Here is a 72,089-nt window from a genome sequence, read left to right on the forward strand (position 1 = left end):
TCATGTGACCAGCTTTGCTGGGCTCTTTGCCATTTCCTGTTGGGGAAGAGAATATCCCACAAGTAAGGATGACGCCGTGGACCGGACACACCTATGTTGGAGAAAACAAATATATATATATTTATTTTTACCAGTGAAACCAATATAACATCTCAACATTCACAAATATACATTTCTGACATTCAAAAACAAAACAAAAACAAATCAGTGACCAATATAGCCACCTTTCATTGCAAGGACACTCAAAAGCCTGCCATCCATGGATTCTGTCAGTGTTTTGATCTGTTCACCATCAACATTGCGTGCAGCAGCAACCACAGCCTCCCAGACACTGTTCAGAGAGGTGTACTGTTTTCCCTCTTTGTAAATCTCACATTTGATGATGGACCACAGGTTCTCAATGGTGTTCAGATCAGGTGAACAAGGAGGCCATGTCATTAGATTTTCTTCTTTTATACCCTTTTTTTCCAGCCACGCTGTGGAGTACTTGGACGTGTGTGATGGGACATTGTCCTGCATGAAAATCATGTTTTTCTGAAGGATGCAGACTTCTTCCTGTACCACTGCTTGATGATGTGGTCAAAATACTCATTTGCCTAATAATTCTGCACTCCCTATATATATATATATATATATATATATATGTATATATATATATATATATATATACAGTATATATATATATATATATATATATATATATATATATATATATATATATACAGTATATATATATATATATATATATATATATATATATATATATATATATATATATATGTGTGTGTGTGTATATATGTATATATATATATATATATATATATATATATATATATATATATATATGTGTGTGTGTGTGTGTGTACAGGGAGTGCAGAATTATTAGGCAAATGAGTATTTTGACCACATCATCCTCTTTATGCATGTTGTCTTACTCCAAGCTGTATAGGCTCGAAAGCCTACTACCAATTAAGCATATTAGGTGATGTGCATCTCTGTAATGAGAAGGGGTGTGGTCTAATGACATCAACACACTATATCAGGTGTGCATAATTATTATAAGATGCCACTTGCCACCAGTTTGGCCATATTTCAAAGCTGCAACATCATTGGAGTGCCCAAAAGCACAAGGTGTTCAATACTCAGAGACATGGCCAAGTTAAGAAAGGCTGAAAGACGACCACCACTGAACAAGACACACAAGCTGAAACGTCAAGACTGGGCCAAGAAATATCTCAAGACTGATTTTTCTAAGGTTTTATGGACTGATGAAATGAGAGTGAGTCTTGATGGGCCAGATGGATGGGCCCGTGGCTGGATTGGTAAAGGGCAGAGAGCTCCAGTCCAACTCAGACGCCAGCAAGGTGGAGGTGGAGTACTGGTTTGGGCTGGTATCATCAAAGATGAGCTTGTGGGGCCTTTTCGGGTTGAGGATGGAGTCAAGCTCAACTCCCAGTCCTACTGCCAGTTTCTGGAAGACAACTTCTTCAAGCAGTGGTACAGGAAGAAGTCTGCATCCTTCAAGAAAAACATGATTTTCATGCAGGACAATGCTCCATCACACGCGTCCAAGTACTCCACAGCGTGGCTGGCAAGAAAGGGTATAAAAGAAGAAAATCTAATGACATGGCCTCCTTGTTCACCTGATCTGAACCCCATTGAGAACCTGTGGTCCATCATCAAATGTGAGATTTACAAGGAGGGAAAACAGTACACCTCTCTGAACAGTGTCTGGGAGGCTGTGGTTGCTGCTGCACGCAATGTTGATGGTGAACAGATCAAAACACTGACAGAATCCATGGATGGCAGGCTTTTGAGTGTCCTTGCAAAGAAAGGTGGCTATATTGGTCACTGATTTGTTTTTGTTTTGTTTTTGAATGTCAGAAATGTATATTTGTGAATGTTGAGATGTTATATTGGTTTCACTGGTAAAAATAAATAATTGAAATGGGTATATATTAGTTTTTTGTTAAGTTGCCTAATAATTATGCACAGTAATAGTCACCTGCACACACAGATATCCCCCTAAAATAGCTATAACTAAAAACAAACTAAAAACTACTTCCAAAACTATTCAGCTTTGATATTAATGAGTTTTTTGGGTTCATTGAGAACATGGTTGTTGTTCAATAATAAAATGAATCCTCAAAAATACAACTTGCCTAATAATTCTGCACTCCCTGTATATACAGACACATACACATACACATACACATATACACACTTTGAGGCCTTCCCAGTCAAAAACCTTGAAATGTGTTTTAATGGAAATACTTGAAATTCCTAAAATGTCCTTTTTGTTTTAAAATAAATATAATATAGATATATTCTTCTATGTAAAGAATACAGGAATTTAAAAGTATTTCTTACTCAATTCAGGTTTAGCGCAGTTGTTCTAACTCGCCCCATAGAATACTATGGGCAGGAGTTAGTGCAGATCAGTCTTTCACTTATACACTAACTTTTTGCTTTCAACCTGTAATACTCATGCTAACCTGGCCTTAATAAATATTCACTTTAAGAAGGGCATGAGCAAAAAAGTCACTTAGCACACCACTTGTAATCTGGCCATATATCTGGAAAAAAAGCCCTATAAATGTGGCCTAAAACTGCTGAAAGAAGACGATAACCCCTTCCTTTGTTTGTCATAACTTCCACTTTATTTGGACTGTTTACTTTATGGGGTCAATTTATCAAGCCACGTATGAAGCTTGATCTCCCTGATGAAGGCTCGCCGGAAACAGAAGTTATGAAGCTCCATAACCTGTCCACCTGCTCTGAGGCAGCGGACAGAAATTAACCCGATCAAATTGATTGACACCCCCTGCTAGGGGGGTCATTCCAATTACTAGTGGGAACCAATACCCAAGCTAGAGGACACGGAATGAATAGGGAGGGAGGACAAGACAGATAGACCTAAACAGAAGGCACAACCGCTTGAAGAACCTTTCTCCCAAAAGAAGCCTCAGCCGAGGCAAGGGTATCAAATTTGTAGAATTTGGAAAAAGTATGCAGAGAGGACCAAGTTACAGCCTTGCAAATCTGTTCCATAGAAGTATCATTTTTGAAAGCCCAAGAAGAGGAGACAGTCATAGTGGAATGAGCTGTAATTCTCTCAGGCAGTCTCATAAGCAAAACGAAAATAGTTAGTAGTCAGCACCAGGAGAGCAAAGCACCCAAACTCACTATAAAAAACGGCCACCTAACAGGGTCGTACAGAAGAATAAATAAATTATTGGGACATAGGAGCACCACCCAAAGGGGGCTTAAGTGTGCTGGTGGAAAAGCTGGGCCTAAAGAGATTATCAATATGGATGTATAATAGCCAAAAAGCAACACATAGTACTGTAATACTAAAAAGCGTAGAAATAACACATAGTACTGTATTAATAACACATAATACTGTATTAATAAGGAACGTAGAAATAGGTTGAAAAATAGGTTGAAAAATACAGTCAATAAAGAATATATAAAAACATATGTTGTATATAAAAACGGTTTTAATCCAAGGAATATATGGAACAAGATAGCTAGAACTATGTGGCAATGTTTAAAAGCAACGGTGACCAACATATGACAGAATAAGGGTATAGCAAAAAAACAAAAATAGAACAATAAAGAAAGGAATGATATTAATGAATCTGAGCTCAGATAAAGGGACGCCCCATATATAAAGCAATGATATAGTCCCAAAGTCTATACAGTCACAAAGAGTAAAAATCCAGTGGAGGTCCAATGTGGAAGGATCCAGAGAAGAGAGAGGAAAATACTTTTATCCAAAACTTCTAGTTCAGGGTAAGAACATCTAAAAGGTACCTGTAGAAGAAAAAAACAAACAGATGCACAAAAACAAAAAAAGCTAGCTAAACTAAAAGTGCTCACCATATAAAAATAGGAACTCGGGCTGGTATGTCACAGGAGGTCAACGTGTTTCGGCAGACTGAGAGGCCTTTATCAAGACTATACTGACGAATGCGAGTCACCATCTTCATGGCCAAGAAACTCTGAGTTTCTCCCTGGTGGTTAATGTAAGCCAGGAATCAGACTGAGACGAGAAGTGCAAATATAATCACACCTTTATTATTAGCAAAAAATAATAAAAAGTCCACAAGTCAAATAACAAGCCAGGAATCAAAACCAGAGCTAATAGTCAGATGAGCCGAGTCAGGAGCCAAAGCGAGTAGTCAGACAAGCCGGAATCAGGAACAAGGAAAACAGCAGAGTCAGGAACAAGCCAGGGATCAGGAACCAGGAGGGACGTCAGACAGCCAGGTAATACACAGGAGCTCTCACAAACATGTCTGAGACAACGCAAGGACAAAGCATACTGAACAGAGGCCCTTTAAATAATAAGTGATGACATCACAATTCTGAGACTGCATCCTGTCTCACATGGATGATGTACACCAGTCTGGCCATAAAAGGAAGTGCAGGAAATGAGCAGCATCACACAGTATGCACCAGAGTCAGCAAGAGAGGTGAGTAAAATGGCTGCCAGCAGCACATGGCAAAAAAAACAGGGAAAAAAACTCTGACAGTACCCTCCCCTCAACGACACCTCCCCTGCGGGAGGACAAAAGGCTTATTGGATAAATGGGCATGGAAGGCACGGAGAAGGGCGGGAGCATGAACATCAAAGGAGGGAACCCATGACCGCTCCTCCAGATAGTAGCCCCTCCAGTGAACCAAATACTGTACATGGCCCCTGGACATACGAGTCAATAACGCTGCTGACCTCATACTCCTCATTGTTGTCAACAAATATAGGACGGGGACAAGGCAACACAGTAGTAAACTGATTACAAACCAATGGTTCCAAGAGGGAGACATGAAAAACATTGGAGATGCGCATTGCAGGAGGAAGGTCAAGAGCGTAGGCCACAGGATTGACCCGTCGAGTATTGGAAAAGGACCAACATAATGGGGAGCCAGTTTATAGGAAGGCACATAAAGATTCAAGTTGCGGGAGGACAGCCAAACTCTCTCATCAACCAGGTAGGAGACGCCTACGATCAGCCTGGAACTTTTGGCGCTGCATAGAACGATGAAGGCAATCCTGAATCTGCACCCACGTGGAACGGAGTTGCCGGAGATGCTCCTCCAAAGCCGGAATACCCTGACACATGAATGAATCGGGCAACAAGGATGGTTGAAACCCATTATTCGCTATGAACGTGGATAACTTGGAAGAAGCATTAATAGCCCTATTACAAGCAAACTCTTCCCAAGGTAACAGTTCAGACCAATTATTGTGGTGATCTGAAACATAGCAACGGAGGAACTGTTTCAGAGCTTGATTAGACCGTTCCGCAACCCCATTGGATTGAGGGTGATATCCCAAAGAGAAGGAAAGCTGGATACCCATTTGAGCACAAAAGGAACGCCAAAATCTGGAGACAAACTGGCTACCCCAGTTGACACTATCTCCTTGGGTAACCCATGTAAACGGAAGACCTCCCGGGCAAAAATATGAAGCAAGCTCCTGAGCGGTAGGCAACTTCTTCAAGGGAATGCAATGTGCTCGACAATGAAGTCCATGGAAAGATGTGTCCAAGGACGCTCACCATTAGCAATAGGTTGAAGAAGACCCACAGGAAGACGTTGAGGAGACTTATTCTGTGCACAAACTGAGCAGGAGGCAAAATACGCAGCAACATCAGAACAAAGACCTGGCCACCAGAATTGTCGAGTGACAGACCCAATCATCTGGTTCTTGCCTGGGTGACCTGCGGCTTTAGGATAGTGGTAAGTGTGCAAAAGTTTAGTTCGAAGATTCTCAGGAACAAAACACTTTCTCAGGAGGTGCATTGGTTTGTGCAGCCAGGATCTCCTCCCCCAAGGGAGAAGTCAAATTCGTACATATGGTAGCAAAAATATGGTCAGGAGCTATAACTGGAGTAGGTACAGACTCCTCCTTGGACAGAGGGGAAAATTGACGAGAGAGGGCATCAGCCCTAACATTCTTACTACCAGGCAGGTAGGAGACCACATAATTAAACCGAGACAAAAATAGCGCTCATCTGGCCTGTCGGGGCGACAAACGTTTTGCTTCAGATAGATAAGTTAAATTCTTGTGGTCAGTAAGAATGAACACTGGCACGCTAGTACCCTCAAGAAGATGCCTCCATTCCTTGAGTGCCAAAATTATGGCCAATAATTCCCTGTCGCCAATTTCATAATTGCAGTCTGCTGGAGACAATTTCTTAGAGAAGAAACCACACAGATGCAAGGAACCGTCAGGCGTAGGACGTTGAGACAAGAGGGCACCTACTCCAGTCTCAGAGGCATCGACCTCAAGAACGAAAGGCAGGACAGGGTTAGGATGAACCAGAACTGGAGCGGCAGCAAAGGCAGTCTTAAGACTATCGAAGGCCTTAATGGCAGTAGATGACCAATGGAGTGGATCATTCTCTTTACGGTCATGTCTGTGATAGGTTTGACCATGGAAGAAAAGTTTTTAATAAACTTTCTATAGTAATTGGCGAACCCCAAAAAACGTTGAATAGACAGAATACCAACTGGGCGAGGCCACTGCAGAACTGCATATAACTTGTCAGGATCCATGGAGAACCCTGCAACGGAGATAACATAACCTAGGAAGGTTACTTGAGTCTGATGGAACTCACATTTCTCGAGTTTACAAAACAGGCCATTCTCACGTAGTCTCTGAAGAACCCGTGTAACATCAGAACGATGAGCCTCAAGTGTGGGTGAGTGTATGAGGATGTCGTCCAAGTACACCACAGCACACTGCTGCAACATATCTCGTAGGACATCATTAATAAATTCCTGGAAAACAGCAGGAGCTGTCAGAGTATATGAATATTATGATGAATATTACATATGTATACATATATATGTGTATATATATATATATATATATATATATATGTATATTTTATACACTGTATATGTTAGATGAGACCTCAGGATTAATTGAACATGAGTTTGTTGAACACAGCTTCTAATCCACAGGGGGTCCCAACCCCCTTACCAGATAGCTGGATGAATACACGTTTATCAGGATTGAAAATCAGCATAGCCTTTTGAAGCACGACCCCTGAGGTGTAAAATGCACAAACATTTTTTTTTTTTTCTAAAGGAACTAACTCAGTGACCCTATTCATTTGACTATATATGCAGAGTTTTATAACTCCAAGACATTTGGTGATGAGAGAAAAATATGCTTGGAAGCCCTCTGGTATTTGTCACCTAAGTTTTGTGATTTCAAAGTAAGATGTGTTGCAAATACACAGCTAGGGGGAAGGTGACACAGATAGAGTTGGATGCATTTTGCAAGGGGAACAATGCCAGTTTTCCATGCCTGTTTGGAATGATTCATGATATATATATATATATATTGAAATTAAGCACATTGTATTAGGTGGATGATTGCTGCATGGGATATTCATATAAGAAAATAAATACAAGACATACATATTTTGAAAGCATGAATATCTTAGCCTCTGTGTGTTTAAGAATATAAATAGATGTTTGTGGGCCTAAAAGTAAATGATTAATAATACTTAATTTTATTTCATATGGACCATAGACATATGAAATGCTTGGATCCCTTCTAATAATTATTTCTATTTTTATTGCAGACAACCATTGGTCATGAGCATCAATCTATGCACTTAGAAAGAGATGGAATGCCTGCATGAAATGAAATGTCATATCATATGAATGTGCAATAAATGTTTATAAAGTTTTAAATACATCTCTTAAAATATAGTGAGATGAAGATATGGAAGTTACTTTGATGTGATATGACTATGAAATATACATTTTTTTTTTTTGTTAGGCTAAATGAAATATAAATTATTTTAATATAATGTTAGATATATGTGATGTTTCATATAAAAATGATCAGAAAAGTCATTAAGATATAACTTATCCAAAGCAAATATTGGGAATAGTTGTTGCAGTAAATCATGATAAAATGAATAACCATTTCATAGAAATACTGATTTAAGTTGTTTCAAATGTTGCTGTGTCTGTCTGTGATGCCACCCAGTGTTGCCATGAGAGAACTACAGCCAGAAAGCTTTTTGGCTGTTGGAAATGTGATATTCAGATTATCCAATAGAGGGACAAGGTTTCGAAGGGCCACCCATATTTCACACCTGTGATTAGACTGATAAGTTGTATGCAGAAGGAAGGAGACACTGGCTGCAGAGTTTTGTAACTGACTGAAACCGTTTTGCGTGGGACACAGTCAAACTATAAAAACAAAGTGGGCCATACTACTCCTATTCCATTGCAATTACACTTATTTTATATGAGGTGTGAAAAAAATCTTGAAGTTGGATCTCATTTTGGTAACGTATATATATATATAGAGTATAAGAAAAGGGCTGCTAATTACATGTGATATTTTAAAGTCACTGCAGTTTAAAGATACAGTTTTCTGGGTTTTGAAAGATAAGTCATATGCATAGCCTTTACAGTTAATAGATTTAAAGAGCAGATTATACTTTTAAACTGTGTGTCATTGTCCTAGATAGCTCTTAGCCTACCTATTTGTATGCAAGCATTTAAAGTAAACAATTACTATTGCTGGGTCTGGCAGAGTCAAATAAATAAATTGTACTTTAAATTGGTAACCCCAGCCTAGATATTATTTAAATTTGTATTTGGTAGACTAAGTGATTTATCTGTGAAAGCTCTGGTGTTTTAAGTCAATATTGTATTAGGATAAATTGCAGTTAAATAGCAGAATATATATATTATCCTATTGTTTTATAAACACTGTTTAGAATTGTATTGCTTGGATGTTAAAAGACTTGTATATAAGGCTGGTTTCTTAAGATAAGCGTGTAGGAATTTTGCATAGCATATTTAAATAGTTTTCAAGTGCCTATAATATTATTTAGTTTCCTTTTATTGCAAATATATTTCAATATGTTCATGGATAATAACTAAATAAAAGAATTCAAGTATTTATATTAATTGTATGGTCTAGTAGATGCATGGTTGATTAGGGTTGCTATTTTTTTGTATTGTGTTTATAACCCTGCCATAAACTGATATATTATTTTGGATAGCACTACTAAGATTCTTATAAATATACTGACAGAGCATTACATAGGCCAAAGGGCATTACAAGATACTCATATTGCCCACTCCTGGTGTTAAATGCTGTTTTCCATTTGTGGACCTCCTTGATGCTAACAAGATTGTACGCTCCTCTCAAATCAAGTTTAGTAAAGACTGTAGCTCCCTTGAGGCGATCAAAGAGTTCTGTAATGAGCGGAATAGGGTAAGCATTCTTAATGGTAAGATTATTAAGACCCCTATAATCGATGCATGGTTTTAACTTGCCACCCTTTTTCTTCACAAAGAAGAAGCCAGCCCCTGCAGGAGAGCAGGATTTGCAGATGATCCCCCGCGACAGAGCATCGACAACATACTCCTTCATAGCACAATTCTTCGCAACAGACATAGGGTAAACCCGGCCCCGAAGAGGAATGGCTCCGGCTTGCAGGTCTATGGCACAATCGTAAGACAGGTGAGGAGGCAAGGTACCGGCATGCACCTTGTCAAAAAACGTCTAGGAACTCTCGGTACTTCTCTGGCAATTGAGATACCGAAGAAGTGCCCAAGACTTCAACTGTTTTCCAAAGACAAGTGGAAATACATTGCAGAGACCACGACAAAATTTCGGACCTGCGCAAGTAGAGACTGGGATTATGCTTTTGGAGACAGGGATAACGCAGAACAACTGAAAAATGCGGAGAGTTTATCACCTGGAACTGGAGGGTTTCAAAATGGAGAGCCCCAACAGCCATGGATAACGGAGCAGTTTCGTGAGTAACGAGTGCGGGCTGAAGGGGCCTGCCATCAATGGCCTCAATAGCAAGCGGAACGGACCGAGGCAAAACAGGAATGTAGTGCTTTGATACAAAAGCACTGTCAATGAAATAGCCCGCAGCACCAGAGTCAACAAGAGCCTGGGTGACTATGGAGGAGTACACCCAGGAAAGGACAACCGTGACCAAAGGTTTCTCCTTTAGCGGTTCCGGGGACCTTAGGTTTGAGCGTTTCCCGGCCGTGTAGGACAAGACTTCAAAAGGTGGCCCTGTAACCCACAATAGAGGCACAGCCCATCCCTCCTCCTAAAGGCCCTCTCCGCCGCAGAGAGACACGTGAATCACAACTGCATTGGCTCAGCAGTACCTGGTGACTCGGGACCAGGAGGTATGGGAGGAGAGGGAGGCATGGGTGGGAACACAAAGGAGACAACGGAAAAGGAGGCTTCCACAAGCACTCCTTGAAAGAGGGCCTCTCACTTAGTCTGATGTCAATTAGGATAAAAAAAGACACAGATGCCTCGAGATCTTCTGGTAAATCTCTGGCAGCAACTTCGTATTTAATCGCACCAGAGAGCCCATGAAAGAAGGCGGCAACAAGGGCTTCATTGTTCCAACCTACCTCTGCGGCAAGCATACGGAACTCAATGGCATACTGAGCAACAGATCTTGTACCTTGCTGAATGGACATGAATCATTTAGCAGAAGAGGAAGAGCGAGCCGAAACATCAAATACCCTTCGAAGGAGGCCACAAATTCAGGGTAATTTGAAATCACAGGTTTATTAGTCTCCCACAAGGGATTAGCCCAGGCAAGATCTGTGTCAGAGAGTAACGAGATGAGAAATCCCACCTTAGCTCTTTCAGAGTGAAACGCCTGAGGTAACATCTCAAAGTAAATGCCCACCTGGTTCAAAAACCCTCTGCCCTGAATAGGATCGCCTCCATAATGCTGATGTAGAGGTGCAGAACCGGACAAGCTCCTGGTAGGACTAGGTGCAGCAGCGGAAACAGGAGCAGCCATAACGTGCGGGACAATTTGGACCAAATGTGCAGTGCGAGTCAGCAGGGTTTGCAGGGCTAGTGCAAATTGACCCAAGCGATGATCCTGTTCATCCATCCTGGAAATTATGGCAGGTAAAGGTGGATTATTAGCACCATCAGGATTCATGGCCCTTGCATAATGTCAGGGTGCCAGGAATCAGACTGAGACGAGAAGTGCAAAAATAATCACACCTTTATTAATAGCAAAAAATAATAAAAAGTCCACTAGTCAAATAACAAGCCAGGAATCAAAATAAGAGCTGGTAGTCAGATGAGCCGAGTCAGGAGCCAAAGCGAGTAGTCAGACGAGCCGGAATCAGGAGCAAGGAGAACAGCAGAGTCAGGAACAAGCCAGGGATCAGGAACCAGGAGGGACGTCAGACAGTCAGGTAATACACAGGAGCTATCACAAACAGGTCTGAGAGAACGCAAGGGCAAAGCATACTGAACAGAGGCCCTTTCAATAATAAGTGATGACATCACAATTCTGAGACTGCATCCTGTCTCACACGGATGATGTTCACCAGTCTGGCCATAAAAGGAAGTGCAGGAAATGAGCAGCATCACACAGTATGCACCAGAGTCCGCAAGAGAGGTGAGTAAAATGGCTGCAAGCAGCACCTGGCAAACAAAACAGGGAAAAAACCCTGACAAAACCACTGAGGTGATATTGTCCGACTGAAACATGATAATCCGGGCAAGGCCATCAGAGCATTGAAGATCGCTCTCAACTCCAAGATGTTTATTGGGAGAGAAGACTCCTCTCGAGACCATAGGCCCTGAGCCTTTAACGAGTCCCAGACTGCTCTCCAGCCTAGCAGGCTGGCATCCGTGGTCACAATCACCCAAGAGGGTCTCCGGAAGCATGTGCCCTGAGACAGATGATCCTGAGATATCCACCAGAGAATCTCTTGTCAACTGGTCCAGATCTATCCTATGAGATCTGAATGGTCTCCGTTCCATTGTCTGAGCATGCATAACTGCAGAGCTCTCAAATGGAATTGAGCAAATGGAGTGATGTCCACGGAAGCGACCATCAGGCCAATTACCTCCATACATTGAGCCACTGATGGCCGAACAGTAGACTGTAGAGAGAGGCAAGAAGAAAGAAGTTTGGATCTTCTGACCTCCGTCAGAAAAATCTTCATAGATAGGGAATCAATGATGGTCCCTAAGAAAACTACCCTTGTAGCTGGTACAAGGGAACTCTTCTCTAGATTCCTTCCGTGGGAACGTATAAAAAACAGAATTTATGCTTACCTGATAAATTTCTTGTGATGTATCGAGTCCACGGATTCATCCATACTTATGGGATATTCTCCTTCCCTACATGAAGTGGCAGAGAGAGCACCCACAACAGAGCTGTCCAAATAGCTCCTCCCTTAGCTCCACCCCCCCAGTTATTCGACCGAAGGCTAGTAAGAAAAAGGAGAAACTATAGGATGCAGTGGTGACTGAAGTTTTTAAATAAAAATATACTACCTGTCTTAAATAGACAGGGCGGGTCGTGGACTCGATACATCACAAGAGAAAGAAATTTATCAGGTAAGCATAAATTCTGTTTTCTCTTGTAAGATGTATCCACGGATTCATCCATACTTATGGGATACCAATACCAAAGCTTTAGGACACGGATGAAGGGAGGGACAAGACAGGTACCTTAAATGGAAGGCACCACTGCTTGTAGAACCTTTCTCCCAAAAATAGCCTCCGAAGAAGCAAAAGTATCAAATTTGGAAAATTTGGAAAAATTTGGAAAAAGTATGAAGCGAAGACCAAGTCGCCGCCTTACAAATCTGTTCAACAGAAGCCTCTTTTTTAAAAGCCCATGTGGAAGCCACTGCTCTAGTAGAATGAGCATTAATTCTTTGAATGAAGCTTTTCAGCCAAAAGGAAAGAGAGGTAGCCATAGCCTTTTGACCTCTCCATTTACCAGAATAAACAACAAACAATGAAGATGTTTGACGGAAATCTTTAGTTGCTTGTAAGTAGAACTTTAAAGCACGAACCACATCAAGATTGTGCAACAGACGTTCCTTCTTTGATAAAGGATTAAGGACACAGAGAAGGAACAACAATCTCCTGATTGATATTCCTATTAGAAACAACCTTAGGAAGAAACCCAGGTTTGGTACGCAAAACCCCCTTATCTGCATGGATACTAGGTAAGGTGAGTCACACTGTAAAGCAGATAACTCAGAAACTCTTTGAGCCGAAGAGATAGCTACTAAAAACAAAACTTTCCAAGATAGAAGCAGTTAAGCAGGCAGAGAGAATGACTGGGGGTGGAGCTAAGGGAGGAGCTATATGGACAGCTCTGCTGTGGGTGCTCTCTGCTACTTCCTGTAGGGAAGGAGAATATCCCATAAGTATGGATGAATCCGTGGACTCGATACATCTTACAAGAGAAACAAAATTTATACTTACCTGATAAATTTCTTTCTTTTGCGATGTACCGAGTCCACGGATTCATCCTAACTTGTGGGATATTGTCCTTCCTGACAGGAAGTAGCAAAGAGAGCACCACAGCAGAGCTGTCTATATAGCTCCCCCCTTAACTGCACCCCCCAGTCATTCGACCGAAGGCCAAGGAAGAAAAGGAGAAACTATAAGGTGCAGAGGAGACTGAAGTTTACATAAAAAAAATACTATCTCATGCGCCCCCTTCCTCCCCCTTTTACTAATCTGTTCCCTCTCTGCCCCCCCCCCCTCTTGTTCTTCCCCTCCCTTTTTCCCCGCCCCTTTCCATGCCTTATTCAAAATACTCAAAGATCATCCAGGGTTGACGTGGTCGGGCCCATCTGTATTTAGCGTTGCAGTAACAGCTTTACTGGGCTATACATGTGGTGTTTTTGGGCCTGATGGCGTTAGCCTCGAAATATCTTTGCCTATGAGTGGCAACTCACTAAGCTAAATGTATAAACATTGAACATGGCAAATGTAATAATGTGGTTATATATCATTCGTTTATCTCAACTTATCTCCTTTGATATGCTGTTAATATCTTGTTGTTAAATATATTATTTGTTGCATTCATTGTAAATGATGTCAATCTATAAATGTCCACTCAATAAAGCTTTTCTTGGAAAAAAATAAATAAAAATACTATCTGTCTTGAATAGACAGGGCGGGCCGTGGACTCGGTACATCGCAAAAGAAAGAAATTTATCAGGTAAGCATCAATTTTGTTTTCTTTTGCATGATGTACAGAGTCCACAGATTCATCCTAACTTGTGGGATACCAATACCAAAGCTTTAGGACACAGATGAAGGGAGGGACAAGACAGGAACCTAAACGGAAGGCACCACTGCTTGCAAAACCTTTCTCCCAAAAATAGCCTCCAAAGAAGCAAAAATATCAAATTTGTAAAATCTTTAAAAGGTATGAAGCGAAGACCAAGTCGCAGCCTTACAAATCTGTTCAACAGAAGCATAATTTTTAAAAGCCCACGTGGAAGCTACCACTCTAGTAGAATGAGCTGTAATCCTTTCAGTCCAGCAGTCTCATAAGCCAAATGGATGATGCTTTTCAGCCAAAAGGAAAGAGAAGTCGCTGTAGCCTTTTGACCCCTACGCTTTCCAGAATAGACAACAAACACAGAAGATGTTTGACGAAAATCTTTAGTTGCCTGCAAATAAAATTTCAAAGCACGAACCACATCCAAGTTGTGCAACAGACGTTCCTTCTTACAAGAAGGATTAGGACACAGAGAAGGAACAACAATTTATTGATTGATATTCCTGTTAGTAACAACCTTAGGTAGGAACCTAGGCTTGGTACGCAAAACCACCTTATCAGCATGGAACACCAGATAAGGTGAGTCACATTGTAAAGAAGATAGTTCAGAAACTCTTCAAGCTGAAGAGATAGCAACTAGGAACAAAACTTTCCAAGATAAAATCTTAATATCTATGGAATGCATGGGTTCAAACGGAACCCCCTGAAGAACTCTAAGAACTAAATTTAGACTCCATGGCGGAGCAATAGGTTTAAACACAGGCTTAATTCTAACTAAAGCCTGACAAAAGGCCTGAACGTCTGGAACATCTGCCAGACGCTTGTGCAACAAAATAGACAGAGCAGATATCTGTCCCTTTAGGGAACTAGCTGATAATCCTTTCTCCAACCCCTCTTGGAGAAAAGACAAAATCCTAGGAATCCTGATTTTACTCCAGGAGAAGCCTTTGGATTTGCACCAAAAAAGAAATTTACGCCATATCTTATGATAAATGTTCCTGGTAACAGGCTTTCGAGCCTGAATCAAGGTATTTATGACTGACTCAGAGAAACCCCACTTTGATAGAATCAAGTGTTCAATCTCCACGCAGTCAGTTGCAGATAAATTAGATTTGGATGCTTGAATGGACCCTGAATCAGAAGGTCCTGTCTCAATGGCAGAGACCATGGTGGAAGGGATGACATGTCCACCAGGTCTGCATACCAAGTCCTGCATGGCCACGCAGGCACTATCAAAATCACTGACGCTGTCTCCTGTTTGATTCTGGCAATCAGACGTGGAAGGAGAGGGAAAGGTGGAAACACATAAGCCACTTTGAATGACCAGGGTACTGCTAGAGCATCTATCAGTACAGCCTGAGGATCCCTTGACCTGGAACTGTAATGAGGAAGTTTGGCGTTCTGACGAGACGCCATCAGATCCAACTCTGGTGTGCCCCATAGCCGCACCAGCTGAGTAAACACCTCCGGATGGAGTTCCCACTCCCCCGGATGAAAAGTCTGACGACTTAGAAAATCTGCCTCCCAGTTCTCTACACTTGGGATATAGATCGCTGACAGATGGCAAGAGTGAGCCTCTGCCCATTGGATTATCCTTGAGATCTCTATCATCGCTAAGGAACTCTTTGTTCCGCCCTGATGATTGATATAAGCCACAGTCATGATGTTGTCCGACTGAAACCTGATAAATATGGCCGAAGCCAGCTGAGGCCATGCCTGGAGAGCATTAAATATCGCTCTTAATTCCAGACTGCACCCCAGCCCAGAAGACTGTCGTCTGTTGTCACTATAACCCATTCTGGCCTGCGGAAACACATTCCCTGGGACAGATGATCCTGTGACAACCACCAAAGAAGAGAGTTCCTGGTCTCTTGATCCAGATTTATCTGAGGAGATAAATCTGCATAATCCCCATTCCACTGATTGAGCATGCATAGTTGCAGTGGTCTGAGATGCAAGCGAGCAAACGGAACTATGTCCACTGCCGCTACTATTAGTCCAATTACCTCCATACACTGAGCCACTGACTGCTGAGGAATGGAATGAAGTGCTCGGCAGGTGGATAAAATCTTTGATTTCCTGACCTCCATCAGAAATATTTTCATGTCCACCGAGTCTATCAGAGTCCCTAGAAATGAAACTCTTATGAGAGGGGAAAGATAACTCTTTTTTACGTTCACTTTCCACCCGTGAGACCTTAGAAAGGCCAACACTAAGTCCGTGTGAGACTTGGCTAGTTGGAAGGACGACGCTTGAATTAGAATGTTGTCTAGATAAGGCGCCACTGCTATGCCCCGTGGCCTTAGAACCGCCAGAAAGGACCCTAGCACCTTGTGAAGATTTGCGGCTCTGTGGCCAACCCAAAAGGAAGAGCCACAAACTGATAATGCTTGTCCAGAAAGGCGAACCTGAGGAACAGGTGATGATCTTTGTGGATAGGAATGTGTAGATACGCATCCTTTAAGTCCACGGTGGTCATATAGTTGACCCTCCTGGATCAATGGTAAGATAGTCCGAATGGTCTCCATCTTGAAAGTTGGAACTCTTAGGAATTGGTTTAGGATCTTGAGATCCAGAATTGGTCTGAAGGTTCCCTCCTTTTTGGGAACTATAAACAGATTGAAGTAGAACCCCTGCCCCTGTTCTGTTTTTGGAACTGGGCAGATCACTCCCATGGTAAAAAGATATTCTACACAGGGTAAGGATGCATCTCTTTTTGTCTGGTTTACAGACAATTGAGACAGATGGAACCTCCCCCTTGGAGGGGAATCCTTGAAATCTAGAAGGTATCCCTGGGTTACAATTTCTACTGCCCAGGAATCCTGAACGTCTCTTGCCCAGGCCTGAGCAAAGAGAGAGAGTCTGCCCCCTACTAGATCCGATCCCGGATCAGGGGCTACCCCTTCATGCTGACTTAGTGGCAGCAGCAGGCTTTTTGGCCTGTTTACCCTTGTTCCAAGCCTGATTAGGTCTACAGGTTGACTTGGATTGAGCAAAGTTCCCCTCTTGCTTTGCAGCAGGGGAAGAGGTAGAGGGACCACTCTTGAAGTTTTGAAAGGAACAAAAATTATTTTGTTTGGTCCTAGTCTTTGACCCTTCCCTCCAGTAATGTCTGAAATGATCTCTTTCAATGCAGGCCCTAATAGGGTCTTACCTTTGAAAGGGATCAACAAAAGCTTAGATTTAGATGACACATCAGCTGACCAGGACTTAAGCCATAAGGCTCTACGCGCTAAAATGACAAAACCTGAATTCTTAGCCGCTAATTTAGCAAGATGAAAAGCAGCGTCTGTAATAAAAGAATTAGCCAACTTAAGAGCCTTAATTCTGTCCACAATATCATCTAGTGGGGTCTCCATCTCAAGAGCCTCTTCTAGAGCCTCAAACCAAAAGGCAGCTGCAGTGGTTACAAGAACAATGTACGCTATAGGTTGAAGAAGAAAACCTTGATGAACAAAAATTTTCTTTAGGAAACCCTCTATTTTTTTATCCATAGGATCAATGAAAGCACAACTGTCTTCAATAGGTATAGTTGTATGCTTAGCCAGGGTAGAAATAGCAACCTCCACCTTAGGGACCGTCTGCCATGAGTTCTTTATGGTGTCAGAAATGGGATACATTTTCTTAAAAACAGGAGGGGGAGAGAACGGAATACCTGGTTTATCCCACTCCTTAGTAACAATGTCCGAAATTCTCTTAGGGACCGGAAACACATCATTGTAAACAGGAACCTCTTAATATTTATCCATTTTACACAATTTCTCTGGAACTACAATATGAGCAATAAGCGGAGGTGCTCTAGCTTAAATTTAAATGCCATCATATCTGAATCTGTCTGAGGGAACGTCTGTCCTGAATCAGAAATCTCTCCCTCAGACATCAAATCCCTCATCCCTACTTCAGAACATTGTGAGGGAATATCGGATACGGCTACTAAAGCGTCAGAAGGCTCAGCATTTGTTTTTAACCCAGAGCTACTGCGCTTCCCTTGCAAACCAGGCAGCTTAGATAAAACCTCTGTGAGGGTAGTATTCATAACTGAAGCCATATCTTGCAAGGTGAAAAAAATAGACGCACTAGAAGTACTCGGCGTCGCTTGTGCGGGCGTTACTGGTTGAGACACTTGGAGAGAACTAAATGGAAAACCTGATTTCATTCTGTCTGAGAATCATCTAATGCCAAACTTTTATAAGTCAAAATATGCTGTTTGCAATTTATAGACATATCAGTACAAGTGGGACACATTCTAAGAGGGGGTTCCACAATGGCTTCTAAACAAATTGAACAATGAGTTTCCTCAGTGTCAGACATGTTTAACAGACTAGTAATAGCAAGCTTGGAAAACACTTTATTTAATGAAAAAAACACAATTTGCAAAAATGGTACTGTGCCTTTAAGAGAAAAAAAGGCATACACAAACTGCAAAACAGGTTAAAATTGCTTCAATATTTCTGAAATTTTAACAGTGTACCCACTAAGCTTTAGAAGGATTGCACCACAAGTTAATAAGCAATAAACCCCCAAATGAAAAAAAACGGATTGAAAAATGTTTAAAACTGGTTAAACACCCCTATAAGCACCTTGCCACAGCTCTGCTGTGGCCCTACCTGCCCTTAGGAACGAAAATATGGGGTTAAAGCTTCGAATAGGCCCTCAGAAGATCATCGGGACCTCAGGAGAAGTTGCTTGCTGCTTGTCTGTATAATTAAATGCGCAACTGAGGCATGAAAATAGGCCCCGCCCACCTCACTCGATGTTACTGGGGCCTACTCAAATCTAACAAACCTAGTTTGAAAACCATGTAGGTTATAACAAACCCAAAATAAGCCAAATGATACCTCAAGCAAACGTCCCATAAACATAAACGTTACTCCCAGAACACACAAATGTTTGTACCAATTTTACATAAACAAACTGAGTGCCCAAATTTTTTTTTAGCCCTTTATACAAGCTAGTAAAACCTCTTTCATACTAGGATTACTGCTTACCCTTCCCCTAATGGGGATAGTGTCAGCCTTTCTGAGTTAACTCAGTTTCTGCAGAAAAAATGACTGAACATACCTCATTGCTATATAGCAAGAACCGTTCCTCACACTGAAGTTTTCCTGTACTCCTCAGCTCATGTGGGAACAGTAGTGGACCTTAAATGCTAAGATCATCATCCTCCAGGCAGAAAGCTTCATCTATGTCCTGCCTGAGAGCAAATAGTACAACACCGGTACCATTTAAAAATAACAAACTCTTGATTGAAGATGAAATAAAAACTAACAGTTTAACACCTCTTCTCTTTACTCTTCCTGCTTAGAGCCAGCAAATAGAATGACTGGGGGGTGGAGCTAAGGGGGGGGGAGCTATATAGACAGCTCTGCTGTGGTGCTCTCTTTGCTACTTCCTGTCAGGAAGGACAATATCCCACAAGTTAGGATGAATCCGTGGACTCGGTACATCATGCAAAAGAAAGACAAGATCTATGAGAGTTTGCTTGATGAAAAGATGGTGCCTGAACCAATATGTCGTCCAGGTAAGGCACCACCGCAATTCCCTGAGACCTAACCACTGCCAAGAGAGCCCCCAGAACCTTTGAGAAGATTCTGGGAGCAGTGGCAAGGCCAAACGGAAGAGCAACAAACTGAAAGTGCTTGTCTAGAAAAGAGAATCTCAGGAACTGATAATAATCCCTGTGGATGGGAACAAGAAGATACTGGTCCTTCAGGTCTATGGTCATCATGAACTGACCCTCTTGGACCAAAGGAAGAATGGAACGTATAGTTTCCATTTAAAAAGGACGGAACCCTGAGAAACTTTTTGAGACACTTGAGGTCTAAAATGGGATGAAAAGTTCCCTCTTTTTGGGGAACCACAAACAGATTTGAATAAAGAGACCCTGTTGTCTTACTGGAACTGCAACAATCACTCCCAGGGAGGAAAGGTCCTGAACACACTTTAAGAATACCTCCCTTTTAACCTAATCCGCAGATAACCTTGAGAGGAGAAATCTGCCCTTGGGAGGACGAGATTTTAATTATATTTTGTACCCCTGAGATACTATGTCCACTGCCCAAGGATCTGGGACATCTCATAGCCTCGCTAGGTGAAACAAGGAAAGCCTTTCCCCCACTTGATTCGATCCCGGACCGGGGGCAGACCCTTCATGCTGATTTAGTCTCAGCAGAGGGCTTTTTTGATGGCTTTCCCTTGTTCCAAAACTGATTGGGTTTTCAAGAAGACTTGAACTGCTCCTGTTAGAGGAAGGAGAGGAAGACTTTTGACCTTTGAAGTTACGAAAGGAACAAAAATTACTTTGACATCCTTAAGGCCTATTCTTCTTGTCTTGCAGTAGAAAGGACCCCTTTCCACCCGTAATTTCAGAAATTATCTCTGCCAGACCAGGACCAAACAGGGTCTTACACTTGTAAGGTAGTGATAGGAGCTTGGACTTGGAGGTAACATCAGCCGACCAAAATTTCAGCCACAGAGCCCTGCAGGCTAGAACCGTGAAACCAGATATCTTGGCTCTCAGTGTGATGACTTGCATGCTAGCATCAGAGATAAAGGAATTGCGAGTTTGAGAGACTTAACCCTATCTTTGATCTCCTCCAACTGAGTCTCCTCTAAAATCAGATCTGATAAGGCATTGCACCAATAAGATGCTGAACTAGCTACTGTGGCAATACAAACTGCAGGTCGCCATTGTAGACCCTGATGAACATACATCTTTTTCAAATAAGCCTCCAACTTTTTGTCCATTGGATCCTTGAAAGAACAGCTATCCTCAATAGGAATCATGGTTCTCTTAGCCAGAGTATAAATAGTCCCTTCTACCTTAGGCACTGTGTGCCATGAGTCTCGAATGGAGTCAGCAACAGGAAACATCTTTTTTAAAAACGGGAGACAGGGAGAAAGGTATCCCTGGCTTATCCCATTCCGTTGCAATGATCTTTGACAGATGGTCTGGAACATTAAATACTTCCACAGAGGAAGGAACATCATAGTATTTGTTAAGTTTACTAGATTTCTTAGGGTTGACAGCGACAGAAGCATCAAAGTCATCCAAAGTAGCTAAAAACAGAATTTATGCTTACCTGATAAATTACTTTCTCCAACGGTGTGTACGGTCCACGGCGTCATCCTTACTTGTGGGAATATCTCTTCCCCAACAGGAAATGGCAAAGAGTCCCAGCAAAAGCTGTCCATATAGTCCCTCCTAGGCTCCGCCCACCCCAGTCATTCGACCGACGGACAGGAGGAAAAAACAGGAGAAACTATAGGGTGCCGTGGTGACTGTAGTTAGAGAAAATAATTCATCAAACCTGATTAAAAAACCAGGGCGGGCCGTGGACCGGACACACCGTTGGAGAAAGTAATTTATCAGGTAAGCATAAATTCTGTTTTCTCCAACATTGGTGTGTCCGGTCCACGGCGTCATCCTTACTTGTGGGAACCAATACCAAAGCTTTAGGACACGGATGAAGGGAGGGAGCAAATCAGGTTACCTAAACAGAAGGCACCACGGCTTGCAAAACCTTTCTCCCAAAAATAGCCTCTGAAGAAGCAAAAGTATCAAATTTGTAAAATTTGGCAAAAGTGTGTAGTGAAGACCAAGTCGCTGCCTTACATATCTGATCAACAGAAGCCTCGTTCTTGAAGGCCCATGTGGAAGCCACAGCCCTAGTGGAGTGAGCTGTGATTCTTTCAGGAGGCTGCCGTCCGGCAGTCTCGTAAGCCAATCGGATGATGCTTTTAAGCCAAAAGGAAAGAGAGGTAGAAGTTGCTTTTTGACCTCTCCTTTTACCAGAATAGACGACAAACAGAGAAGAAGTTTGTCTGAACTCTTTTGTAGCTTCTAAATAGAATTTTAGAGCACAAACTACGTCTAAATTGTGTAACAAACGTTCCTTCTTTGAAACTGGATTCGGACACAAAGAAGGTACAACTATCTCCTGGTTAATATTTTTGTTAGAAACAACCTTTGGAAGAAAACCAGGCTTAGTACGCAAAACAACCTTATCTGCATGGAACACCAGATAGGGCGGAGAACACTGCAGAGCAGATAACTCAGAAACTCTTCTAGCAGAAGAAATAGCAACCAAAAACAAAACTTTCCAAGATAACAACTTAATATCTATGGAATGTAGAGGTTCAAACGGAACCCCTTGAAGAACTGAAAGAACTAGATTTAAACTCCAGGGAGGAGTCAAAGGTCTGTAAACAGGCTTGATCCTAACCAGAGCCTGAACAAATGCTTGAACATCTGGCACAGCTGCCAGTCGTTTGTGTAATAAGACAGATAAAGCAGAAATCTGTCCTTTAGAGAACTCGCTGATAATCCTTTATCCAAACCTTCTTGTAGAAAGGAAAGGATCTTAGGGATTTTGATCTTATTCCATAAGAATCCCTTGGATTCACACCAGCAGATACATCTTTTCCATATTTTATGGTAAATTTTTCTAGTTACCGGTTTTCTGGCTTGAACTAGAGTATCTATCACAGAATCTGAAAACCCACGCTTTGATAGAATCAAGCGTTCAATTTCCAAGCCGTCAGCTGGAGGGAGACCAGATTTGGATGTTCGAATGGACCCTGTACAAGAAGATCCTGTCTCAAAGGTAGCTTCCATGGTGGAACCGATGACATATTCACCAGGTCTGCATACCAAGTCCTGCGTGGCCACGCAGGAGCTATCAAGATCACCGAGGCCCTCTCCTGCTTGATCCTGGCTACCAGCCTGGGAATGAGAGGAAACGGTGGAAACACATAGGCTAGGTTGAAGGTACAAGGCGCTACTAGTGCATCCACTAGAGTCGCCTTGGGATCCCTGGATCTGGACCCGTAGCAAGGAACCTTGAAGTTCTGACAAGACGCCATCAGATCCATATCTGGAATGCCCCATAATTGAGTCAATTGGGCAAAGACCTCCGGGTGGAGTTCCCACTCCCCCGGATGGAATGTCTGACAACTCAGATAATCCGCCTCCCAGTTTTCCACACCTGGGATGTGGATCGCAGATAGGTGGCAGGAGTGATCCTCCGCCCATTTTATTATTTTGGTCACTTCTTTCATCGCCAGGAAACTTCTTGTTCCCCCCTGATGATTGATATAAGCAACAGTCGTCATGTTGTCTGATTGGAATCTTATGAATCTGGCCTTTGTTAGTTGAGGCCAAGCCCTGAGAGCATTGAATATCGCTCTCAGTTCCAGAATGTTTATCGGGAGAAGAGACTCTTCCCGAGACCATAGTCCCTGAGCTTTCAGGGATTCCCAGACCGCGCCCCAGCTCACTAGACTGGCGTTGGTCGTGACGATGACCCACTCTGGTCTGCGGAAGCTCATTCCCTGGGACAGGTGGTCCAGGGTTAGCCACCAACGGAGTGAGTCTCTGGTCTTCTGATCTACTTGAATCACTGGAGACAAGTCTGTATAGTCCCCATTCCACTGTTTCAGCATGCACAGTTGTAATGGTCTTAGATGAACTGAGCTACGGAAGGAGGAGGAATAGAATGAAGAACTTGACAAGCATTTAGAAGTTTTGACTTTCTGACTTCTGTCAGGAAAATCCTCATTTCTAAAGAATCTATTATTGTTCCCAAGAAGGGAACTCTTGTCGACGGAGACAGGGAACTTTTTTCTATGTTCACCTTCCATCCGTGAGATCTGAGAAAGGCCAGAACGATGTCTGTGTGAGCCTTTGCCTTTGAAAGAGACGACGCTTGTATTAGAATGTCGTCCAAGTACGGTACTACTGCAATGCCCCTTGGTCTTAGAACCGCTAGAAGGGACCCAAGTACCTTTGTGAAAATCCTTGGAGCAGTGGCTAACCCGAATGGGAGGGCCACAAACTGGTAATGTTTGTCCAGAAAAGCGAACCTTAGGAACTGATGATGTTCTTTGTGGATAGGAATATGTAGTTACGCATCCTTTAGATCCACGGTAGTCATAAATTGACCTTCCTGGATTGTAGGTAGAATCGTTCGAATGGTTTCCATTTTGAACGATGGTACTCTGAGAAATTTGTTTAGGATCTTTAAATCCAGAATTGGTCTGAAAGTTCCCTCTTTTTTGGGAACTACAAACAGATTTGAGTAAAATCCCATTCCTTGTTCCGCCGTTGGAACTGGGTGTATCACTCCCATCTTTAACAGGTCTTCTACACAATGTAAGAATGCCTGTCTCTTTATTTGGTTTGAGGATAAGTGAGACATGTGGAACCTTCCCCTTGGGGGTAGTTCCTTGAATTCCAGAAGATAACCCTGAGAAACTATTTCTAGTGTCCAGGGATCCTGAACATATCTTGCCCAAGCCTGAGCAAAGAGAGAGAGTCTGCCCCCTACTAGATCCGGTCCCGGATCGGGGGCTACTCCTTCATGCTGTTTTGTTAGCAGCAGCAGGCTTCTTGGCCTGCTTACCCTTGTTCCAGCCTTGCATCGGTTTCCAGGCTGGTTTGGTTTGTGAAGCATTACCCTCTTGTTTAGAGGATGCAGAGTTAGAGGCTGGTCCGTTCCTGAAATTGCGAAAGGAACGAAAATTAGACTTATTCTTGGCTTTGAAAGGCCTATCTTGTGGGAGGGCGTGGCCCTTTCCCCCAGTGATGTCTGAAATAATCTCTTTCAATTCTGGCCCGAAGAGAGTTTTACCCTTGAAGGGGATATTAAGCAATTTTGTCTTGGAAGATACATCCGCTGACCAAGACGTTAGCCAAAGCGCTCTGCGCGCCACAATTGCAAACCCTGAATTTTTCGCCGCTAATCTAGCTAATTGAAAAGTGGCATCTAAAATAAAAGAATTAGCCAACTTAAGTGCGTGAACTCTGTCCATAACCTCCTCATACGGAGTCTCTCTACTGAGCAACTTTTCTAGTTCCTCGAACCAGAACCACGCTGCTGTAGTGACAGGAACAATGCACGAAATGGGTTGTAGAAGGCAACCTTGCTGTACAAAAATCTTTTTAAGCAAACCCTCCAATTTTTTATCCATAGGATCTTTGAAAGCACAATTATCCTTGATAGGAATAGTAGTGCGCTTGTTTTAGAGTAGAAACTGCCCCCTCGACCTTAGGGACTGTCTGCCATAAGTCCTTTCTGGGGTTGACCATAGGAAATAATTTCTTAAATATAGGAGGGGGGACAAAAGGTATGCCGGGCTTCTCCCACTCCTTATTCACTATGTCCGCCACCCGCTTGGGTATAGGAAAAGCGTCTGGGTGCACCGGAACCTCTAGGAACTTGTCCATCTTGCATAATTTTTCTGGAATGACCAGGTTGTCACAATCATCCAGAGTAGATAACACCTCCTTAAGCAGTGCGCAGAGATGCTCTAATTTAAATTTAAATGTCACAACATCAGGTTCAGCCTGTTGAGAAATTTTTCCCGAATCTGAAATTTCCCCATCTGACAAAACCTCCCTCATGGCCCCTTCAGATTGGTGTGAGGGTATGACAGAGCAATTATCATCAGCGCCCTCCTGCTCTTCAGTGTTTAAAACAGAGCAATCGCGCTTTCTCTGATATGTAGGCATTTTGGATAAAATATTTGCTATGGAGTTATCCATTACTGCCGTCAATTGTTGCATAGTAATAAGCATTGGCGCGCTAGAAGTACTAGGGGCCTCCTGCGTGGGCAAACTGGCGTAGACACAGAAGGAGATGATGTAGAACTATGTCTACTCCCTTCATCTGATGAAACATCTTGGGCAATTTTACTATCTGTGGCAGTACTGTCCTTACTTTGTTTGGACGCTATGGCACAATTATCACACAATTTTGAAGGGGGAGACACATTGACTTTCATACATATAGAACATAGCTTATCTGAAGGTACAGACATGTTAAACAGGCTTAAACTTGTCAATAAAGCACAAAAACCGTTTTAAAACAAAACCGTTACTGTCTCTTTAAATTTTAAACAGTGCACACTTTATTACTGAATATGTGAAAAAGTATGAAGGAATTGTTCAAAATGTACCAAATTTTCAACACAGTGTCTTAAAGCATTAAAAGTATTGCACACCAATATCAGAGCTTTAACCCTTAAAATAAAGAAACCGGAGCCGGTTACAGTTTTAACCCCTCTACAGTCCCAGCTACAGCCTTTGCTGCGACTTTACCAAACCCAGGGGGGAATACGATACCAAATGAAGCCTTCTAGGAACCTTTCCAACTACTTTCAGATCCACACACATGCATCTGCATGTCTTGCTCTCAAAAGTAACTGCGCAGTAATGGCGCGAAAATGAGGCTCAGCCTACAACTGGGAAGGCCCTTCCTGACTGAAAAGGTGTCTAACTCAGTGCCTGACGTTAAAAAACGTTCCCCAAGCTTATACGTGTGAATTACAAGCATAAACATGTATAAAATGCTCAAATAAAGCAATCGATTTTGCCCATAAAAGTGTCTACCAGTTTTACAGCCCATATTAAGCCCTTTATTCTGTTTGAGACTAAGAAAATGGCTTACCGGTCCCCATGAGGGGAAATGACAGCCTTCCAGCATTACACAGTCTTGTTAGAAATATGGCTAGTCATACCTTAAGCAGAAAAGTCTGCTAACTGTTTCCCCCAACTGAAGTTACTTCATCTCAACAGTCCTATGTGGAAACAGCAAACGATTTTAGTTACTGCTGCTAAAATCATCTTCCTCTCACAAACAGAACTCTTCATCTTTTTCTGTTTCAGAGTAAATAGTACATACCAGCACTATTTTAAAATAACAAACTCTTGATAGTAGAATAAAAAACTACAACTAAACACCACATACTCTTAACCATCTCCGTGGAGATGTTGCCTGTGCAACGGCAAAGAGAATGACTGGGGTGGGCGGAGCCTAGGAGGGACTATATGGACAGCTTTTGCTGGGACTCTTTGCCATTTCCTGTTGGGGAAGAGATATTCCCACAAGTAAGGATGACGCCGTGGACCGGACACACCAATGTTGGAGAAACCTCCTTTAGCAGTAAGCAGAGGTGATCAAGCTTAAATCTGAAGTTTACCTCTTCATAATCAGAGAAAGGAATTATACTATCAGAATCTGAGATTTTACCCTCAGAGGCTACCGAGGAATCCTCCTCATCAGACTTATGAGGGAGGTCCACCTTCACAGCAGAAGATGGGACAGACACCTAACCATCTGACAACTGTTTAGATTTCATTGTGCGTTTTTCCAACATAGGAAAAGCAGATAATGCCACAGATACCGCAAAGGATATCTGTGCAGCAAAATCTGAAGGCAAATAAACTCCTCCAGGAGGCTGAGAGGAACTGCAGGGCACTGTATGTGATGCCATTGCGGCTTGGGACATTTGAGGAGAAAGTTGTAGCATTGCCTGAACAGCATCATCCTGAGAGACATTGGGCAAAGAGGGCAATAATTTATCTTTACACTCTAGCGTTCTAGCTAAACATGTAGCACAAAATTGCATAGGCAAAACAATTTGGGCCTCAAGACATAATAAGCATCTATCAAAGGAAACAGATTCTTGTTCCATGTCCATAGCTTACAAAATAACAAATTCCTCTACAGCTCAGAGGTACTGTGGTTCCCTACCGTATTCCAGAGGCTCCACAATTATAAGACACAGAGGCAGCTCACAACCGACTCCTTCAATGACCCATGCTGAGGAGAAATGATGCCGCTTCACTCCTTGTCGGATGAGCGGTAAGTGACATGTCTCCAGACCTAAAGCCTATTGAGCATCTGTGGGGCATCCTCAAATGGAAGGTGGGGGAGCGCAAGGTCTCTAACATTCACCAACTCTGTGATGTAGTCACGGAGGAGTGAAGAGGACTCCAGTGGCAACCTATGAAGCTCTGGTGAACTCCCTGTCCAAGAGGGTTAAGACAGTGCTGGAAAATAATGGGGGCCACACAAAAATATTGATACTTTGGGCCAAATTAAGACATTTCCAAGTTGTACTCACTTTTGTTGCCAATGGTTTAGACATTAATGGCTGTGTGTTGAGTTATTTTGAGGGGGCAGCAAATTTACACTGTATATAACGTTTGTGTGCAATATTTTTTTTTTTTATATTTTTTATTATGAGTGTAACTATACGTTGTAATGTACTTTTGATGTGTTTTGTGTAACTTTTATGTTTCGCAAAACAGTTAACCAGAGCTCTGAAGTTGAGGTATTCATTCTAGCGTAAATCCCGATTGCGCTCAAGCGATCACATTTACTTTCAAACCCCCAAGATAAATCCCTTATCACTCAGCACAAACGTTTGCACTCCACTCGTAATCTGTCCCTACAAACTTTTTCAAGTTTGTGCCTTTGCAAAAGGTGAAATTGTTTGCTTGAAATATTTCAAACATACTTTTACCATTTGCAAAAAGTTTTTTTTTTTAAACTTTCTTCCAAGTAGGGCCACAAGCTTTAATTTATCTTAGCACATTTTTTTTTTATATTTAAAGTTGGTGTTTGTGCTTTTAGGGACTCCCTGTTTTCATTATTTTTTTTTAATCCACTGCATGGTGTGTGTGGTGTCCATATCAGGACCAGGAGGAGGACTCTGGAACAGATGATACAGTGGATGGAGAGAGTTACTGGGGTCTTAAAGACCAGGCGGCAATGCCTGCGAAGGTTCTTGGACCTCAGAAGAAGGAAGTGAAATATCATCCACAAGATCTGTGGTGCCATTCAAGATGGTAAGTATTTACAGCTATATGTTGTATTACTGATGTAGGCGTGAAAATGGGTGTTCTTAATGCAGAGCTATTTTTTCTGTTTTACAAAAGGATGTAATCAAGGCGTCAGTAAAGGCACCACTAATCTGCTCCAGAGCCTCCTCGAGCTTCAGGGCCTGGAAGCCCAGGTACATTTGTTTTCCTTTTTCACTATGCGGCCAATGTGCTATAGTAAAATATAAAAATAATAAAAACATACACACACATGCAATTGCGTACAAAAAACACAATTTATGCTTACCTAATACATTTATTTCTCTTGTGGTGTATCCAGTCCACGGATCATCCATTACTTGTGGGATATTCTCCTTCCCAACAGGAAGTTGCAAGAGGACACCCACAGCAGAGCTGTTATATAGCTCCTCCCCTAACTGCCATATCCAGTCATTCGACCGAAAACAAGCCGAGAAAGGAGAAACCATAGGGTGCAGTGGTGACTGTAGTTTAAATTTAAAAATTACCTGCCTTAAAATGACAGGGCGGGCCGTGGACTGGATACACCACAAGAGAAATACATTTATCAGGTAAGCATAAATTGTGTTTTCTCTTGTAAGGTGTATCCAGTCCACGGATCATCCATTACTTGTGGGATACCAATACCAAAGCTAAAGTACACGGATGAATGGAGGGACAAGGCAGGTACTTAAATGGAAGGTACCACTGCCTGTAAAACCTTTCTCCCAAAAATAACCTCCGAAGAAGCAAAAGTATCAAATTTGTAGAATTTTGAAAAGGTATGAAGCGAAGACCAAGTCGCCGCCTTGCAAATCTGTTCAACAGAAGCCTCATTTTTAAAGGCCCAAGTGGAAGCCACAGCTCTAGTAGAATGAGCTGTAATCCTTTCAGGAGGCTGCTGTCCAGCAGTCTCATAGGCTAAGCGGATTAAGCTTCTTAGCCAAAAAGAAAGAGAGGTTGCCGAAGCCTTTTGACCTCTCCTCTGTCCAGAGTAGACAACAAACAAAGCAGATGTTTGACGAAAATCTTTAGTAGCTTGTAAGTAAGCACGAACTACGCCCAGATTGTGTAATAGATGTTCCTTCTTTGAAGGAGGATTAGGACACAAGGATGGAACAACAATCTCTTGATTGAAATTCTTGTTAGATACCACCTTAGGTAAAAACCCAGGTTTGGTACGCAGGACTACCTTATCCGTATGGAAATCAGATAAGGAGAATCTCATTGTAAAGCAGATAACTCGGAGACTCTACGAGCCGAGGAAATAGCTACCAAAAAAAGAACTTTACAAGATAAAAGTTTGATATCTATGGAATGAAGAGGTTCAAACGGAACTCCTTGAAGAACCTTAAGAACCAGATTTAAGCTCCATGGCGGAACAACAGGTTTAAACACAGGCTTGATTCTAACTAAAGCCTGACAAAATGCCTGAACGTCTGGAACATCTGCCAGACGCTTGTGCAAAAGAATAGACAGTGCAGAAATCTGTCCCTTTAAGGAACTAGCTGACAATCCCTTTTTCCAAACCTTCTTGGAGAAAGGATAATATCCTGGGAATCCTGACCTTACTCCATGAGTAACCCTTGGATTCACACCAATAAAGATATTTACGCCATATCTTATGGTAAATTTTCCTGTTGACAGGCTTTCGTGCCTGTATTAAGGTATCAATGACTGACTCGGAGAAGCCACGCTTTGATAAAATCAAGTGTTCAATCTCCAGGCAGTCAGTCTCAGAGAAATTAGATTTGGATGATTGAAAGGACCTTGTAGTAGAAGGTCTTGTCTTAACGGCAGAGTCCAAGGTGGAAAGGATGACATCTCCACTAGATCTGCATATCCGGTCCAGCGTGGCCACGCAGGCGCTATCAAAATCACAGATGCTCTCTCCTGCTTGATCTTGGCAATCAGACGAGGGAGCAGAGGAAACGGTGGAAACACATAGGCCAGGTTGAAAGACCAAGGCGCAAACACCTCCGGATGGAGTTCCCACTCCCCCGGATGAAAAGTCTGACGACTTAGAAAATCCGCCTCCCAGTTCTTCATGCCTGGGATGTAAATCGCTGACAGGTGGCAAGAGTGAATCTCTGCCCAGCGAATTATTTTTGAGACTTCTAACATCGCTAGGGAACTCCTTGTTCCCCCTTGATGGTTGATGTAAGCCACAGTCGTGATGTTGTCCGACTGAAATCTGATGAACCTCAGAGTTGCTAACTGAGGCCAAGCCTGAAGAGCATTGAATATCGCTCTCAGTTCCAGAATATTTATTGGAAGGAGTGTCTCCTCCTGAGTCCACGATCCCTGAGCCTTTAGGGAGTTCCAGACTGCACCCCAACCTAGAAGGCTGGCATCTGTCGTTACAATTGTCCAATCTGGCCTGCAAAAGGTCATACCTTTGGACAGATGGACCCGAGATAGCCACCAGAGAAGAGAATCCCTGGTCTTTTGATCCAGATTTAGTAGAGGGGACAAATCTGTGTAATCCCCATTCCACTGACTGAGCATGCATAATTGCAGCGGTCTGAGATGTAGGCGTGCAAACGGCACTATGTCCATTGCCGCTACCATTAAGCCGATTACTTCCATGCACTGAGCCACCGAAGGGCGAGGAATGGAATAAAGAACACGGCAGGAATTTAGAAGTTTTGATAACCTGGACTCCGTCAGGTAAATTTTAATTTCTACAGAATCTATCAGAGTCCCTAGGAAGGAAACTCTTGTGAGGGGGGATAGAGAACTCTTTTCCTCATTCACCTTCCACCCATGCAACCTCAGAAATGCCAACACTATGTCCGTATGAGACTTGGCAATTTGGAAGTTTGATGCCTGAATCAGGATGTCGTCTAAATAAGGGGCCACTGCTATGCCCCGTGGCCTTAGGACCACCAGAAGCAACCCCAGAACCTACAGAAAAATTCTTGGGGCTGTAGCTAACCCAAAGGGAAGAGCTACAAACTGGTAATGCCTGTCTAGGAAGGCAAACCTAAGAAACCAATGATGATCTTTGTGTAATGGAATGTGAAGATAAGCATCCTTTAAATCCACTGTAGTCATGTATTGACCCTCCTGGATCATAGGTAGGATGGTACGAATAGTCTCCATCTTGAATGATGGAACTCTGAGGAATTTGTTTAAGATCTTTAGATCCAAAATTGGTCTGAAGGTTCCCTCTTTTTTGGGAACTACAAACAGATTTGAGTAAAATCCCTGTCCCTGTTGCTCCTTTGGAACTGGATGGATCACTCCCATAACTAGGAGGTCTTCCTTTTGGGGGGGAAGCTTTGAAGTCAAGAAGATATCCCTGGGATATAATTTCAAACGCCCAGGGATCCTGGACATCTCTTGCCCACGCCTGGGCGAAGAGTGAAAGTCTGCCCCCTACTAGATCCGTTACCGGATAGGGGGCCATTCCTTCATGCTGTCTTAGAGGCAGCAGCAGGCTTTTTGGCCTGCTTACCCTTGTTCCAGGTCTGGTTAGGTCTCCAGACCGTCTTGGACTGAGCAAAAGTTCCCTCTTGTTTTGCATTAGAGGAAGTTGATGCCGCACTTTCCTTGAAGTTTCGAAAGGCACAAAAATTAGACTGTTTGGCCCTTGATTTGGACCTATCCTGAGGAAGGGCATGACCTTCTCCTCCAGTGATATCAGCAATAATCTCCTTCAAACCAGGCCCGAATAGGGTCTGCCCCTTGAAGGGAATGTTAAGCAGCTTAGACTTTGAAGTAACGTCAGCTGACCATGATTTAAGCAATAGCGCTCTGCGCGCCTGGATAACAATTCTTAGCCGTTAGTTTAGTCAAATGAACAATGGCATCAGAAACAAAAGAATCGGCTAGCTTAAGTGCTCTAAGCTTGTCAAGTATGTCATCCAATGGAGTCGCTACCTGTAAAGCCTCTTCCAGAGACTCAAACCAGAACGCCGCAGCAGCAGTGACAGGAGCAATGCATGCAAGGGGCTGTAGGATAAAACCTTGTTGAATAAACATTTTCTTAAGGTAACCCTCTAACTTTTTATCCATTGGATCTAAGAAAGCACAACTGTCCTCAACAGGGATAGTAGTACGCTTTGCTAGAGTAGAAACTGCTCCCTCCACCTTAGGAACTGTCTGCCATAAGTCCCGTGTGGTGGCGTCTATTGGAAACATTTTTCTAAAAATAGGAGGGGGAGAGAACGGCACACCTGGTCTACCCCATTCCTTAGCAATAATTTCTGTAAACCTTTTAGGTATTGGAAAAACATCAGTGCACACCGGCACTCCATAGTATTTATCCAGTCTACACAATTTCTCTGGCACTGCAATTGTATCACAGTCATTCAGAGCAGCTAAAACCTCCCTGAGTAACACGCGGAGGTGTTCAAGCTTAAATTTAAATGTAGAGATATCAGAATCAGGTTGCATCATCTTCCCTGAGTCAGAAACATCACCCACAGAAAGAAGCTCTCCTTCTTCAGCTTCTGCATATTGTGAGGCAGTATCAGACATAGCTCTTAAAGCGTCAGTATGCTCTGTATTTCGTCTAACTCCAGAGCTATCTCGCTTTCCTCTAAATTCAGGTAGTCTGGCTAATACCGCTGAAAGTGTATTATCCATGACTGCCGCCATGTCTTGTAAAGTAAACGCTATTGGCGCCCTAGATGTACTTGGCGCCATTTGAGCGTGAGTCACTTGACCGGGAGTCAAAGGATCTGACACGTGGGGAGAGTTAGTCGGCATAACTTCCCCCTCGTCAGATTCCTCTGGTGATAAATTTTTTAAAGACAGAATATGATCTTTATTGCTTAAAGTGAAATCAGTACATTTGGTACACATTCTAAGAGGGGGTTCCACCATGGCTTTTAAACATAATGAACAAGGAGTTTCCTCTATGTTAGACATGTTTGTACAGACTAGCAATGAGACTAGCAAGCTTGGAAAACACTTTAAATCAAGTTAACAAGCAAATATAAAAAACGGTACTGTGCCTTTAAGAGAAACAAATTTTGTCAGAATTTGAAAAACAGTGAAAAAAGGCAGTAAATCAAACGAAATTTTTACAGTGTGTATAATAAGCTAACAGAGCATTCCACCCACTTGTAAATGGATGATTAACCCCTTAGTTCAAAAATCAGATCAAAAAAATGTTTTTTAACAGTCACACCAAACTGCCACAGCCTTGCTGTGGGCCTACCTTCCCCAACAAACGATTTTGTAAAGCCTAAGAGCCCTTTAGAGATGTCCTATAGCATTCAGGGGACTCCTGGAGGAAGCTGGATGTCTCAGTCTGTAAAAGTTACTGTGCAAAAAAGCGCTAAATTAGGCCCCTCCCACTCATAGTAACACAGTGGAAAGCCTCAGGAAACTGTTTCTAGGCAAATTTAAGCCAGCCATGTGGAAAAAACTAGGCCCCAATAAAGTTTTATCACCAAAGTATATATAAAAACGTTTAAACATGCCAGCGAACGTTTTGTATTGTAAATATAAAAGAGTATTACCTCAGAAAGCAAGCATGATACCAGTCGTTATTAAATCACTGTATTCAGGCTTACCTTACATAAATTTGGCATCAGCAGCATTTTCTAGCATTCACATCTTCTAGAAAAATCTTAACTGCACATACCTCATAGCAGGATAACCTGCACGCCATTCCCCCGCTGAAGTTATCTCTCTCTTCAGTCATGTGTGAGAACAGCAATGGATCTTAGTTACAACTCCGGTACCATTTAAAAAACATAATTTATGCTTACCTGATAAATTCCTTTCTTCTGTAGTGTGATCAGTCCACGGGTCATCATTACTTCTGGGATATTACTCCTCCCCAACAGGAAGTGCAAGAGGATTCACCCAGCAGAGCTGCATATAGCTCCTCCCCTCTACGTCACTCCCAGTCATTCGACCAAGGACCAACGAGAAAGGAAAAGCCAAGGGTGAAGTGGTGACTGGAGTATAAATTAAAAAATATTTACCTGCCTTAAAAACAGGGCGGGCCGTGGACTGATCACACTACAGAAGAAAGGAATTTATCAGGTAAGCATAAATTATGTTTTCTTCTGTTAAGTGTGATCAGTCCACGGGTCATCATTACTTCTGGGATACCAATACCAAAGCAAAAGTACACGGATGACGGGAGGGATAGGCAGGCTCTTTATACAGAAGGAACCACTGCCTGAAGAACCTTTCTCCCAAAAATAGCCTCCGATGAAGCAAAAGTGTCAAATTTGTAAAATTTGGAAAAAGTATGAAGCGAAGACCAAGTTGCAGCCTTGCAAATCTGTTCAACAGAGGCCTCATTCTTGAAGGCCCAAGTGGAAGCCACAGCTCTAGTAGAATGAGCTGTAATTCTTTCAGGAGGCTGCTGTCCAGCAGTCTCATAAGCTAAACGAATTATGCTACGAAGCCAAAAAGAAAGAGAGGTAGCGGAAGCTTTTTGACCTCTCCTCTGCCCAGAGTAAATGACAAACAGAGAAGACGTTTGTCGAAATTCCTTAGTTGCCTGTAAGTAAAATTTTAGAGCACGGACTACATCCAGGTTGTGCAGTAGACGTTCCTTCTTTGAAGAAGGATTTGGGCATAAAGAAGGAACAACAATCTCTTGATTGATATTCCTGTTAGTAACTACCTTAGGTAAGAACCCAGGTTTAGTACGCAGGACTACCTTATCCGAATGAAAAATCAAATAAGGAGAATCACAATGTAAGGCTGATAATTCAGAGACTCTTCGAGCCGAGGAAATAGCCATTAAAAATAGAACTTTCCAAGATAACAACTTTATATCAATGGAATGAAGGGGTTCAAACGGAACGCCCTGTAAAACATTAAGAACAAGGTTTAAACTCCATGGTGGAGCAACAGTTTTAAACACAGGCTTAATTCTGGCCAAAGCCTGACAAAAAGCCTGGACGTCAGGAACTTCTGACAGACGTTTGTGTAACAGAATGGACAGAGCTGAGATCTGTCCCTTTAATGAACTAGCAGATAAACCCTTTTCTAAACCTTCTTGTAGAAAAGACAATATCCTAGGAATCCTAACCTTACTCCAAGAGTAACCTTTGGATTCACACCAATATAGGTATTTACGCCATATCTTATGGTAAATCTTTCTGGTAACAGGTTTCCTAGCCTGTATTAAGGTATCAATAACTGACTCAGAAAATCCACGTCTTGATAAAATCAAGCGTTCAATTTCCAAGCAGTCAGCTTCAGAGAAGTTAGATTTTGATGTTTGAAGGGACCCTGTATCAGAAGGTCCTGTTTCAGAGGTAGAGACCAAGGCGGACAGGATGACATGTCCACCAGGTCTGCATACCAAGTCCTGCGTGGCCACGCAGGTGCTATTAGAATCACTGATGCTCTCTCTTGTTTGATTCTGGCAATCAATCGAGGAAGCAACGGGAAGGGTGGAAACACGTAAGCCATCCTGAAGTCCCAAGGTGCTGTCAGAGCATCTATCAGGACTGCTCCTGGATCCCTGGATCTGGACCCGTAACGAGGAAGCTTGGTGTTCTGTCGAGACGCCATGAGATCTATCTCTGGTTTGCCCCAACGTCGAAGTATTTGGGCAAAGACCTCCGGATGAAGTTCCCACTCCCCCGGATGAAAAGTCTGACGACTTAAGAAATCCGCCTCCCAATTCTCCACTCCCGGGATGTGGATTGCTGACAGGTGGCAAGAGTGAGACTCTGCCCAGCAAATTATCTTTGATACTTCCATCATAGCTAGGGAGCTTCTTGTCCCTCCCTGATGGTTGATGTAAGCTACAGTCGTGATGTTGTCCGACTGAAACCTGATGAACCCCCGAGTTGTCAACTGGGGCCAAGCCAGGAGGGCATTGAGAACTGCTCTCAATTCCAGAATGTTTATTGGCAGGAGACTCTCCTCCTGACTCCATTGTCCCTGAGCCTTCAGAGAATTCCAGACGGCACCCCAACCTAGAAGGCTGGCGTCTGTTGTTACAATTGTCCAGTCTGGTCTGCTGAATGGCATCCCCCTGGACAGATGTGGCCGAGAAAGCCACCATAGAAGAGAATTTCTGGTCTCTTGATCCAGATTCAGAGAAGGGGATAAGTCTGAGTAATCCCCATTCCACTGACTTAGCATGCACAGTTGCAGTGGTCTGAGGTGTAAGCGTGCAAAGGGTACTATGTCCATTGCCGCTACCATTAAGCCGATTACCTCCATGCATTGAGCCACTGACGGGTGTTGAATGGAATGAAGGGTGCGGCAAGCACTTTGAAGTCTTGTTAGCCTGTCCTCTGTCAGGTAAATCTTCATTTCTACAGAATCTATAAGAGTCCCCAGGAAGGGAACTCTTGTGAGTGGAACGAGTGAACTTTTCTTTTCGTTCACCTTCCATCCATGTGACCTTAGAAATGCCAGCACTAACTCTGTATGAGACTTGGCAGTTTGAAAGCTTGAAGCTTGTATCAGAATGTCGTCTAGGTATGGAGCTACCGAGATTCCCCGCGGTCTTAGTACCGCCAGAAGAGCACCCAGAACCTTTGTGAAGATTCTTGGAGCTGTAGCCAATCCGAATGGAAGAGCCACAAACTGGTAATGCCTGTCTAGGAAGGCAAACCTTAGGTACCGATAATGATCTTTGTGAATCGGTATGTGAAGGTAAGCATCTTTTAAATCTACAGTGGTCATGTATTGACCCTCTTGGATCATAAGTAAAATTGTCCGAATAGTCTCCATCTTGAACGATGGAACTCTTAGGAATTTGTTTAGGATCTTTAAGTCCAGGATTGGTCTGAAAGTTCCCTCTTTTTTGGGAACCACAAACAGATTTGAGTAAAACCCCTGTCCCTGTTCCGATCGTGGAACTGGATGGATTACTCCCATTAACAAGAGCTCTTGTACGCAGCGTAGAAACGCCTCTTTCTTTGTCTGGATTGTTGACAATCTTGACAGATGAAATCTCTCTCTTGGAGGAGAGTATTTGAAGTCCAGAAGGTATCCCTGAGATATTATCTCTAGCGCCCAGGGATCCTGAACATCTCTTGCCCAAGCCTGGGCGAAGAGAGAAAGTCTGCCCCCCACTAGATCCGATCCCGGATCGGGGGCCCTCAATTCATGCTGTTTTAGGGGCAGCAGCAGGTTTCCTAGTCTGCTTGCCCTTGTTCCAGGACTGGTTAGGTTTCCAGCCTTGTCTGTAGCGAGCAACAGCTCCTTCCTGTTTTGGTGCAGAGGAAGTTGATGCTGCTCCTGCTTTGAAATTACGAAAGGAACGAAAATTAGACTGTCTAGTCTTGGCTTTGGCTTTGTCCTGAGGCAGGGCATGGCCTTTACCTCCTGTAATGTCAGCGATAATCTCTTTCAACCCGGGCCCGAATAAGGTCTGCCCTTTGAAAGGTATATTAAGCAATTTAGACTTAGAAGTAACATCAGCTGACCAGGATTTTAGCCACAGCGCCCTGCGTGCCTGAATGGCGAATCCTGAATTCTTCGCCGTAAGTTTAGTAAGATGTACTACGGCCTCCGAAATGAATGAATTAGCTAGTTTAAGGACTCTAAGCCTGTCCGTAATGTCGTCCAGAGTAGCTGAACCAATGTTCTCTTCCAGAGACTCAATCCAGAATGCCGCTGCAGCCGTGATCGGCGCAATGCATGCAAGGGGTTGCAATATAAAACCTTGTTGAACAAACATTTTCTTAAGGTAACCCTCTAACCTTTTATCCATTGGATCTGAAAAAGCACAGCTATCCTCCACCGGGATAGTGGTACGCTTAGCTAAGGTAGAAACTGCTCCCTCCACCTTAGGGACCGTTTGCCATAAGTCCCTTGTGGTGGCGTCTATTGGAAACATTTTTCTAAATATCGGAGGGGGTGAGAACGGCACACCGGGTCTATCCCACTCCTTAGTAACAATTTCAGTAAGTCTCTTAGGTATAGGAAAAACCTCAGTACTCGTCGGAACCGCAAAATATTTATCCAACCTACACATTTTCTCTGGTATTGCAACTGTGTTACAATCATTCAGAGCCGCTAACACCTCCCCTAGTAATACACGGAGGTTTTCCAGTTTAAATTTAAAATTTGAAATATCTGAATCCAGTCTGTTTGGATCAGAACCGTCACCCACAGAATGAAGTTCTCCGTCCTCATGTTCTGCCACCTGTGACGCAGTGTCTGACATGGCCCTAATATTATCAGCGCACTCTGTTCTCACCCCAGAGTGATCACGCTTACCTCTTAGTTCTGGTAATTTAGCCAAAACCTCAGTCATAACAGTAGCCATATCCTGTAATGTGATTTGTAATGGCCGCCCAGATGTACTCGGCGCTACAATATCACGCACCTCCCTCTGAGCGGGAGATGTAGGTACTGACACGTGAGGCGAGTTAGTCGGCATAACTCTCCCCTCGTTGTTTGGTGAAATTTGTACAGATTGACTTTTATTTAAAGTAGCATCAATACAGTTAGTACATAAATTTCTATTGGGCTCCACTTTGGCATTGCAACAAATGACACAGGTATCATCCTCTGAATCAGACATGTTTAACACACTAGCAAATAAACTTGCAACTTGGAAATACAATTCAATTAGAATAATATTAAAACGTACTGTGCCTTTAAGAAGCACAGAAGATCTATGACAGTTGAAAATTAATAAATTGAAACAGTTATAGCCTCAATCCTTGTAAACAACACAACTTTAGCAAAGGTTTAATCCCATTAGCAAAGATAACAAATTCTGAAAGCAGGAAACAAATTACAGAATAAACGTTTTTTATCTCAGTCAAACTATAATTCTCACAGCTCTGCTGAGAGAAATTACCTCCCTCAAAATAAGTTTTGAAGACCCCTGAGCTCTGTAGAGATGAACCGGATCATGCAGGGAATACAATGAGTTGCTGACTGAAATATTTGATGCATAGTAAAAGCGCCAAAAAACGGCCCCTCCCCCTCACACACAGCAGTGAGGGAGAACAGAAACTGTCAGAAAAACAGATTAAGCAACTGCCAAGTGGAAAAATAGTGCCCAAACATTTATTCACACAGTACCTCAGCAAATGAAAACGATTTTACATTCCAGCAAAAACGTTAAACATAATCTCTAGTTATTAAACAGCTTTATGTATTTCTTACAGTGTAATTCTAGTGAAGTACCATTCCCCAGAATACTGAAGTGTAAAGTATACATACATGACATTATATCGGTATGGCAGGATTTTCTCATCAATTCCATTGTCAGAAAATAAAAACTGCTACATACCTCTATGCAGATTCATCTGCCCGCTGTCCCCTGATCTGAAGTTTACCTCACTCCTCAGATGGCCGAGAACAGCAATATGATCTTAACTACTCCGGCTAAAATCATAGCAAAACTCTGGTAGATTCTTCTTCAAACTCTGCCAGAGAGGTAATAACACACTCCGGTGCTATTTTAAAATAACAAACTTTTGATTGAAGATATAAAACTAAGTATAATCACCATAGTCCTCTCACACATCCTATCTAGTCGTTGGGTGCAAGAGAATGACTGGGAGTGACGTAGAGGGGAGGAGCTATATGCAGCTCTGCTGGGTGAATCCTCTTGCACTTCCTGTTGGGGAGGAGTAATATCCCAGAAGTAATGATGACCCGTGGACTGATCACACTTAACAGAAGAAATAATAAACTTTTGATTGAAGCAAAATAACAGCTACATTTCACCACTTCTCTCTTACTACCTCCATGTTTGTTGAGAGTTGCAAGAGAATGACTGGATATGGCAGTTAGGGGAGGAGCTATATAGACAGCTCTGCTGTGGGTGTCCTCTTGCAACTTCCTGTTGGGAATGAGAATATCCCACAAGTAATGGATGATCCGTGGACTGGATACACCTTACAAGAGAATATATATATATATATATATATATATATATATATACTTACTAAAATAATAATATTAATTGTCAACCAATAATTATCAAGCAATAGCTTTTCATCATATAATTATAGATATTCCATTGACAAAAATGTATGCGCTAAGAATGTGTCTACAAATGTATAAGCCAGAAAATAATGATTATACACATACATATATCATAGTAGTGTAATGAAGATACATATAACACCTAATTTGGAATGTTATATGTATATAATAAAGCACTTAAAAAATCCAGTGCCAGCTTTATCTGAAATTCACATAATTCTCAGTTTGTACTAGGGTTGCCACCTTTTGTCCAAAAAATTTCTGGACACTTTTTAGGTGGGCGTGGAGAGGGTGTGGCTTGGGCGTGGCTTCTCACGGTCTCAAATTCATTATGAAATCAATATATATATATATATATATATATATACATATATATATATATATATACATATATATATTATATATATATACATACATACATATATATATATATATATATAAAAAAAAAAAAATATATATATATATATATATATATAGATATATAATAAATACATATAATATATATATTATATATAGATATATAATAGATATATATATATATATATATATATATAAAATATATATATATATATATATATATATATATATATATATATATATAAAAAGAAAGATAGATCGGTAGATAGATATAAATATATATATATATATATATATATATATATAATATAGCGCTCCTCTGGCCAGCTAATGTTTTGTAAAGTCTGCTCACTGCTGCTTGCTGCGCCAGGGGAGCGCTTAGCCCGGGGCATTTGAGGCTAGTTCCGGGACACGGGACAGAGAGCCTCAGACCAGGACTGTCCAGGTGAAACCGGGGCGGGTGGCAACCCTAGTTTGTACACTGGTAGTTACTTTTGGTGAAAGTGCACCCTCTTGGAACTTATATACATACATGTATATATAATCATTTGTTTTTTACTTATTTTGTAGCAAAATTTTAATACATTTTTAATATTTTTTTAAAATACATTTAAATGTGGACGATAACATTAATACAAGTAATAAAAGTATGTTTATACCACTATCCCCTAACCAGTTGTGTGAGTGGTGAATCATATTTACACATAAATATACATTAAGAAATAAACATATGCTGCATTATTTTTTATTGATAATACTCAGTATTGCATGTCTTGCCTTAAGCCTTTCATTCTGTTTGAAAACCAAAAATGTTCGGTTTTCTCTTCCAAGCAGATGGCAAGTTTTTGGAGCAAGTTTTTAAGGTGCAGCGTGAAAAATCACTTGAATTTGAATGGCATTTTAAACAATATGCTATACGAAGGCGTGAACAAATGCAACAGTGTACTTTTCATGCAATGTTTCATGCAGCCGGCAATAGGTGGTGTGAATCATACTTTCCCTTGAAAGTTTTCACGCATCACTTGATTTTGAATACCACTGCTTGATTTTGAGGTGAGTTTTGATGTGAATCAGCAAGTTCACTTGATTTTGAATACGCACCTTTAGAAAATTTGTCTAAAGTATAAGCTTTCAAGAGTAGGTTCCCACTTCCCAACTGCTTTAGTATCATGGTCTACAAAATGTATTGTCTTATATTGCAAATGATCATCACAACCATTGTAAGCTTGTACAGAAAATCAATAAAACAAGAAAAGAAATCTAAACTCATACAATTCTAATTCTTTTTGATAACAGAATTACAGTAAAAGCATTGTATCATAAGCTGAACTTCTTTCTCTAATGAGAGCTTTGCATTGCAATCAATAAAAACAAAGTTCTTAGTTCATTACATTCATTGTTTAGATATAATTTACTTCCTGCTTTCTAAGCACATTTACACCACTTCAAAATAACATATTTAACAGATTATTATCTTCTGTCCATGAGAGACAAACATAGGCCAGGATTTCAAGATCTTTCTGTTTGAAAAACATTAAAACTGATTGAACATAAATGTATAACCTACAAACAAGCAGGGAGAGTCTGACATTATGGTACACTTTTACTGGTTTGCAATATACTTGCTTTATAAGTTGTTATATTAAGGGGTGGATTAATATTACTTAAGTTAACCAGTCAGGTGAAAAATGTTACTAGATCCCTCAACTTTAAACATGAGAAAAAACATAATTTATGCTTACCTGATAAATTTATTTCTCTTGTAGTGTAGTCAGTCCACGGGTCATCCATTACTTATGGAATATATCTCTTCCTAACAGGAAGCTGCAAGAGGATCACCCAAGCAGAGCTGCTATATAGCTCCTCCCCTCACATGTCATATTCAGTCATTCGACCAAAACCAGACGAGAAAGGAGAAACCATAGGGTGCAGTGGTGACTGGAGTTTACTTAAAATTTAGATCTGCCTTAAAGACAGGGCGGGCCGTGGACTGACTACACTACAAGAGAAATAAATTTATCAGGTAAGCATAAATTATGTTTTCTCTTGTTAAGTGTAGTCAGTCCACAGGTCATCCATTACTTATGGAATACCAATACCAAAGCTAAAGTACACGGATGAAGGGAGGGACAAGGCAGGAACATTAAACAGAAGGAACCACTGCCTGAAGTACCTTTCTCCCAAAAATAGCCTCCGAAGAAGCAAAAGTGTCAAATTTGTAAAATTTTGAAAAAGTGTGAAGTGTAGACCAAGTTGCAGCCTTGCAAATCTGTTCAACAGAGGCCTCATTTTTAAAGGCCCAGGTGGAAGCCACAGCTCTAGTAGAATGAGCTGTAATCCTTTCAGGAGGCTGCTGTCCAGCAGTCTCATAGGCTAAACGTATTATGCTACGAAGCCAAAAAGAGAGAGAGGTAGCCGAAGCCTTTTGACCTCTTCTCTGTGCAGAGTAAACGACAAACAGGGAAGAAGTTTGACGAAAATCTTTAGTTGCCTGCAAATAGAACTTCAGGGCACGGACTAAGTCCAGATTATGCAAAAGTCGTTCCTTCTTTGAAGAAGGGTTAGGACACAGTGATGGAACAACAATCTCTTGATTGATATTCCTGTTAGTAAATACCTTAGGTAAGAACCCAGGTTTAGTACGCAGAACTACCTTGTCTGAATGAAAAATCAGATAAGGAGAATCACAATGTAAGGCAGATAACTCAGAGACTCTTCGAGCCGAGGAAATAGCCATCAAAAACAGAACCTTCCAGGATAACAGCTTGATATCAACGGAATGAAGGGGTTCAAATAGAACGCCTTGAAGAACGTTAAGAACTAAGTTTAAACTCCACGGCGGAGCAACAGTCTTAAACACAGGCTTAATCCTAGCTAAAGCCTGACAAAAAGCCTGAACGTCTGGAACCTCAGCCAGACGTTTGTGTAGAAGAATAGACAGAGCAGAAATCTGTCCCTTTAACGAACTAGCAGATAAGCCCTTTTCTAAACCCTCTTGTAGAAAGGACAATATCCTTGGAATCCTAACCTTACTCCATGAGTAACACTTGGATTCGCACCAATATAAATATTTACGCCATATCTTATGGTAAATTTTTCTGGTAACATGCTTCCTAGCCTGTATTAAGGTATCAATAACCGACTCCGAGAAGCCACGCTTTGATAGAATCAAGCGTTCAATCTCCATGCAGTTAGCCTCAGAGAAATTAGATTTGGATGGTTGAAAGGACCCTGAATTAGAAGGTCCTGTCTCAGAGGCAGAGACCACGGTGGACAGGACGACATGTCCACTAGGTCTGCATACCAGGTACTGCGTGGCCACGCAGGCGCTATCAGAATCACCGAAGCTCTCTCCTGTTTGATCTTAGCAATCAAACGAGGAAGCATCGGAAATGGTGGAAACACATAAGCCATGTTGAAGACCCAAGGGGCTGTCAGAGCATCTATCAGCACCGCTCCCGGGTCCCTGGACCTGGATCCGTAACAAGGAAACTTGGCGTTCTGGCGAGACGCCATGAGATCCAGATCTGGTTTGCCCCAACAATGAATCAGTTGAGCAAAGACCTCCGGATGAAGTTCCCACTCCCCCGGATGAAAAGTCTGGCGACTTAGAAAATCCGCCTCCCAGTTCTTCATGCCTGGGATGTAAATCGCTGACAGGTGGCAAGAGTGAGACTCTGCCCAGCGAATTATCTTTGAGACTTCCAACATCGCTAGGGAACTTCTGGTTCCCCCTTGATGGTTGATGTAAGCCACAGTCGTGATGTTGTCCGACTGAAATCTGATGAACCTCAGAGTTGCTAACTGAGGCCAAGCTAGGAGAGCATTGAATATTGCTCTTAATTCCAGAATATTTATTGGGAGGAGTTTCTCCTCCTGAGTCCATAATCCCTGAGCCTTCAGGGAGTTCCAGACTGCGCCCCAGCCTAGAAGGCTGGCGTCTGTTGTTACAATCATCCAATCTGGCCTGCGAAAGGTCATCCCCTTGGACAGATGTGGCAGAGAAAGCCACCATAGAAGAGAATCTCTGGTCTCTTGATCCAGATTTAGTAGGGGGGACAAATCTGTGTAATCCCCGTTCCACTGACTTAGCATGCACAATTGCAGCGGTCTGAGATGCAGGTGCGCAAATTGTACTATGTCCATTGCCGCTACCATTAAGCCAATTACTTCCATGCACTGAGCTACTGACGGGTGTGGAATGGAATGAGGGAACCCTTGTAAGTGGTAATAGAGAACTCATTTCCACGTTCACCTTCCACCCATGTGACCTCAGAAATGCCAGTATGAGACTTGGCAGTTTGAAAACTTGACGCTTGTATCAGAATGTCGTCTAGGTACGGAGTCACCGTTATGCCTCGCGGTCTTAGTACCGCCAGAAGTGAGCCCAGAACTTTTGTAAAGATTCTTGGAGCCGTAGCTAACCCGAAGGGAAGAGCTACAAACTGGTAATGCCTGTCTAGGAAAGCAAATCTTAGGTACCGATAATGATCCTTGTGAATCGGTATGTGAAGGTAGGCATCCTTTAAGTCCACTGTGGTCATGTACTGACCCTCTTGGATCATGGGAAGGATGGTTCGAATAGTTTCTATTTTGAATGATGGAACTCTTAGGAATTTGTTTAGGATTTTTAAGTCCAAGATTGGTCTGAAGGTTCCCTCTTTCTTGGGAACCACAAATAGATTTGAATAGAATCCCTGCCCGTGTTCCGTCCGCGGAACTGGGTGGATCACCCCCATTAGTAAGAGGTCTTGTACACAGCGTAGAAACGCCTCTTTCTTTATTTGGTTTGCTGATAACCTTGAAAGATGAAATCTCCCTCGTGGAGGAGAAGTTTTGAAGTCCAGGAGATATCCCTGAGATATGATCTCCAACGCCCAGGGATCCTGGACATCTCTTGCCCAAGCCTGGGCGAAGAGAGAAAGTCTGCCCCCCACTAGATCCGTTTCCGGATAGGGGGCCCTCTCTTCATGCTGTCTTAGGGGCAGCAGCAGGTTTCTTGGCCTGCTTGCCCTTGTTCCAGGACTGGTTAACGTTCCAGCCCTGCCTGTAACGAGCAACAGCTCCTTCCTGTTTTGGAGCGGAGGAAGTTGATGCTGCTCCTGCCTTGAAGTTACGAAAGGCACGAAAATTAGACTGTTTGGCCTTTGATTTGGCCCTGTCCTGAGGTAGAGCATGGCCCTTACCTCCCGTAATGTCAGCTATAATTACTTTCAAGCCGGGCCCGAATAAGGTCTGCCCTTTGAAAGGAATATTAAGCAATTTAGATTTAGAAGTCACGTCAGCTGACCAGGATTTAAGCCATAGCGCTCTGCGCGCTTGGATGGCGAATCCGGAGTTCTTAGCCGTAAGTTTGGTTAAATGTACGACGGCATCAGAAACAAATGCGTTAGCTAGCTTAAGTGCTTTAAGCTTGTTCATAATTTCATCCAATGGAGCTGTGCAAATGGCCTCTTCCAGAGACTCAAACCAGAATGCTGCAGCAGCAGTGACAGGCGCAATGAATGCAAGGGGCTGTAAGATAAAACCTTGTTGAACAAACATTTTCTTAAGGTAACCCTCTAATTTCTTATCCATTGGATCTGAAAAGGCACAACTATCCTCCACCGGGATAGTGGTACGCTTAGCTAAAGTAGAAACTGCTCCCTCCACCTTAGGGACCGTCTGCCATAAGTCTCGTGTGGTGGCGTCTATAGGAAACATTTTCCTAAATATGGGAGGAGGGGAAAAAGGCACACCAGGTCTATCCCACTCCTTGCTAATAATCTCTGTAAGCCTTTTAGGTATAGGAAACACGTCAGTACACACCGGTACCGCATAGTATCTATCCAACCTACATAATTTTTCTGGAATTGCAACCGTGTTACAATCATTCAGAGCCGCTAATACCTCCCCTAGCAATATGCGGAGGTTCTCAAGCTTAAATTTAAAATTAGAAATCTCTGAATCCAGTCTCCCTGGATCAGATCCGTCACCCACAGAATGAAGCTCTCCGTCTTCATGTTCTGCAAACTGTGATGCAGTATCTGACATGGCTCTCACCTCATCCGCGCGCTCTGTCCTTAACCCAGAGCTATCGCGCTTGCCTCTTAATTCTGGCAATTTAGATAATACTTCTGTCATAACAGTAGCCATGTCTTGCAAAGTGATTTGTAAGGGCCTCCCTGATGTACTTGGCGCCACAAAATCACGCACCTCCTGAGCGGGAGGCGAAGGTACTGACACGTGAGGAGAGTTAGTCGGCATAACTTCCCCCTCGTTGTCTGGTGATAATTTCTTTACATGTAAAGATTGACTTTTATTTAAAGTAACATCAATGCAATTAGTACACAAATTTCTATTGGGCTCCACATTGGCCTTTAAACATAGTGAACAAAGAGATTCATCTGTGTCAGACATGTTTAAACAGACTAGCAATGAGACTAGCAAGCTTGGAAATACTTTTCTAAATAAATTTACAAGCAATATAAAAAAATGCTACTGTGCCTTTAAGAAGCACAAAAAGCTGTCACAGTTGAAATAACAATGAACCAAAATAGTTATAGCAACCAATTTTTCACAGTAAATGTATTAAGTTAGCAAAGGATTGCACCCACCAGCAAATGGATGATTAACCCCTTAATACCCAAAAACGGATAACAATTTAATAATTAACGTTTTTATCACAGTCAAAACACACTGTCACAGGTCTGCTGTGACTGATTACCTCCCTCAAAATGAATTTTGAAGACCCCTGAGCTCTCTAGAGATGATCTGGATCATGGAGGATGAAGTAGACAGATTGTGACTGAATTTTTACTGCGCAAACAAGCGCTAAAATATGCCCCTCCCACTCATATTACAACAGTGGGGAAGCTCAGATAACTGTTTCTATGCAGAAAACAAAGATGGCCATGTGGTAAAAATCATGCCCCAATAAGTTTTATCACCAAGTACCTCACAAAAAACGATTAACATGCCAGTAAACGTTTTAAACATACATTTGAAAAGTTATGAAGTGTTATTAATAAGCCTGCTACCAGTCGCTTTTACTGCAGTTAAGGCTCATACATTATTTCAGTATTAACAGTATTTTCAGAGTCAATCCCATTCCTTAGAAAAATACATTCAGTGTACACACACTCATCAGCCTAATACCAGTCACTATCACTGCATTTAAGACTGAACTTACATTACATTGGTATCAGCAGTATTTTCTCAGTCAATTCCATTCCTCAGAAAAATAATTCACTGAACATACCTCATTTGCAGGGGGGGCCTGCATGCTATTCCCCTTTTCTGAAGTTACCTCACTCCTCAGATGAGAACAGCCAGTGGATCTTAGTTACGTCTGCTAAGATCATAGAAAACACAGGCAGATTCTTCTTCTAATGCTGCCTGAGAACAAACAGCACACTCCGGTGCCATTTAAAATAACAAACTTTTGATTGAAGAAATAAACTAAGTTAAAAAACACCACAGACCTCTCACAGCGACCTATCTTTAGTTAGGCTGCAAGAGAATGACTGAATATGACATGTGAGGGGAGGAGCTATATAGCAGCTCTGCTTGGGTGATCCTCTTGCAGCTTCCTGTTAGGAAGAGATATATTCCATAAGTAATGGATGACCCGTGGACTGACTACACTTAACAAGAGAAATAAAATTTATACTTACCTAATACATTATTTTCTTTCTTGGTAGTTAAAGGCCTTGAATCCTTATTCTTACATATGGGAATACATCGCCTGGTCACCAGACACCCCAAATAGAGCATTCAACAATCCCTCCCACTTCCTCTACCCTCCCAGTAGTTCAAACCCAGGATAGAAAAAGCAAAAGAGATAAAAGGGGAAAGAGGTGCTGAATAGACTGCCGCCAAAATCCGTGAGGATATTTCCCAGGAAACTTATGCCATGAAGAATGGGTCCGGGGGACATCCACCAGGAAAGAGAATTCCTGGTGACGGCATCCAAATTTATCACTTGAGAGAGATCAGAGTGGTCCTTTCTTCATTTCCTGAGAATGCACAACTGTAGAGGAAGTCTCGATGCTACGGGACAAAACACGTAGAATCAGCTGTTAGGAAATTATTTGACCTTGTGAGGCTTCCATAGATCCTCCTGTGCACGGAGGTTTCTATAGGCTAGAGCCGAGGGTGTGTTTGTGATCAAAGTCTGAGCACAGTAGCGGTAACTTGGTGCGGTAGAAGTTTCACAGCAGTGATTTACCAATTAAGTTACTAACTAATGTTGTGATACAAACTTAGGTCATTGTTGTATTTGGTCTGCACCGGGGTCTGGGCGTATATCAACATGCTGTGGACTGCATGCTTCAGACTTCCATATCTGTTTTTTGATGTACTTGTGATTTTATTTATCTTGTAAGTATAATATAGCGAGTGAGGTTATAATAAACTTTGAAATTTACACTTGAATCTTTCTCTTTTGCGCTTCTCTCCAATCCACACTTTTTAGAAAACTGGAAAGATCACAAATGAAATTGAGCAAATGGCATAGCATCTGCAGCTGCTTCCATAAGACCCACTACCTATGCAACAGAAGGGTGCAGAGAAGACTGGAGACCCAGACAGGTTGATTGTAGTTTGTTTTTGCGTTGTTCTGGCAGAAAGTTTTTCATAACCATCAAATCTATCATAAACCCTAGAAAATGTACTCTCATATGAGGAATAATAGAACTCTTTTCTAGATTTACCTTCCAGCCATGAGCCTAAAGATACCAAAGTAGCTTCTTGGTGTTAGCAGCCACTAACTGTGAAGATGGAGCTTGACCCAAGTACAAGGCCACCTCAATGTACAGCCCCCAGAGCTTTTGTAAAAACTCTGGGAGCAGTAGCCAGACCAATAGGTAGGACCGTGAACTGATAGTGCTTTTCCAGAAAGGCAAACCTGAGGTACTGAAAATTATCCGGATGAATAGGAATGTGAAGATGCGCACCCTTCGAGTCTATTGTAGTAATGAACTGACCCTGAAGAACAAGAGGGAGGATTGATCTGATTGTCTTCATCTTGAATGAGGGAACCCATACACACTGGTTTAGATACTAAATTAAAATAGAAAGAAAAAGTCCCTCTTTCTTTGGAACAATGAAAAGATTGCAGTAAAACCACTTTACCCTGGGGAACGGGAACAATAACTCCCATAGAGTCCAGATCCTGAACACATGACAGGAAGGCAAGCTTCTTTTCTGGCCTTCCTGATATTTGAGATAAAAAGAACCTGCAAAACAGAATTTATGCTTACCTGATAAATTACTTTCTCCAACGGTGTGTCCGGTCCACGGCGTCATCCATTACTTGTGGGAAATGTTCTCTCCCACAGGGAAAGGCAAGGAGAGCACACAGCAAGAGCTGTCCATATAGCTCCCCCTCTGGCTCCACCCCCCAGTCATTCGACCGACGGTTAGGAGAAAAAGGAGAAACTATAGGGTGCCGTGGTGACTGTAGTGTATAAAAAAAAAATTTCAACCTGATTAAAAAAAAAAAAAAAAACCAGGGCGGGCCGTGGACCGGACACACCATTGGAGAAAGTAATTTATCAGGTAAGCATAAATTCTGTTTTCTCCAACATTGGTGTGTCCGGTCCACGGCTTCATCCATTACTTGTGGGAACCAATACCAAAGCTTTAGGACACGGATGAAGGGAGGGAGCAAATCAGGTTACCTAAACAGAAGGCACCACGGCTTGCAAAACCTTTCTCCCAAAAACAGCCTCCGAAGAAGCAAAAATATCAAATTTGTAGAATTTGGCAAAAGTGTGCAGAGAAGACCAAGTCGCTGCCTTACATATCTGGTCAACAGAAGCCTCGTTCTTATAGGCCCATGTGGAAGCCACAGCCCTAGTAGAGTGAGCTGTGATACGGTCAGGAGGCTGCCGTCCGGCAGTCTCATAAGCCAAGCGGATAATGCTTTTCAGCCAGAAAGAGAGAGGTAGTAGTAGCTTTTTGACCTCTCCTCTTACCAGAGTAAACGACAAACAAGGATGAGGTTTGTCTAAAATCTTTTGTTGCTTCTAAATAGAAATTTAAAGCACGAACAACATCTAAATTGTGTAATAAACGTTCCTTCTTTGAAACTGGATTTGGACACAAAGAAGGAACAACTATTTCCTGGTTGATGTTCTTGTTGGAAACAACTTTTGGAAGAAAACCAGGCTTAGTACGCAAAACAACCTTATCTGAATGGAACACCAGATAGGGTGGATCACACTGCAAAGCAGATAATTCAGAAACTCTTCTAGCAGAAGAAATAGCAACCAAAAACAGAACTTTCCAAGATAGTAACTTAATATCTATGGAATGTAAAGGTTCAAACGGAACCCCTTGAAGAACTGATAGAACTAAATTTAGACTCCAAGGAGGAGTCATGGGTCTGTAAACAGGCTTGATTCTAACCAAAGCCTGAACAAAAGCTTGTACATCTGGCAAAGCTGCCAGTCGTTTGTGCAACAAGACAGATAATGCAGAAATCTGTCCTTTTAGAGAACTAGCTGACAATCCTTAATCCAAACCTTCTTGGAGAAAGGAGAGAATCTTTGGAATTTTAATCTTACTCCAGGAGAATCCTTTGGATTCACACCAACATATATATTTTTTCCATATTTTTTCCATATTTTATGGTAAATCTTTCTAGTCACAGGTTTTCTGGCTTGGACCAGAGTATCAATCACAGAATTTGAAAACCCACGCTTGGATAAAATCAAGCGTTCAATTTCCAAGCAGTCAGCTGCAGAGAAACTAGATTGGGATGTTCGAATGGACCTTGTACTAGAAGGTCCTGTCTCAAAGGTAGCTTCCATGGTGGAGCCGATGACATATTCACCAGGTCTGCATACCAAGTCCTGCGTGGCCACGCAGGAGCTATCAGAATCACAGAGGCCTTCTCCTGTTTGATCCTGGCTATGAGCCTGGGGAGGAGAGGAAACGGTGGAAACACATATGCTAAGTTGAACGACCAAGGCGCCACTAATGCATCCACTAGAGTCGCCTTGGGATCTCTGGATCTGGACCCGTAGCAAGGAATCTTGAAGTTCTGACGGGACGCCATTAGATCCATGTCTGGAATGCCCCATAATTGGGTTAACTGAGCAAAGACCTCCGGATGGAGTTCCCACTCCCCCGGATGGAAAGTCTGACGACTCAAATACTCCGCCTCCCAGTTGTCTACTCCTGGGATGTGAATAGCAGATAGATGGCAGGAGTGATTCTCTGCCCATTGGATTATCTTGGTTACTTCCTTCATCACTAGGGAACTCTTTGTTCCCCCCTGATGATTGATGTACGCAACAGTCGTTATGATGTCCGACTGAAATCTTATGAACCTGGCTTCCGCTAGCTGAGGCCAAGCCAGGAGCGCATTAAATATAGCTCTTAGTTCCAAAATGTTTATCGGGAGAAGCGACTCTTCCCGCGACCATAGGCCCTGAGCTTTCAGAGAGTCCCAGACCGTGCCCCACCCCAAGAGGCTGGCGTCGGTCGTGACGATGACCCACTCCGGTCTGCGGAAACTCATTCCCTGAGACAGGTGATCCTGGGTCAACCACCAGAGAAGTGAGTCCCTGGTTACCTGGTCTACTTGAATTTGGGGAGACAAGTCTGTATAGTCCCCATTCCACTGATTGAGCATGCACAGCTGTAATGGTCTTAGATGAATTTGAGCAAAAGGAACCACACCCATTGCTGCGACCATTAGTCCTATTACTTCCATGCATTGAGTTATGGAGGGTTGAGGAATAGAGTGAAGAACTCGACAAGCTTTTAGAAGCTTTGTCTTTCTGACGTCTGTGAGAAAGATCTTCATTTCCACAGAATCTATTATTGTTCCCAGAAAAGGAACCCTTGTGGACGGTGACAGTGAACTTTTTTCTATGTTCACTTTCCACCCGTGAGATCTGAGAAAAGCCAACACAATGTCTGTATGAGCCCTCGCTTTGGAAAGGGACGACGCTTGGATTAGGATGTCGTCTAGATAAGGTGCTACAGCGATGCCCCTCGGTCTTAGGACCGCTAGAAGGGACCCTAGCACCTTTGTGAAAATTCTGGGAGCGGTGGCTAAACCGAATGGAAGAGCCACAAACTGGTAATGTTTGTCCAGAAAGGCGAACCTCAGGAACTGATGATGAGATTTGTGGATTGGGATATGCAGATACGCATCCTTTAGATCCACGGTAGTCAAAAATTGACCCTGCTGGATTGTTGGTAAGATTCTCCGAATGGTTTCCATCTTGAAGGATGGAACTCTGAGGAACTTGTTTAATATCTTTAAATCCAGAATTGGCCTGAAAGTTCCCTCTTTTTTGGGAACCACAAACAGGTTTGAGTAAAACCCTAGACCTTGTTCCCCGGAGGAGACTTTATTTTATCACTCCCATCTTTTGATAGGTCTCTTACACAATGTAAGAATGCCTGTTTCTTTATCTGGTCTGAAGATAAGCGAGACAGGTGGAACCTTCCCTTTGGAGGAAGTCCCTTGAATTCTAACAGGTATCCCTTGGAAACTATCTCTAGTGCCCAGGGATCCAGAACATCTCTTGCCCAAGCTTGAGCGAAGAGAGATAGTCTGCCCCCTACCAGATCCGGTCCCGGATCGGGGGCTACCCCTTCATGCTGTCTTGGTAGCAGCAGCAGGTTTCTTGGTTTGTTTACCCTTGTTCCAGCCTTGCATGGGCTTCCAAGCAGGTTTGGGCTGGGCCGCGTTACCTTCTTGTCTAGCGGCAGTGGAGTTATTAGCCGGTCCGTTCCTGAAATTGCGAAAGGAACGAAAATTAGACTTGTTCTTAGCCTTAAAAGGCCTATCCTGTGGGAGGGCATGGCCCTTACCCCCAGTGATGTCTGAAATAATTTCCTTCAATTCCGGCCCAAAAAGGGTCTTACCCTTGAAAGGAATATTCAGTAACTTAGTCTTGGACGACACATCTGCCGACCAGGATTTTAGCCAAAGCGCCCTCCGCGCTACTATAGCAAAACCTGAGTTTTTCGCCGCCAATTTCATATTTGAAAGGCGGCATCCAATATAAAGGAATTAGCTAACTTTAATGCGTGAATTCTGTCCATGACTTCTTCATAGGAAGTCTCTTTCTGGAGCGACCTTTCTAGTTCTTCGAACCAAAAGGACGCCGCTGAAGTGACAGTAATAACACACGTAGCTGGTTGAAGGATGAACCCTTGCTGAACAAAAATCTTTTTAAGCAATCCTTCCAATTTTTTATCCATAGGATCTTTGAAAGCGCAGCTGTCCTCTATAGGAATAGTTGTGTGCTACGCTAGTGTTGAAACAGCTCCCTCAACCTTCGGGACCGTTTGCCATGCGTCCCTTCTAGGGTCTACTATGGGAAACATTTTCTTAAATATAGGAGGTGGGGCAAAGGGTACACCTGGCTTCTCCCACTCCTTTTCCACTATGTTCGCTACCCTCTTAGGTATTGGAAAAGCGTCGTCGTGCACTGGGACCTCTAAAAATTTGTCCAATTTGCACAACTTCTCTGGTACTACCATGGAATCACAGTCATCCAGAGTAGCTAATACCTCCTTAAGCAAAGCGCGGAGATGTTCTAGCTTAAACTTAAATGCCACTAGATCAGGTTCTGCCTGTTGAGAATTTTTTCCTGAGACTGAAATTTCACCCTCAGACAGCCCTTCCCTCACAGCCAATTCCGATTGATGTGAGGGTAAAATAGATAAGGCATCGTCAGCGTCTGATTGTTCATCCTTTTTATCTGTATTTAAAACTGAACAATCACGCTTTCTCTGAAAAACTGGCAGTTTGGATAAAAGATTTGCTATAGAATTATCCACTACTGCTGATAATTGTTGCATAGAAATAAGCACTGGCGCGCTAGGTGTCGTCTGCGCGGGCAAAGCTGGTGTAGACACAGAAGGAGAGGATGTAGAGCTATCCCCACTACCTTCATTAGATAAATCATCTTGGGTAACATTATGAAAAATAACAGAGCTGTCCTGATTTTGTTTGGACGCTATGGCGCAATTATCAAAAACACTCAAAGGGGGAACCACATTTGTCTCTATACACACAGAACATAGGTTATCTGATGGAACAGACATGTTAAACAGATTTAGGCAGGCAAACAATGCAATAAAAACGATTTTAAACAAAAACGTTACTGTCTCTTTAAATAATAAAATGACACATTTATTTCTGAATGTTCAAAAAACTATGAAGGCAATATCCGATTTTTCTGAAATTTGGACCCCAGTGTCTTAATGCTTAGAAAGTATTGCACAGCAAATATGGAGACTCTAGCTCTTAAAACAAGCAAACCGGAGCTAATTATTGGATTTAACCGTTTTTACACACCACAATCCCAGCTACAGCCTTGCTGCAGCTTTTTACCTTTCTTAGGGGTCACCATTCACAGAAAAAGCCTTTTGGAGTCACTTTCTGAACCACAGGACCCTCTCACATGAATCTGCATGCACTGCCTTGAAATTCAACTGCACAGCTGAAGTGCCAAAATGAGGCTTCCTCCCTCAGCACACTAGAGTGAAGGGGCCTTCCTGACTAGAATTAGGTGTCTAAAACAAGCCAGATCAATAAAAAACGTTCCCAAGTGTATGTGAGCTTATAAAATATTTCAAATGGTATAATATTGTAATAAAAACCAATCGATTTAGCCCCTAACAGTGTCTACCAGCTTAAAAAAACAAAAAGGGGAAGCCTGTTATCTTTTTTGCTGAGGTGAAAGAAAAATGGCTTACCGTTTCCCCTGAGGGGAAAAATGACCGTCATCTAGCATTAGCCTGTGTTGTTAGAAGGAGACTAGTCATACCTGAAGCAGATGAGTCTGCAAACTGTTACCCCCAACTGAAGTTCTCTTGTTTCAACAGTCCTGCGTGGTAACAGTAATGGATTTTAGTTACTTGTGCTAAAATCATAGCCCTCTTAAACAGAAATCTTCATCACTTTTCTGTTATAGAGTAAATAGTACAAGCCAGCACTATTTTAAAATAACAAACTCTTGATAGAAGAATAAAAAACTACAACTAACACCACAAACTCCTCGCCATCCCCGTGGTAGATGCTACTTGTTCAGAGCGGCAAGGAGAATGACTGGGGGGCGGAGCCAGAGGGGGAGCTATATGGACAGCTCTTGCTGTGTGCTCTCCTTGCCTTTCCCTGTGGGGGAGAACATTTCCCACAAGTAATGGATGACGCCGTGGACCGGACACACCAATGTTGGAGAAAACATGCATTTGTTAGATTCAATCAGTAGCTTAGGGGTATTTTCCTCAGTGAAAAAACTACTCTGTTCCACACCAGAATAAGTATCAGGCACCTCCATAATACTCTTATGCAGTTCAAAGTAACGATACAGCCCTGTGTTCCAAGTGTGTTTGCTGTAATATATGAGAAAAACAATAAGGCCGTTTATAATGCCCAAAATTGCTGCTAGCAATAAAAGCAGTCATTTTTACTTATCTGCTCTTCTAACAGTGAACACTCCTTTCGGAAGTGGCTCTTCACCTCCTGTGAAGCTGAGAGAATCTGCTGCTGCGAGTGCTCTTCATCTCTGGAACGTTCCTGTGACGGGAAAACTTTTAACCCTAGAACCGTGCTATTGTCCTATGGTCCTAGTACTCTATAAGAGGTAATAAGGAGCCAAGCAGCCCGGAGTGAAAATAAAATTAGCGTTGAAATGTTGCGCTCTGTTAGAGAGTCCTGAACATGATACCTGGCCCCTAGAAGACCATCAGGATAGAGTTGCCACCTCAACCATGTTTTCCTGTACACCTTTGAGTTAAACATGCTGCAGGGAGGAACATGAATAGTGCTGGCTAGGATCGCTGTTTGTGTCATCTCCAGAAGTGCAATTTATGTTCCCCTCTGCACATCCTGCAGCATGTGTAACTCATAAGTGTCCAGGAAAACATGGCTGAGGTGGCAACCCTACATCAGGATCTCCACCAGGCCCCTGTAAAACACACTCCCTCCATTAGATAAGGGCACTGGCCAGACTAATATGGGAGCATTAGAATATAAAGATAGTGACAATACACTGACATCCATCCCCCAGTAATAGCAACAAGCCTTCATGAGGGGGATACATATCAATACACACTTACCCATCTTGTATGATCAGTGATCGCTGCAGTCCTGTGTAAAGATGAGAAAACCAGTGTAACTAAAACTATAGGACTGCATGGGGGTACAATATTAGGTTACAGTGTGAGGCACCCCTAACCAGAGTACACCAAAACTCTACAAAGAGCTTTACATGGACAAGACTAATATACCCCTGACCCTCTCTTGAAGGAAACAATACATTGAGGGAGGGTATTGTAAATAAAATTCAAGCAGTGCACCTCTAATCTCTGCCTGCCTCCTTGATGAGTCAAAGAACTACTGGGAGGGTAGAGGAAGTGGGAAGGGTAGTTGAATGCTCTATTTGGGGTGTTTTTGCCTCCTCCTGCTGGCCAGGTGATGCATTCCCATATGTAAGTGAGACGGATACCTCGGCTACCCTGACTGAGCAGCTCCGCCAAACAGGTCCTGCTTCCTCCCTGCCAACTGCAGCTATGTAGCTGGCAAGTGACCACAGCCTGTAGCCACCCCTGATGCCCGACAGCATCAGTACCCAGGGTCCCACCCTGTGGCAGACTCCAGCTACCCAGACTAGGTAGCTCTTTCAGCGTGTCCTTCCTCTGCCTGGAACAGGCTGCTATGTAGCTCAGGAAAGTGATTTTAGCTGGAGCCAACCCAAATAACTAGACACACTAGCATTCAGGTTATAAAGGAACTGATTTTATTGAAAACACACACTCCTTTTATACAGACAGCTAATCTTGATAAGACAAAGGACAATCCCACAATTTTCCCACCATTCCCACCCCTCCAGACTGACCGGCGCCTCCATAGGAGCCACAGTCCCACATAATCTCAATACCTATGGGTGGCGGTTTCGGGGTGATCCCGGCGGCACTTCCAGGGTGTCATTTTAAAGCTATCGGTCCCCAGATTTCACAGTCCAAAAATCAGCATGATTCGTTACTGGGGACCGGAGTTACAGTCCGTTGAAGTTATGGGGTTAGGGGTGTCCAAAACCCCCGGTTCCCAAAGGAGCTCCATTCCGGCAATTCCCCCACCCCTTGTACTCCCCAGGGGCTACTAATCCCCAAAAGAACGAAGCTCTGGGGCACATGGTTGCTGGAGCGACCTGGGTTAAAGTTAGCAGGTGTTCTGCTGTCCTGTGGCCGACAGGGAGTTCCAGGAGCCTGGACAGCCTGAGAGGGGTTAGGCGGGTGTCCGTTGTGAGACGGCCGACTGGGAGTTCCAGGAGTCCGGCCAGCCTAGGAGGGTTTTCCTGGTCATACACTAACTTTTCTCTGAACACAAAAACAAGCCAAAACAAAGCAAACTATCAGCTTCCAGAGATGCTGGTTGCTCTGAGGAGCCCAAAACCACTGAGAAACAGCAGGGGTGAGGTTGGAGGGGGGTGGGGGATAGCCTTAGCCGTCTGGTATCCGTGACATCTCCCCCCTCCAGTTCGGCAGACTCGGCTAGACCCTTAAAGAGTCGGCCTGGGGCTGTCTGACGGTGGCCCTCCACTTCTCGGTTGCTGGGAGAGGTTATCCCATCTCTCCTGAGCTTGGGGCATCCTGGAGGGTTCCTGCTGACGTTTATACCCTGTGCCCTGGGCGCAGGGATAGTCACATAAGGCAATGTCCCGAACAAGTTTTCTAAGGCCGGCTCCAAAACAATTGCTGTCCCACAAGTTCCAGTGTCTTTAAGTTCTATGGCCACACTGCCTCTCTCTGTGACACTCTGTGACCCACCCACAAACAAAGCTAGTGCCGGTTTCCCAGCTGTATTCCCAACCCAGACCAGAGGGGGAGGCTGCTCCTTGGTGGGGCAGGTAAAGCTCGGGTGCCCAAATATGTGGCACCAATTGAATACACATTTATCCTCCTTGCCAAATGCAACGCCTGCCCCCTGTGAGAAATATTCTGGGACAAGAAAAGGGTAGAGATCTTGCCAAGCTACTGAGAGGAGAGTTTGTCTGTGTCGTCTCCCGAGAAGGAGATCTACCGCTGGGGAGGGAGGTCTGCTACTTCCGCTCCATGGGAAACTGTGCTGCCGCTGGGGAGAGTGACCAACTGTCTCCTCTCCCAGAAAGGGATTTGGCCGCTGGGGAGAGATATCGATACCCGTCTCTCCCTGCAAAATTTTCTCTGTAAGGGGAGGGAGGACGACTACCTCCGCTCCCAGGGAAAAGCTCTGCCGCTGGGGAGAGAGACCGACTGTCTCCTCTCCCAGGAAGGGGTTCTGTTTACGGGGAGGGAGGATGACTACCTCCGTTCCCAGGGGATGGCTCTGCCGCTGGGGAGAGACTGACTGTCTCCTCTCCCAGCTCCTGGCTCTGCCGCAGGGGAGAGAGACCGACTGTCTACTCTCCCGGGAAGGGGTTCTGTTTACGGGGAGGGAGGACGACTACCTCCACTCCCAGGGGATGGCTCTGCCGCTGGGGAGAGAGACCGACTGTCTCCTCTCCCGGCTCTGCCACTGGGGAGAGAGACTGACTGTCTCCTCTCCTGGGAAGGGGTTCTGTTTACGGGGAGAGAGGACGACTACCTCCACTCCCAGGGGATGGCTCTGCCGCTGGGGAGAGGGACCGACTGTCTCCTCTCCTGGCTCTGCCGCTGGGGAGAGAGACCGACTGTCTCCTCTCCCGGGAAGGGGTTCTGTTTACGGGTTGGGAGGACGACTACCTCCGCTCCCAGGGGATGGCTCTGTCGCTGGGGAGAGAGACCGACTGTCTCCACTCCCGGGAAGGGGTTCTGCTGCTGGGGAGAGTTATTGACATCCATCTCTACCTGCAAGGGGTTCTCTGTAAGGGGAGGGAGGACGACTACCTCCGCTCCCAGGTTTCCTGGAGCTGTTACAGGTGCTGGGCAGAGGCCGGCGGTGTTGTCAGCACTTCTGCTTGGGTGGCTCCCTTATCCAAGTCTATAAGCTCAGAGCCAGACTGCTGATCAGGATCCAGCAGCCCTAGTTCCCTTTCTCTTTGCTGCCACTCCTCCACGGTCGAGCTCCATGAATCCCAGAGGGATACACCCCAGATCTGTATGCCCCTGGCACACTGCTTAGCGAGATCCAGCAGCCTCTTGTATTCCTTGACCAGTGCCTCTTCCTGGTCAATTATAAAATCCAGATCATCCAGCAGCCAGGTCTCCTCCAAGAGATCCAGCAGTTCCTCTTGGAGCCCAGAGATATCCTCCAGACCCTGGTCTGTCTCGCTCCCAAACTGTGGGTCCTCTGTCCTTTTTGTAAACAACAATCCAGGGCCGCCGAAGCCAAAGCCCTCTGTGGGGGATCCTTCCTCCAGCCATGGCTGCGTTTGCATCGCGAGCCATTGGAGGGCTTGATAGCCATCCTCCAACCACTGGATCAGTCTATGTAGAACAGCTAGCCATTCCTTCTTTGGCTGTTCTCCCAGGAAAGGCAGTCTCACAGTCCACCGTACCCGGAATCTCGTGTCATTCGTGGTGAGGACCTTTCCATTTTCCTGTTCCTGTTGCAGAGCCTCCCACCAAAGGTCTCGGAGGGCAAGGTTCCTCCATGTCAGAACGTCCTGTTCCGAACAAGGATCCTTTGTTCCGGTCAGCATTTTTTGTACTCTCCCTAGGAACTCTGCCTCCATATTTACCGGCTACTGTGGTACGTCTCCTCTGTCAGCAGGAACCTTGTAAAAGAAGCAGATCCCACCGCTGCCAGCCAATGTGACGGATACCCCGGCTACCCCGACTGAGTAGCTCCGCCAAACAGGTCCTTCTTCCTCCCTGCCGACTGCAGCTATGTAGCTGGCAAGTGACCACAGCCTGTAGCCACCCCTGATGCCCGACAGCATCAGTACCCAGGGTCCCACCCTGTGGCAGACTCCAGCTACCCAGACTAGGTAGCTCTTCCAGCATGTCCTTCCTCTGCCTGGAACAGGCTGCTATGTAGCTCAGGAAAGTGATTTTAGCTGGAGCCAACCCAAATAACTAGACACACTAGCATTCAGGTTATACAGGAACTGATTTTATTGAAAACACACACTCCTTTTATATAGACAGCTCATCTTAATAAAACAAAGGACAATCCCACAATTTTCCCGCCATTGCCACCCCTCCAGACCGACCGGCGCCTCCATAGGAGCCACAGTCCAACATAATCTCAATAAATATGGGTGGCGGTTTCAGGGTGATCCCGGTGGAGCGGTGGCACTGCCAGGGTGTCATTGTAAAGTTCTCGGTCCCCAGATTTCACACTCCAAAAATCAGCATGATTTGTTACTGGGGACCGGAGTTACAGTCCGTTGAAGTTATGGGGTTAGGGGTGTCCAAAACCCCCGCTTCCCAAAGGAGCTCCTTTCCGGCAATTCCCCCACCCCTTGTACTAATCCCCAAAAGAGCGGAGCTCTGGTGCACATGGTTGCTGGAGCGACCTGGGTTAAAGTTAGCAGGTGTTCTGCTGTCATGTTGCCGACCGGGAGTTCCAGGAGCCTGGCCAGCCTGAGAGGGGTTAGGCGGGTGTCCGTTGTGAGACGGCCAACTGGGAGTTCCAGGAGTCCGGCCAGCCTAGGAGGGTTTTCCTGGTCATACACCAACTTTTCACTGAACACAAAAACAAGCCAAAACAAAGCAAACAAACAGCTTCCAGAGATGGCGGTTGCTCTGAGGAGCCCAAAACCACTGAGAAACAACAGGCGTGAGGTTGTAGGGGGGTGGGGGATAGCCTTAGCTGTCTGGTATCCGTCACAGTAAGAATTAGGATTTGTGGACTCTCACTAACATTAGAAAGAAAGCCTAATTTTGTACTTTTACATTGACATTTCTTCAAGTCGGGACTTGTATATTAGCAAAATAAATGAGCCATGGTTATCATACTTTTCTTTCATATATCTGTTAATTTTAAAGAATATTCCGAGTGCTTTTTGGTGGTTTAACAATAAGACAGCATCAGAAAGAGTGAGATCAATTTCCTATTCTCAGAAAGCCAAACAAAAGATGAATGCACAAACAGTACACAATGCTAAGGCATGTAAATGCATGAAACGTTGATGCTTGCTGTATGCATCCATAATAAACTACTATATTTAAAATCCTTGTGAATGGCCAGAGATTAGGGTATTTCTGATAACAGGTGTGCTTTGCAAATTCATAACTTGTGTGCTTGCATGGACTTTTTATTATGGGTTTTTTTCTGGACCTACCACATTTTGTCTTTCTGCTATTTTTGACAAATACATAAAAGATTGATATATTTCTATCACTTCAGTACCAGGTCCACAAATCTACAATTTTTAATTTTAAAAACTAATTTCAGGTCCATTTAGTGGTTAACATCTACCTGCTTAATACAGTAAATTATAGATAAACTTGTGTTAGATCATTTCAGTTGTATCCGTACATGAATATCAGCACCCCTATCTCTTTCATGATCACCACATCATCCTACAGTCTCCAAATATAATGCAGCCATCAAGCAGGGCCGTTTCTAGAGAATCTGGCTCCCAGGGCAAAATTCCAAAATGTGCCCCCCTCACAGAGTCTAAAGTCCCCCTCCTAGACCTTGTATGTCACTCTGTCATTTAGAGGTCAGCTCCAAAGCAGCAGTGCACTACTGGGACCTAGCTGAACACATCTGGTGAGCAAATGACAAGAGACAAATGTGTGTTGCGGCAAACCACCAGTTAGCTCCTAGTAGTGCATTGCTGCTGCTAAGGATATGTACATATGCTTTTCAACAATGGATACCAAGAGAACAAGACTAATAGAATTGTCTTCATTTTGTTTGGTGTATCCTGAATTATGAAAGTTTAATTTTGACTTTCCTATCCCTTTAAATATGTTATTTTTCTACTACAATGTTTTTTCCCAAATATATTGATATTATCTAAAAATATCTTTATATCTTTTACTAATTTCCATCATATTTATATTTTTCTTATAGCTATGCATATTTATTTGTTTAATGCATTTCAATCCCTATCCAAAATTTATCTACAAAACTTCCAATAGACTGTAAAGTTGAACTTTGCAAAAAAGTCATCAGGTAAGATTTTCTAAAGGATTACAATATGTCACTGGGTGTATTTGTAACATATTTAGCGGTCTATTACAATTAGTTAGAAAAGTTATAACAATAACAGACAGTAATAGACAGAGACATGCACTCACAGACAGTAATAGACAAAGACATGCACTCACAGGAAGTAATAGACTGAGAAGTGCACACACAGGCAGTAATAGACAGAGACGTGCACACACAGGCAGTAATAGACAGAGACGTGTGCACACACAGGCAGTAATAGACAGAGACGTGCACACACAGACAATAAAAGACAGAGACATGCACTCACAGACAGAAATAGACAGAGACATGCACTCACAGGCAGTAATAGAAAGAGATGCACACACAGGCAGTAATAGACAGAGACATGCACACACAGGCAGTAACAGACAGAGACATGCACTCACAGGCAGTAGTCAGAGACATGCACACACAGGCAGTAATAGACAAAGACATTCACACACAGACAGTAATAGACAGAGACATGCACACACAGGCAGTAATAGACAGAGACATGCACACACAGGCAGGGATAGATTGGCAAACACACACTCAGGCAGTAATAGACAGAGACATGCACACACATGCAGGAATAGACAGAGACATGCACACACAGGCAGTAATAGACAGACATGCACACACAGGCAGGGATAGATTGGCATACACACACTCAGGCAGTAATAGACAGAGACATACACGCACAGGCAGTAATAGACAGACATGCATACACAGGCAGTAATAGACAGAGACATGCACACACAGGCATGGATAGATAGGCATACACACACAGGCAGGGATAGATAGGCATACACAACCTCAGGCAGTAATAGCAGACACACACACAGACATGGATAGAAAGATAGGCACACGCACACACTCAGGCAGTTATAGCAAACACAAGCATTCACATTTATGGAGTAAATGACACATACACACACCCATCACTATTAAGTATTTGTAAACAATAAGTAAATAAATAAATAAAAAAAGGCATAATGTCAAAAATATATATATTTTTTTTAATTCAACAGTCCTTAACAGAAAACCTGTTCCTTAGTATGCGGAAACCCAATTTTTATAAAGCACCTTTTTTAAGTAGCTCAGTAAAACAAAAAAACATGTACATATCATTTTGTAAAGACCATGAATAATTTGTCATATGCATAAAACATAACCTCTTTAGTGACACAGATCAGTGAGATAGGAGACTGCTTTCCTCAGGGTGATTCCTCTCCTTTTTACTTTTAGTTTCAGCTCTAAGTAGTTATCTGGTCCTAACACGCCCCCTTTGTGATCTTGTCGCTCCATTAGTATTATTGACATTCAATACAGCTTTCTTTCAAATATATATATATAAATATATATATATATATATATATATATATATATATATATATATATATAGATAGATATATTTTATTTTCTTAATGTATATGCTTGTGATCTGTGTATTTAAATCTTTGCTATACCAGTAATTAATCAAGGAAACACTGCCACTTTAACACAATCAAAAAAAAACAAAAAAAAACGGCCCTGCCATCAAGAATGTTTTTGTGACCATTTTAGGTTCTTCGTATATTTCATAATCAATCCCACAACCTCTGGCTTTATCTCTTGCCTGCAAGTCATAATATTTTACAGGAAAGGATGGCATTACAACAGCAACATTAAGCTGTAAATAGCTGTTTCTAATTTTGAATTTAAAGCAAAACATTAAGGCCTAGATTTGGAGTTTGGCGGTAACCGTGAAAACCAGCGTTAGAGGCTCCTAACGCTGGTTTTAGGCTACCGCCGGTATTTGGAGTCAGTCAAAAAAGGGTCTAACGCTCACTTTTCAGCCGCGACTTTTCCATACCGCAGATCCCCTTACGTCAATTGCGTATCCTATCTTTTCAATGGGATCTTTCTAACTCCGGTATTTAGAGTCGTGGCTGAAGTGAGCGTTAGAAATCTAACGACAAGACTCCAGCCGCAGAAAAAAGTCAGTAGTTAAGAGCTTTCTGGGCTAACGCCGGTTCATAAAGCTCTTAACTACTGTGCTCTAAAGTACACTAACACCCATAAACTACCTATGTACCCCTAAACCGAGGCCCCCCCACATCGCTGACACTCGATTAAATTTTTTAAACCCCTAATCTGCCGACCGCCACCTATGTTATACTTATGTACCCCTAATCTGCTGCCCCTAACACCGCCGACCCCTATATTATATTTATTAACCCCTAACCTGCCCCCCACAACGTCGCCGCCAGCTACCTACAATAATTAACTCCTAATCTGCCGACCGCAAAGAGCCGCCACCTACATTATAGCTATGTACCCCTAATCTGCTGCCCCTAACACCGCCGACCCCTATATTATATTTATTAACCCCTAATCTGCCCTTCCTAACATTGCCGACACCTAACTTCAATTATTAACCCCTAATCTGCCGACCGAATCTCGCCGCTATTCTAATAAATGTATTAACCCCTAAAGCTAAGTCTAACCCTAACACTAACACCCCCCTAAGTTAAATATAATTTAAATCTAACTAAATAAATTAACTCTTATTAAATAAATTATTCCTATTTAAAGCTAAATACTTACCTGTAAAATAAATCCTAATATAGCTACAATATAAATTATAATTATATTATAGCTATTTTTAGGATTTATATTTATTTTACAGGTAACTTTGTATTTATTTTAACCAGGTACAATAGCTATTAAATAGTTAAGAACTATTTAATAGCTAAAATAGTTAAAATAATTACAAAATTACCTGTAAAATAAATCCTAACCTAAGTTACAATTAAACCTAACACTACACTATCAATAAATTAATTAAATACAATACCTACAAATAACTACAATGAAATAAACTAACTAAAGTACAAAAAATAAAAAAAGAACTAAGGCCTAGATTTGGAGTTTTGTCTGTAAATACCCGCGTAGCTAACGCTGGCTTTTTTCTGGCCACACCATAAAAATAACTCTGGTATTGAGAGTCCACATAAAGGCTGCGTTAGGCTCCAAAAAAGGAGCGTAGAGCATATTTAACGCAGCTTCAACTCTCGATACCAGAGTTGCTTACACAAGCGGCCAGCCTCAAAAACGTGCTCGTGCACGATTCTCGCGTTCAGCTCCTAACGCAGCCCCATTGTTTGCTATGCGGAAACACTTCCTACGTCTGCACCTAACACTCTAACATGTACCCCGAGTCTAAACACCCCTAACCTTACACTTATTAACCCCTAATCTGCCGCCCCTGCTATCACTGACCCCTGCATTTTATTATTAACCCTTAATCTGCCGCTCCGTAAACCGTCGCTACTTACATTATCCTTATGTACCCCTAATCTGCTGCCCTAACACTGCCGACCCCTATATTATATTTATTAACCCCTAATCTGCCCCCCACAACGTCGCCTCCACCTGTCTACACTTATTAACCCCTAATCTGCCGACCGGACCGCACAGCTATTATTATAAAGTTATTAACCCCTAATCCGCCTCACTAACCCTATAATAAATAGTATTAACCCCTAATCTGCCCTCCCTAACATCGCCGACACCTAACTTCAAACATTAACCCCAAATCTGCCGCCTGGAGCTCACCGCTATTCTAATAAATGTATTAACCCCTAAAGCTAAGTCTAACCCTAACACTAACACCCCCCTAAGTTAAATATAATTTAAATCTAACAATATTAATTAACTCTTATTAAATAAATTATTCCTATTTAAAGGTAAATACTTACCTGTAAAATAAATCCTAATATAGCTACAATATAAATTATAATTATATTATAGCTATTTTAGGATTAATATTTATTTTACAGGTAACTTTGTATTTATTTTAACCAGGTACAATAGCTATTAAATAGTTAAGAACTATTTAATAGCTAAAATAGTTAAAATAATTACAAATTTACCTGTAAAATAAATCCTAACCTAAGTTACAATTAAACCTAACACTACACTATCAATAAATTAATTAAATACAATTCCTACAAATACATACAATAAAATAAACTAGCTAAAGTACAAAAAAATAAAAAAGAACTAAGTTACAAAAAATAAAAATATATTTACAAACATAAGAAAAATATTACAACAATTTTAAACTAATTACACCTACTCTAAGCCCCCTAATAAAATAACAAAGACCCCCAAAATAAAAAAAATGCCCTACCCTATTCTAAATTACTAAAGTTCAAAGCTATTTTACCTTACCAGCCCTGAACAGGGCCCTTTGCGGGGCATGCCCCAAGAAATTCAGCTCTTTTGCCTGTAAAAAAAAACATACAATACCCCCCCCCCAACATTACAACCCACCACCCACATACCCCTAATCTAACCCAAACCCCCCCTTAAATAAACCTAACACTAAGCCCCTGAAGATCATCCTACCTTGTCTTCACCTCACCGGGTATCACACCGATCCGTCCAGAAGAGCTCCTCCGATGTCCTGATCCAAGCCCAAGCGGGGGGCTGAAGAGGTCCATGATCCGGCTGAAGTCTTCATCCAAGCGGGGCAGAAGAGGTCTTCCATCCGATTGAAGTCTTCATCCAAGCGGCATCCATCCGGAGCGAAGGGGCAGCATCCTGAAGACCTCCGACGCGGAACATCCGTCCTGGCCGACGACTGAACGACGAATGACGGTTCCTTTAAATGAAGTCATCCAAGATGGCGTCCCTCGAATTCCGATTGGCTGATAGGATTCTATCAGCCAATCGGAATTAAGGTAGGAATATTCTGATTGGCTGATGGAATCAGCCAATCAGAATCAAGTTCAATCTGATAGGCTGATCCAATCAGCCAATCAGATTGAGCTCGCATTCTATTGGCTGTTCCGATCAGCCAATAGAATGCGAGCTCAATCTGATTGGCTGATCGGATCAGCCAATCAGATTGAACTTGATTCTGATTGGCTGACTCCATCAGCCAATCAGAATATTCCTACCTTAATTCCGATTGGCTGATAGAATCCTATCAGCCAATCGGAATTCGAGGGACGCCATCTTGGATGACGTCATTTAAAGGAACCGTCATACGTCGTTCAGTCGTCGGCCAGGATGGATGTTCCGCGTCGGAGGTCTTCAGAATCCTGCCGCTCCGCTCCGGATGGATGACCATAGAAGATCCCGCTTGGATGAAGACTTCAATCGGATGGAAGACCTCTTCTGTCCCGCTTGGATGAAGACTTCAGCCGGATCATGGACCTCTTCAGCGCCCCGCTTGGGCTTGGATCAGGACATCGGAGGGGCTCTTCTGGACAGATCGGTGAACCCGGTGAGGTGAAGACAAGGTAGGAAGATCTTCAGGGGCTTAGTGTTAGGTTTATTTAAGGGGGGTTTGGGTTAGATTAGGAGTATGTGGGTGGTGGGTTGTAATGTTGGGGGGCTTGTGTATTGTATGTTTTTTTTTACAGGCAAAAGAGCTGAACTTCTTGGGGCATGCCCCGCAAAGGGCCCTGTTTAGGGCTGGTAAGGTAAAAGAGCTTTGAACTTTAGTAATTTAGAATAGGGTAGGGTATTTTTTTATTTTGGGGGGCTTTGTTATTTTATTAGGGGGCTTAGAGTAGGTGTAATTAGTTTAAAATTGTTGTAATATTTTTCTTATGTTTGTAAATATTTTTTTATTTTTTGTAACTTAGTTCTTTTTTATTTTTTTGTACTTTAGCTAGTTTATTTAATTGTATTTATTTGTAGGAATTGTATTTAATTAATTTATTGATAGTGTAGTGTTAGGTTTAACTTAGGTTAGGATTTATTTTACAGGTAATTTTGTAATTATTTTAACTATTTTAGCTATTAAATAGTTCTTAACTATTTAATAGCTATTGTACCTGGTTAAAATAAATACAAAGTTACCTGTAAAATAAATATTAATCCTAAAATAGCTATAATATAATTATAATTTATATTGTAGCTATATTAGGATTTATTTTACAGGTAAGTATTTAGCTTTAAATAGGAATCATTTATTTAATAAGAGTTAATTTATTTCGTTAGTGTTAGGGTTAGACTTAGCTTTAGGGGTTAATACATTTATTAGAATAGCGGTGAGCTCCAGTCGGCAGATTAGGGGTTAATTTTTGAAGTTAGGTGTCGGCGATGTTAGGGAGGGCAGATTAGGGGTTAATACTATTTATTATAGGGTTAGTGAGGCGGATTAGGGGTTAATAACTTTATAATAATAGCGGTGCGGTCCGCTCGGCAGATTAGGGGTTAATAAGTGTAGGCAGGTGGAGGCGACGTTGAGGGGGGCAGATTAGGGGTTAATAAATATAATATAGGGGTCGGCAGTGTTAGGGGCAGCAGATTAGGGGTACATAAGTATAAAGTAGGTGGCGGCGCTTTGCGGTCGGCAGATTAGGGGTTAATTATTGTAGGTAGCTGGCTGCGACGTTGTGGGGGGCAGGTTAGGGGTTAATAAATATAATATAGGGGTCGGCGGTGTTAGGGGCAGCAGATTAGGGGTACATAAGTATAACATAGGTGGTGGTCGGCAGATTAGGGGTTAAAAAAATTTAATTGAGTGTCGGCGATGTGGGGGGACCTCGGTTTAGGGGTACATAGGTAGTTTATGGGTGTTAGTGTACTTTAGAGTACAGTAGTTAAGAGCTTTATAAACCGGCGTTAGCCCAGAAAGCTCTTAACTACTGACTTTTTTCCTGCGGCTGGAGTTTTGTCGTTAGATGTCTAACGCTCACTTCAGACACGACTCTAAATACCGGAGTTAGAAATATCCCATTGAAAAGATAGGATACGCAATTTACGTAAGGGGATCTGCGGTATGGAAAAGCCGCGGCTGAAAAGTGAGCGTTAGACCCTTTTTTGAGTGACTACAAATACCGGAGGTAGCCTAAAACCAGCATTAGGAGCCTCTAACGCTGGTTTTCACGGCTAACGCCAAACTCCAAATCTAGGCCAAAGTTACAAAAAATAAAAAAATATTTACAAACATTAGAAAAATATTACAACAATTTTAAACTAATTACACCTACTCTAAGCCCCCTAATAAAATAACAAAGCCCCCCAAAATAAAAAAATGCCCTACCCTATTCTAAATTACTAAAGTTCAAAGCTCTTTTACCTTACCAGCCCTGAACAGGGCCCTTTGCGGGGCATGCCCCAAGAAATTCAGCTCTTTTGCCTGTAAAAAAAACACATACAATACCCCCCCCCAACATTACAACCCACCACCCACATACCCCTAATCTAACCCAAACCCCCCTTAAATAAACCTAACACTAAGCCCCTGAAGATCTTCCTACCTTATCTTCACCATACCAGGTTCACCGATCGATCCAGAAGAGCTCCTCCGATGTCCTGATCCCAGCCCAAGCGGGGGGCTGAAGAGGTCCATGATCCGGCTGAAGTCTTCATCCAAGCGGGAGCTGAAGAGGTCCATGATCCGGATGAAGTCTTCTATCAATGGCACCTTCAATCTTCTTTCTTCGGGAGCCATCATCTTCCATCCGACGCGGAACATCCTCTTCTCCCGACGCCTACTAGCCGAATGACGGTTCCTTTAAATGACGTCATCCAAGATGGAGTCCCTCGAATTGGATTGGATCAGCCAATCGGATTGAACTTGATTCCATCAGCCAATCAGAATTGAACTTGATTCCATCAGCCAATCAGAATATTCCTACCTTAATTCCGATTGGCTGATAGAATCCTATCAGCCAATCGGAATTCGAGGGACGCCATCTTGGATGACGTCATTTAAAGGAACCGTCATTCGTCGTTCAGTCGTCGGCCAGGATTGATGTCCCGCGTCGGAGGTCTTCAGGATGCTGCCGCTCCGAATGGATGACGATAGAAGATTCCGCTTGGATGAAGACTTCAATCGGATGGAAGACCTCTTCTGCCCCGCTTGGATGAAGACTTCTACCGGATGGAGGACCTCTTCTTGCTCCGCTTGGATGAAGAATTTGGCTCGGCTGGGTGAAGACGACTCAAGGTAGGGAGATCTTCAGGGGCTTAGTGTTAGGTTTATTTAAGGGGGGTTTGGGTTAGATTAGGGGTATGTGGGTGGTGGGTTGTAATGTTGGGGGGGGTATTGTATGTTTTTTTTTACAGGCAAAAGAGCTGAACTTCTTGGGGCATGCCCCGCAAAGGGCCCTGTTCAGGGCTGGTAAGGTAAAAGAGCTTTGAACTTTAGTAATTTAGAATAGGGTAGAGCATTTTTTTTATTTTGGGGGGCTTTGTTATTTTATTAGGAGGCTTAGAGTAGGTGTAATTAGTTTAAAATTGTTGTAATATTTTTCTAATATTTGTAAATATTTTTTTATTTTTTGTAACTTAGTTCTTTTTTATTTTTTGTACTTTAGTTAGTTTATTTCATTGTATTTATTTGTAGGAATTGTATTTAATTTATTTATTGATAGTGTAGTGTTAGGTTTAATTGTAGATAATTATAGGTATTTTATTTAATTTATTTATTGATAGTGTAGTGTTAGGTTTAATTGTAACTTAGGTTAGGATTTATTTTACAGGTAAATTTGTAATTATTTTAACTATTTTAGCTATTAAATAGTTCTTAACTATTTAATAGCTATTGTACCTGGTTAAAATAAATACAAAGTTACCTGTAAAATAAATATTAATCCTAAAATAGCTATAATATCATTATAATTTATATTGTAGCTATATTAGGATTTATTTTACAGGTAAGTATTTAGCTTTAAATAGGAATAATTTATTTAAGAAGAGTTAATTAATTTCGTTAGATTAAAATTATATTTAATTTAGGGGGGTGTTAGTGTTAGGGTTAGACTTAGCTTTAGGGGTTAATACATTTATTAGAATAGCGGTGAGCTCCAGTCGGCAGATTAGGGGTTAATAATTGAAGTTAGGTGTCGGCGATGTTAGGGAGGGCAGATTAGGGGTTAATACTATTTATTATAGGGTTAGTGAGGCGGATTAGGGGTTAATAACTTTATTATAATAGCGGTGCGGTCGGCTCGGCAGATTAGGGGTTAATAAGTGTAGGCAGGTGGAGGCGACGTTGTGGGGGGCAGATTAGGGGTTAATAAATATAATATAGGGGTCGGCG

This window comes from Bombina bombina, chromosome 7 (assembly GCF_027579735.1).
Source record: "Bombina bombina isolate aBomBom1 chromosome 7, aBomBom1.pri, whole genome shotgun sequence".
In the NCBI taxonomy this organism is placed as follows: Eukaryota; Metazoa; Chordata; class Amphibia; order Anura; family Bombinatoridae; genus Bombina; species Bombina bombina.